This window comes from Miscanthus floridulus, chromosome 6, assembly GCF_019320115.1.
Source record: "Miscanthus floridulus cultivar M001 chromosome 6, ASM1932011v1, whole genome shotgun sequence".
NCBI classification, from domain to species: domain Eukaryota; kingdom Viridiplantae; phylum Streptophyta; class Magnoliopsida; order Poales; family Poaceae; genus Miscanthus; species Miscanthus floridulus.
This window is the reverse complement of record NC_089585.1, coordinates 1,362,317-1,433,223: the sequence shown is the minus strand read 5'-3', so window position 1 is coordinate 1,433,223 and position 70,907 is coordinate 1,362,317. Positions and strand designations below refer to the sequence as shown.

The 70,907-nt window shown below is 44.6% G+C and overlaps 4 protein-coding genes across 8 annotated transcripts in view; 2 read left to right on the top strand and 2 right to left on the bottom strand.

The window, feature by feature from the left end:
• Positions 1–4,057, bottom strand: part of LOC136461496 (uncharacterized) — a 4,202-nt gene extending 145 nt beyond the window's left edge. Inside the window, exons 1-5 of one of the 3 annotated variants that reach the window (XM_066460761.1) lie at positions 3,836–4,057; positions 2,770–2,874; positions 1,253–2,625; positions 809–938; positions 1–686 (exon numbers count right to left, since the gene is read on the bottom strand). The exon at positions 1–686 is cut by the window's left edge and continues 145 nt beyond it. In XM_066460761.1, the coding sequence (XP_066316858.1) occupies positions 25–686; positions 809–938; positions 1,253–2,614 (2,154 nt within the window). In that variant the 5' untranslated portion in view covers positions 2,615–2,625; positions 2,770–2,874; positions 3,836–4,057 and the 3' untranslated portion in view covers positions 1–24. Of the gene's footprint in view, positions 687–808; positions 939–1,252; positions 2,626–2,769; positions 2,875–3,026; positions 3,812–3,835 lie in introns of those variants that run through there. The other 2 variants (XM_066460762.1, XM_066460763.1) reach the window with 2 other exon arrangements.
• A 33,556-nt stretch (positions 4,058–37,613) lies between these two features.
• Positions 37,614–44,308, top strand: LOC136461493 (transcription factor MYB3R-1-like). 2 transcript variants are annotated; one of them, XM_066460758.1, is made up of 12 exons: positions 37,614–37,839; positions 38,646–38,766; positions 38,863–38,917; positions 39,016–39,073; positions 39,449–39,543; positions 39,719–39,822; positions 40,251–40,379; positions 40,790–42,425; positions 42,658–42,824; positions 42,970–43,060; positions 43,594–43,785; positions 43,994–44,308. In XM_066460758.1, the coding sequence occupies exons 2-12, from the start codon at positions 38,651–38,653 to the stop codon at positions 44,126–44,128; spliced, it is 2,778 nt and encodes a 925-aa protein (XP_066316855.1). In that variant the 5' UTR covers positions 37,614–37,839; positions 38,646–38,650; the 3' UTR covers positions 44,129–44,308. The 2 variants fall into 2 exon arrangements, with proteins under 2 accessions (XP_066316855.1, XP_066316854.1); XM_066460757.1 differs by having other exon boundaries at positions 37,614–37,844.
• Positions 44,309–44,716: 408 nt separating this feature from the next.
• Positions 44,717–47,923, bottom strand: LOC136461494 (uncharacterized). 2 transcript variants are annotated; one of them, XM_066460760.1, is made up of 8 exons: positions 47,860–47,885; positions 47,349–47,826; positions 46,890–47,221; positions 46,107–46,446; positions 45,682–45,830; positions 45,505–45,598; positions 45,194–45,265; positions 44,717–45,082 (listed from the first exon to the last, which is right to left on the bottom strand). In XM_066460760.1, exons 1-8 carry the CDS (start codon positions 47,883–47,885, stop codon positions 45,038–45,040), a joined length of 1,536 nt encoding a protein of 511 aa, XP_066316857.1. In that variant the 3' UTR covers positions 44,717–45,037. The 2 variants fall into 2 exon arrangements, with proteins under 2 accessions (XP_066316857.1, XP_066316856.1); XM_066460759.1 differs by having other exon boundaries at positions 47,349–47,923.
• A 374-nt stretch (positions 47,924–48,297) lies between these two features.
• Positions 48,298–54,822, top strand: LOC136461492 (TOM1-like protein 9). The gene is made up of 10 exons (XM_066460756.1): positions 48,298–48,812; positions 49,734–49,812; positions 50,459–50,557; positions 50,645–50,758; positions 50,866–51,008; positions 51,667–51,748; positions 52,281–52,366; positions 52,600–52,833; positions 53,140–53,648; positions 53,834–54,822. Exons 1-10 carry the CDS (start codon positions 48,712–48,714, stop codon positions 54,544–54,546), a joined length of 2,160 nt encoding a protein of 719 aa, XP_066316853.1. The 5' UTR covers positions 48,298–48,711; the 3' UTR covers positions 54,547–54,822.
• Positions 54,823–70,907: the final 16,085 nt, after the last annotated feature.

The following is a 70,907-nucleotide window of genomic DNA, read 5'->3' as shown; positions in this document are numbered from 1 at the left end:
TGGCAACAACTTATTGCTTTATGTTTATATGTCAGTGCAGTCGTGCAGACACATGTCCAGAGCAGCTTCCTCAATGAGCAAGGATAGGATGTCTTCCCCAGCATCTCTGACGAAGCAGTCTGTCTCTTCCATGCAAATCAAACCTTGCCAGCTCATGTCCCAAACAGTATTGATCAATGCATCTGTGCAGCTGAGATCCCTCTCCAGCTTCATGTCTAGGCTATCTTTGGTGCCACGGCCGTCTTCACTGCAATATCCTTTCAGATTTCTAATCCCATTGCTGATGTCTCTCAGCAATTCCTCCAGTGAGAAGTATGCTGATGATCTGCGTTTCTGGCCCTGCAATCCAGTGTAACACAGACTGTTTTGCTGGCAGTGTTTTAGTTCCAGTTGTTCTCCTGCTGCGTCCAAATAGAGCTTATGGTTTTTCAGTTCAACCTTGGAAATCCTACTACATTGTTCATTCAGATCCCCATACACATCAATGCCTATGAGTTCAGCTGCTCTGCTAAGAAATGATTTATCATTTAGGAGAAGCAAACTGATCTCATCTTTTATTTCAGCTTCCTTTGTTGGGGTTCTGTCTGTTGATGGGTGAATAGCATCTCCATCAGCTGAACTGATTCTGTAATCATGGATAGCAGATAGCAAAGTTTCATTGGGTTCGCCAGAATCTTTCACGATGTCTGTAATAGAAAGGGGTTGTTTAGTGCAAAAATGTCGAGCTTTAAAAAAGGTGGAAACAAATATATATTTCAGGTTCAGGATGACAATGTGTTTAGAAGAGTGCAAATATGCAGATCCTTACCGCCAAAAGAAGATTCTTCGTCCCAATCAGCACTTGGGCATCCTTCGTCACTAGGTGTTGCGCTATGTTCTGTCGATGGACCGTCAATTTGGTCCAGGGCATTAAAGATCTCTCTTTCTATCTCATAAGCCTACATTATGAGCAAAAGAATGACCAAGGGAATACGTTAAAAAAATATATATACACATATATTAACTTACATACATCACTGTCTGAATGATTTCATCTAAACTAATGTCTTAATGATTTAGCTGAAAACTTCTAAAGCCAAGAATAAGGTCAATTACTTAATTTTCTGAATCTATGGACAAAACGGCAATTTTGGTTTCAATAACTTCTTAGCTTGTGACTGACTATTTCGCATGCTATAAAGGGGTGTAATATGCAAATACTGAATGGAAAATATCCATGCAATGCTGTAAACCCATAAGAAAGGATGCATACCACTATTTCATCAATGGTGGAGCTTTTAAATTTTCTCATGGACACTCTCTTCACTCTGGAATTATTAGGTGGTTTCAATAAGTTGGGTTTCACTGCATCACAAGTACGACTGCTTGTTGATACAGCTGATTTCCGATCACGCCGTTTCACTACTTCCGCATTACGAGATACTGATCCTGCTTTCGCCTTTGCAACATTTCTCCCTTCTCTGTTTCTTTCACTTAAATAAGGTTTTTGTTTCTCCATGGTCTTCCTATTGATCTCAGTGGTCTCATTTGCCTGTTTCTTTCTGCTTGTAGGAGAGACTATCTTGATTTCTTTCGGGGATTTTGGTCGAGCTTGTTCAACATTTGTCTCTCTGTGAATTGATTTCATCGATGCAATCTCATTAATCGATCTGGTATTATATGAAGTGCCGATGCCCTTCTGTGAACTAGTAGAATTCTTTTGAACATTATATTGCTCTGGTGGCAGATTTTCTGACCTAGGCATCTCCGTATCAAGACCAGACTCCTCTCTGAATAATTGTGGCAGTAGCCTTTTTGACTTCGGCCTCTCAATGTCAAACAGTGCTCTTGGTGAATTCGCTGTCTTAATCTTATCGTCTTTCACAGTGGAGTTACCTTTCGGTGAGGACAATCCATCAAGACCCATGAGCTTGGCTACCAAGCTTGGGCCTTTAGACTTTCCAGGCTGTACTGCTGCACAAGATGGCAATGACCTGGGCACCACTTTCTTCTGCTGAGTAGGCTTGGACATGAGATAATTGTTCTGCAAGTACCATGCTGACTGGTTCAAAGAAGCCTGTTCATTATTGGGCACCGACAAGTGGTTCTTCCTGTAGAAACTATCCTTGACCACATTCTTCAACTGATCAGTAGAATTTCTTAACTGCTTGTTTAATCCATCCTTAGCACTTACAGGTAGTACCTGCTTGGCATTTGTTGGTCTCAGGAGGACTTCACGTATTATGGTGTCTATTTCAGGAGACTTTTCACCAGTTTCTGGTCCTCTCTTCTTGTTGGGTAGCCTCATGCTCTGTGATGCAGCTTGGAATCTCTCAAGCATCACAAGGGACTCCTGGAGATCCATGGCGCCTCTTAGGAGGTCCTCAGCAAAATGCTTGGATACCGAGGGCGCCATAAGGTAGTCCCCATGGAATGACATGGATCTTTCCTCCCTGTAACTTTGCGATGTGCTCTGTTCCTGGCCTTGGCAGTTCCGACAAACCGAAGGTTGCAGTGTGACAATACAAGGGACAGCACATTGGACTGTTTCAGGACAGCTGCCATCTTTGCTTCTGGGGGGAAGGCTCTTTGAAAGGGATCTGCAAACCACTGATCTGAAACTGTCTTGATGCATTATTGTATTTTCTGGAGCAAACAGAAGATGGAGGAATAGTCAGATAGTGAGCACTCAAATATTCCATGTGAGGAAAACGTGATCCTGTCTTTTCAGGAGACAGAAAATGGAATTAAAGAAATGATATTTTGGTCAATAAGAAGGTAGAGACTTACATTATCTTCAGACAACACAATTTGTTTAGAAGCTTGTTTGCTTCAGGAGATGGTGTCTATCTGGGCTCTGAAGATTCGAGAAAATGACACCAAGACCAGAGGAAACTGCAAGTAACAGGAGATCTAACCTCAGTATCAGAGGAGAAGATAAGGCTAGACAATTCTTATTCTAAAAAGAAAACAAGAAAAAAAATCAGAGGGGGAAGCAGACAGTTGGTATAAAAATAAATTCTGATGTCGTACGCTTACAAACATACTCTTAGCTTGCGAATTCCTGACATTTGCAAGGAACAGCGAAACCGCTGACCGCTGAATAAATAAACAGGCAAGGCAAGGATAGGTCAGGAAACAGTTGGGGAACTGGTTCCACGGAACATCTGTGCATTTAGTAGCCACCTGAGGTATCCATGACCATGATTGCTGGAATTTCACATGGGACATGTTAAAGTCTCAAAGATGAGGAGTTGCTCACGAGCACTGCTTTTACCAAGATGCAGCAGGAAGGAGTAAGGAGGGTGGTGGTTAGAGATCATTGATTGATCTCCTTGAAACCAGGCAGGCAGAGAAGTGAAGGAAAGGCCCTGCCTGCTGCTGCTGCTATCAGATTGGATTGGGACAGGATCCTAAACCTAACACAGCCGGTCCGGTCCACCCTCAAATTCACAAAGTTGCAGCAAGATCTCCTGCCATGAACTCCAGCTGTACTAATACCTGGACGGCTGGACGACCGGACCAACTAGCGACAGGATGGAAACGGGCCTTGAATCACAACCAAACTGGCAACAAGAGACGACCTAAAATTGCAAGGAAACTACACATTTCTTGACCTCTCTGAATCTGAAGCCTGAATGGACAGAACATTTCCCCTCTGCGCACTCTCCCTGACATACCCGGATACCCCGACTGAAGAATCCCAGAGCATGCTACAGTGAACAAGAGGGAGAATTTACCGAAACGGCGGGAAGGGAAAGGGGCAAGAACTGAGAAAAAGCACAGGCTGCGTGGGTTCCCGCCCCCAAACTGCAAAAATTCTAAGCAGAAGTAAAAAAAAATGAAAAAATGGCACCTCTTGCCTCTTGGCGGGACCGAACTGAACTGAAGCCGCCTGAAGCGCGCGCTCTCGCTGGCTGGCAGCCTGCAGCTGCAAGTGCTTGTGCTTTTGCTGCAGGTAGGAGAAGGGAGCCAAGATCTGTGGGAGGGAGAAGCAGGCCAATGAGGCGAGGAATGGAAGTAGTAGAGAGAGAGAGAGCTACTGCTAGTCTACTGGTACTGCAACTGCTAGTACAGGTATAGGAGACTGGAGGCTCGCTTTGCCTTTACCTCTGGGCGCTGGCGCCACAGTCAGCGGCCGCGAAAGCTCAGCGGCGTCCGGCTTTTGATGGCAGAATTACTTTGACCAGGCAACTGGCATAGGCCATGTTTAGTTAGCCCGTGTTTAGTTCCAAAAGAAGTTCAAAAAAGTGCTACAGTATTTATCACATCGAATCTTGCGATGTATATATGGAGCATTAAATATAGATGAAAAAAAAATTAATTACATAGTTTGGTGGTAAATTGGGAGACGAACGTTTTGAGACTAATTAGTCCATGATTGAATATTAATTGCCAAATAAAAACGAAAGTGCTACAGTAGCTAAATTCCAATTTTCACCTCAACTAAATAAGGGCTTACCCAAATTCTAGAATTTAGCACTATGCAAAAAGAAGATTCCCCGTCACATCAAACTTGTGATACATGTATGGAGTACTATACGTTGACGAAATTAAAAACTAATTGTACAGTTTGGTTGTACTTTGCGAGACAAACGTTTTGAGCCTAATTAGCCAACGATTAGACAATTATTACCTAATAAAAACAAAACGCTACTGTAGCTCAGTAACGCCACGAAATCAGGCGGCGCTGATTCAATGGCCAACTAAACATGGCCATACTCTAGTGGTGATGATATATACTGTAGTACTTATGATGCTGAAGAAGAATCGTCTGGGTCTCAGGCCTCTGTGGGGGCCAGGTGTCATCTCTAGCGGTTATCCGATGATGAACTCATCATCATCATCGTCATATAATAAATAAAGGCTAGACAAGTACGGCAGGGCGAACCACGGGAAGGGAAGCAAAGCAAAGGCCTCGTGTAGTCCAAAAAGTTTTCGTAAAAAGTGCTACAGTATCTATTATATTAAATCTTGCGTTACGTGTATGGAGTATTAAATATAGACGAAAAAAACTAATTGCACAGTTTTGATTGGAAATCGCGAGACAAACGTTTTAAGTCTAATTAATTTATGATTGAATACTAACTATCAAATAAAAACGAAAGTGCTACAATACCTAAATTCCCGAATTCCATCCAACTAAACGCATCCAAAGACGAGGGATCTTTTCGATTCAGACTGTACGTACTCCGCGTGTGAAATCATCGCGGCTAGGCTTGTCTGAACGCACTGGATCTTCTTAGGTAGGAGTAAATTAATTAACGGGTAATTAACGGGGGGCCCGGGATTCATTACTCTTGTTAGTGCTAGTGTAACATGCTACGCCCTTTTCGCTGGGGTCCTGTTTGGCTGACGAGCCGTGACTTAAAATACTGATGACTGATTTGGTGTGAAAAAAAATATTATTTATTGATTGAAAAAATATGGTTTATAAACCAAACAAGCCTAAATAAACGGAGCGCTAAGCAGCACAGTAGCAATCCAGATCCATGGCTCCTAATCCAAGCTACCGGACGTACTGCCGCTGTACTAGATAAGATAACACGCATGCAATGCCACGCAACAACACAGTTTGAGAGATAGATCAGCCTGTTCGCGGGTTCGTAGACGATCGTAAATTTTCAGTTAAAAATAGTGTTTTTCTCTCACACTAAATCAGCCAGCAGTAAATAATTCATGATTATTTATGGCCTTCCGAACATGGTGAGAGACACATTTGCTTATTATTACAACCCCCCCCCCCCCCCTCGGTTTTAAGTCAAACTTGTCCTCCAAATCCAAATTCTTTTCCGAGCCAGCACTGATACTCTGCTCACAAGTACTATATATCTTGTTGCCTTCGTAGCGCCGAATCAAATAAACCGACATGGGTGAGAGTTAAAAGCCGGCACATATTCATTGGTAGGCCTTCGTAGCAGTATGTTGAAGGAAACATTTTTTTGAAGAGGTATGTTGAAGGAAACTAAAACAAAAGGCAGGCAAGAATTTGATGAAGGTCTTCGGAAGCGGAATGCAATCAATATGGCACATTGGCACACATCTTAAGTTGCCACCATATTTTACTAATGGATTTATAAATTTTGTCAGGATCGACAATCTCAATAAACCCCTAGATCAGTCATGTAGCGTATGGGCTACACTAAGGGTCATCAGCGTCATCCGCGTCGGAGCTGAAGGTCTTTGACAAGCTCTTCGACGGCAACCTGACCGTGTCCAATGCCGAGGCGATGAACACGCTCTTCCCTGCCGTTGGAAAGGGCTCGTCCAGACAGCCGCGAAAGACGCAAGGCCACCTCCTAGGTCGCACCGCTGCGTCGGTATTGGTTGTTTCCTTTTATGTAATATCAAAACAAGAGTTCTTTTACAAGAATGGTCCAGCTACGGCTGTGTTAGGTCGACCTCCTTCGACGCTTGATAGAAGCGCGTTGCACATTTGCTTAAACTCTTCTACATAATATAATGATACGCAAATCCTTTGCGTATTCGAGGAAAAAAAGTCCCTGGTGATGGGAGAGGAGATATGTGAATCTTGCCTCTTGGACGAAAATGTATAGCAACATGTGCATGCTCCATCTTCACTGTTGAAAAATGTTTCAGAGATTTGTGCCGCTCACTCTACTCATTGCTCCACACTATTGTTTTGGATGACACATATCTTGATGCGGAAACGCTCGACCACAGGCGTCCGTCCCGTCGGACGTGGCTCCTAGTCTTGCCTTCCTCCTACGCAGCGGACCAGCTTCTAAAAAAAGGAAAAATTCCCGACTCAAACTGTGGTGTCCTCCTCAACTGCTCCAAGCCCCTCATCGCACCGCACCTCCGGCCGACCACGCCACTGCAAGGTCCCACAGCAGGGCGCTCTCTCTTCCCCACTTCCTCCCTAGCATGAAGCGTTTGCTCCGGCGTCTCTCCCGCATGGCTGGTCCTTCCCACGAGACACCTTACCCCTTCCCTCGATGCTCAGCGTGCCTCGCGCCGCACCACCATCTAACGCCACGCCCCCATCCACCTCGCCCATCACATAAGGGGAGGCAGGGGAGGCCTATGCCTGCGTTTGTGCCCCCATCCACCTCGTGTCGTCGGCGGGAAGGGGAGGCTTGCATCACCGCAGTTCCCCACCAGGTAGGCCATGGCCGCCAGAAATGTTGTGTTTTTCAAGTGTTTTAGGCGTTTTCAGACATGTTGTAAGCCTATGTTTCAACTATTTTATTTGTTTCAGATGTACTTCCTATGTTCCAAATTATAAGTCGCTTTGACTTTTTTTCATCTATTTTGCTATGTATTTAGACAAATTATTATATCTAGATACATAGCAAAATAGATGTACCAAAAAAGTCAAAGCGGCTTATAATTTAGAACGGATGGAGTATGTTTCAAATGTTTCATATGGATGTTGCAAAAATAAATCAGAATGTTGCACATGTTTTAATGGCTATACACGTATGTTTCAAGTGTATGTTCCAAATGTTTTATCAATTCTAGAAGAATATTGCAGGTGTTTTATCTGAATGTTGCAAAAGTAGATCTGGATGATGCATATACAAACATGTTGCAAGTATATGTTTCAAGTGTTTTTAGGTGTTTTATACGTATCTTTGCAAGTGTTTCATCTGAATATTGCATATGTTTGAAATGGTATTCAATTGTTGTTCAGACGTTTTTGTAAGTGTTTCATATGTCTTCTTTTGTATGTTGCAACTGCTGCATCTGGATGACTCAAAAGTAGATCAGGTGTTGCACATGGGATGATCGTGGGAAGTGACCAGCGCCGCGGACGACGTTCGAGGCAATGCGGGTCCCCTACAGGTGCGCTCGCTCATAAGCCTGACACGCTAGGTGTCGGGATCATGACCCTGGGGTGTCTTAGGACACCGATTAGTTAGCGGGCCGCATGGTCCGCAACATAGCAGCTAGCAAAGGCCCAAACAACCGAGACCCAACAAAAATAGAGCAGAGCAGGCCAAGCGCTAAGGCCGGGGGTGATCACGATCCCTTCCTCCAACATTAGGCCACGTGATGCTCAAATACACGACCTCCTCCCCGTCACGACCCCTGGGAGAGACAGGAAGAGGTCGAGCCCCACGCGACGTGCCTGTTCTAACGAAGGCAAGCACGCTGCACTGACCCCCTAAAGACTTATGTGACAGCAGTCACCTTGGTCCGATTAGACGCCAACCAAACACCATACCGCACAAACAAGGCAATACCGTACGACGACGACAACAGGTACGACACCCACCATCCAGATACGGACCGATAGGACGCGCGTACGATCTCACCCACTACGAGATGGGATCTATGACAACGGTCTCGGCCTAGAGACCTTCCTGACTTAAGGAGTGCCCCTACCCCAATGATCGGGGTCGTGGCCCTCGGCCCCACGAAGCGACCAGGTGAACAATGACCCAGGGCGGCTACCTATTACGGGTGCGATGCCCTGGGGGAACCTGGAGACAACGACGAAGACCATGATGGACGTCGCGTCTCATAGGACAGCTGGTGAACTATCACCATGGCTATAGTGCTGCCATGGCCAGCACAGTGGCACCACGTCAAATCCTACCACGACGTGGCCACAAGACCGTGACGACAGCCACGCCCGGGCAAGCATCAGAAGATGTTGTAGCTTACAAGCCAAGTTAGATAGGACCTCCCTCAGGCTCTCGACCCTTGAATTGGGGGAACCTTCTCATTATAATGAGACCTAGCCCTAAACTCTATATAAGGGCAGCCAGGGCACCCACTGAAGGGACCGTGACGCCTAAGAGGGGGGTGAATTAGGCAACTTAAAAATTCTAACTCTAAACTATAGCCTCTTTTTCAAACCCTAGCAAAACCTATGCAATAGATAAATTATCTAGATGTGCAACTATGGTTTTGCTAGTGTGTTGCTATCTCTACCGCAAACGTAGTAAAGAAATCAATGTAAATGCGGAAGCTAAAGAGCAAGGTAGAGATATGCAAACTCCCGTCGACGACTCCGGTATTTTTACCGAGGTATCGAAAAGCGCGCAAGCTTCCGCCTGGTCCTCGTTGGAGCCCCTCGCAAGGGCCAAGCTCCTAGTCGGGTAACTCCGTAGATAGCCTCGGGCCTTCCCCATGCGCAAGTGGGTCTCCGACGTGCCTTCCAGCGAGCCTCTCCCCGATGCTCCCCGCCGTCTTCACTATCAAGCTTCTGGCCGAAACACCGCGGGCCTTGTTCCCTCCGGTACACAGTGGCGGCCACACCACAAACTCCGGTACATAGGAATGGAAGGAGTAGAGAGACATAATTACTTTGACCAGGCAACTGGCATACTCTAGTGGTGATGATATATACTGTAGTACGTATGATGACGAATAAGAATCGTCTGGGTCTCAGGCCTGTGTGGGGGCCAGGTGTCATCCTCTAGCGGTTATCCGATGATGAACTCATCATCATCATCCATCATAATCACCCATCATATATAATAAATAAAGGCTAGACAAGTACGGCAGGGCAGCCCACGGGAAGGGAAGCAAAGCAAAGACGAGGAATCTTTTCAATTCAGATTGTACGTACTCCGCGTGTGAAATCTTCGCGGCTAGAGACCTTCCCGACTTACGGAGTGCCCCTACCCCAACGATCGGGGCTGTGGCCCTCGGCCCCACGAAGCGACCAGGTGAACAACGACCCAGGGCGGCTACCTACTACGGGTGCGACTCCCCAGGGGAACCTGGAGACAACGGCAAAGACCATGAAGGACGTCGCGTCGCATAGGACAGTTGGGGAACTATCACCATGGCTATAGTGCTGCCATGGCCAGCACAGTGGCACCACGTCAAACCCTGCCGCGACGTGGCCACAAGACCGTGACGATAGCCACGCCCCGGCAAGCATCAGATGACGTTGTAGCTTACAAGCCAAGTTAGCTAGGACCTCCCTCAGGCTCTCGACCCTTTGATTGGGGGAACCTTCTCATTGTAACGAGCCTTGGCCCCGAACTCTATATAAGGGCAGCCAGGGCACCCACCTCGGGAGATCTTCACATTCTTCATCCTCTATCATTCCATCCATAGCAGCAGGTCTCCTGGAGCTTCTCTTCGGGCTGCCCCTCGTCTAGAATAGGTTCTACCACCTCTTTCACCATTCTTGCACACCCCATTGTTAGAACTTCAGAGCATTCAAGCGAGGAACACGATCTCGATCTTCTCTGAGACGGGACATAGGGTCCCGACCTGAACCAATATAAATTCTCGTGCCTATTAGATACAACCATCGTCTTACTAAAGCAGCGCGATAATCATATGAATTTACTAATCCGGTTTACGAAACACTGACACTTCGCTCGCTCCATGTACGGGCTGCATCCGGAAGCTAGCGTTCGGATCGGACACAGGTCCCGTCTTGATGTTGTGTTTTGACGGTCGGGACAGCACATGCTCAGTCGATCTCGTGGGTATCGACTGGTGGTCAATTTTTCTTATTCTTTGCAAGTCCGGGTTTTCTAGGACCAGTAGACATGCCCTTGCTCTCAGTTTTTGGTCAGTCATCCATGCACGTCCACAGGCCAAGATACTCTTGCAACTATGCAATGCAAGCACGTCGGTCCCACACCGTCTCGCACCGTCAGCACTGGCACTTAGGACGAAAACAAACAAACGGATCAGTCGGGACAAGCTCTCTTCCATTTTTCACTTTTATTTATATTTTTATTTTTTTGAGTGGAATTATATTTTTATTACAAAATGAAACCAATAACAAAAAAAATGGGTGGATCAGACAGCCCATGTTAAGGCCCCGTTTGGCCAGGCTCCCGCGGGCTCCGGCTCGTGCACTGTAGCGTCATGTCGGTCGTCCACGAGCCGATAGATGCTAACGGGAGCCGGAGCCACGGGAGCCAGAAAAACGAGCTTCTTTGGCTCCGGTGGTATCAATGAGAGAGGAAAGGAGGAGAGAGAAAAACGGCTCCGGTGAGCCGATAGGCCGGTGAACAGTGCGGGAGCCGGAGCCGCCGGAGCTCGGCCAAACGGGGCCTAAATGGACCAAATCCCACGATGCTTCTGCATGCTGTGTTGCTTGTACAAAGACTAAAGAAAGAAAGAAAGCCTAGTTAGTCCACGATTTGGCAACGTTAAACGGATTCTGTAATTTGTTTTTTTATTAGTATCCGAACACCCCATGCGACGCTCTCATATGACACCACGAAACTTTAGGCCCTGGATTTAAAGGCCTGACTCTTGCTGCTGCTGCTGCTGAGCGGCACGGAAAATGAAGTTGATGGATCTGCTGCCCAAAGACAACTGGACAAGCACAAGCTCTTCCACAGACTCTGATCAAATTGTTTCTTTTTTTCTAGAACACCCATGGACTGAACCGGAGCAAATGTGACAGACTGCTTATGTGTTTGTTTCTGGCTCAGCCTAGCTGACATTGCAATGCGAGATCATTCATTTGCTTTGCACAAGCTCATTAGCATGTTCACCACAAGCATTAGGAAAGGACATCAGTAGAAGCTTCGACAAGTAGAACAAAAGCAGTATAATGGTGCAGGCGGCGTAACTGTTGTTTATCAAGTGGGTCGATGTATATGTAGTCAACGTCGTCAGGAAATCAAGGTACTTATGTGTCGCCACGGGCGTAACTGTTGTAGGGTCACAGTAGTCAGTCACATGAGCCCTCGGCCAATCCATACATACACGTGGCTGGACGCATTGCCTTCTGGTATGAATAGTTTTGGGATCTCTCTAGATTTTTTTAGATATATTTTAGATTCTTTTATCTAAATATGTATAAATAAAATATCACTTAAAACCATTTTAAAATAGAAAATGGAGGTAGGTTGAACGGTTCGAAGAGTTGATTTTTAATTTTTTAGAGTTGGACGAGGATGGAGGGAGACGAGACAGTTGGGGGTTGAGGCAAAATGAACTTGAATTTTTTTAAATAACATTGTTTAATGATTAATTGGAAATGTAGCATTTGATCAAAAGAGCTGCAAAAGTCCTATCGGCTCCTGGGACGCCGACAGGTCCCACTGCCGCCCGCCAGCCGCCGAAGCTCGGCTCGTACGGCACAGTAGTCGATACTGGCATATCGTCCGCTCGGGGGCCCACAAGGACATGTCGGCTCTCTGCTGGTCGACTGGTCGCCATACAGGTATTGGCGGAGGCTGCGGCTGATGATGATGATTTTGGTCCATGTCCATCCGCTGCTATTGCTTTGGTGTGGCGCTATTATTACTAGCATTTGCAAGGAAATTTTGTTAGTCGCGTCGGTTTTCCTTGCTGTGGTTCTACGTGCTTATGTTGTTCCTGTGTGCCGTTATCAGCAGGTTAACAGTCTAGCGTAATACTTACTAGTAATAAAACACGATGAATCGGAAACATTAACTCACTGACTGATACAGGCACAAGCTCGATTGACGAGTCTTCTCTTCTCCACCGTTGTTGCAATCCTTGGTGCTCCCACACAGTTTCGAATTTCGATTCACTTGTTGTGTGGACTGAAGGAGCTGGTACTGACAAGGAGAGAGGCTGTCTGACAGTCTGAGAACAAAAATCTGACACTATTCCCCACGTTCATGAACAACTCAAGCCATACTTTTCTAGTAAGTCGTTGACAAACATGGCTTGGGACATGGGAATGCGATATCTGAACTGTGAAATGTGATGATGGAGTGGCGCTGAACTAAGTCTGAATATATATCCGGCTACGGCCTTCCAAGGTGCTGTACTCTACTCTGAACATTGACGCAACATCTTCAGAATTTCTAGTACCAGCCGCCGCCGCCGGGTTGCCGACCCGTGCAAAAAAATCAACGCGGATGGATGATCTAATGCAGCGTATAGTTTCTTTTTTCTCTCTCTTTGGGTTTTGGTCTTGTATTCATGTGTTTTTTTCTCAATCACGCAAAAGATTTACACGTTTTTATATTAAGAACGGAAGAATTGTTTACGGCCTGCCCTTTAAACGCTCTAGGGGGCAAGAATGAATCACAGATATGCACCGACCCTCCCTAGATTACATTGAATACAGGACCAAACTGGCTGCGTTGCGATTGCGGTTGCGATGGATGATCTATCTGATCGGATTGACCAAACTGACTGACGTGACCCAGCCGCTAACCTGCATCAACAATATAATTTTTTTCTCTGACGACCAACCAAAAGCTTGCACAAGCCAAACCAGATCAACGATTCGAGTCGCTCCAGCTGACATGTTTAATTTGTCGGCGGTTTTGTTTGCTCATGAGGTTGACGTGTTAGTTTTACTCTAGTTACGGGTGATTAACGAGTCAGCATATCGAGGACTTGTTTAGTTCCTCCTCCAAAAGTTTACATCCTATCCCATCGAATGTTTGGACACATGCATTGAGTATTAAATATAGACTAAAAAATAACTAATTGCACAGTTTGCGACGAATTTGCGAAACAAATCTTTTAAGCCTAATTAGTCCACGATTTGGCAATGCGGTGCTACAGTATCGCATGTGCTAATGACGGGTTAATTAGGCTTAATAAATTCGTCTCGCGGTTTACAGATAAATTCTGTAATTTGTTTTTTTATTAGTATCCGAACACCCCATGCAACACTCTCATGTAACACCACGAAACTTTAGGCCCTGAATTTAAAGGCCTGACTCCTGCTGCTGCTGCTGAGCGGCACGGAAAATGAAGTTGATGGATCTGCTGCCCAAAGACAACTGTACAAGCAAAAGCTCTTCCACAGACTCTGATCAAATTGTTTCTTTTTTTTCTAGAACACCCATGGACTGAACCGGAGCAAATGTGACAGACTGCTTATGTGTTTGTTTCTGGCTCAGCCTAGCTGACATTGCAATGCGAGATCATTCATTTGCTTTGCACAAGCTCATTAGCACGTTCACCACAAGCATTAGGAAAGGACATCAGTAGAAGCTTCGACAAGTAGAACAAAAGTAGTATAATGCTGCAGGCGGCGTAACTGTTGTTTATCAAGTGGGTCGATGTACATGTAGTCATCGTCGTTAGGAAATCAAGGTACTTATGTGTCGCCACGGGCGTAACTGTTGTAGGGTCACAGCAGGCAGTCACATGAGCCATCGGCCAATCCATACATACACGTGGCTGGACGCATTGCCTTCTAATATGATATGAATAGTTTTGGGATCTCTTTAGATTTTTTAGGATATATTTTTTTACTATCTGTTTGAGCCATATCTAATTATTGGAACTTTGTAAAAATATCTTCACGGGTTATAAATGTCTTTTTATTCATCTTATCTCAATCTATCTCTAGGATTTTTTAAAAATATTTAAAAGTTTAGAAACATTATCTAGTCGCAAAGGCGAAGCGAATTAGAGGGGATGCATAAATGATGAAAATTTAGATACAATCTTTGTTTTTATCTGAATTAATGAAATATATTAGACTTAGCTTTGACCCTACTCTTATCAGGTATATATTAGATTCTTTTATCTAAACATATATAAATGAAATATCACTTAAAACTATTTTAAAATAGAAAAGGGAGGTAGGTTGAATGGTTCGAAGAGTTGATTTTTAATTTTTTTGAGTTGGGCGAGGATGGATGGATGGAGACGAGACAGTTGGGGGTTGAGGCAAAATGAACTTGAATTTTTTAAATAATATTTTTTAATGATTAATTATAAATGTAGCATTTGATTAAAAGAACTGAAAGTCCTATCGGCTTCTGGGACGCCGACAGGTCCCACCTGTCCGCTGAAGCTTGGCTCGTACGGTACAGTAGGCGATATAGGCATATCGGTCTCTCGGCAGCCGACAAGGATATGTCGGTTCTCCGCTGGCCGATAGGTGGCCATACATCCGCTGCTATTGCTTTGCTGTGGTGGTATTATCACTAGCATTTGCAAGGAAATTTTGTTAGTCGCGTCAGTTTTCCTTGCTGTGGTTCTACGTGCTTATGTTGTTCCTGTGTGCCGTTATCAACAGGTTAACGGTCTAGCGTAATACTTACTAGTAATAAAACACGATGAATCGGAAACATTAACTCACTGACTGATACGGGCACAAGCTCGATTAACGAGTCTTCTCTTCTCCACTGTTGTTGCAATCCTTGATACTCCCTCACACCTCACAGTTTCGAATTTCGATTCACTTGTCTGGACTGAAGCAGCTAGTACTGACAGGGAGAGAGGTTGTCTGACAGTCTGAGAAGAAAAATCTGACATTATTCCCCACGTTCATGAACAACTCAAAGCCATACTTTTCTAGTAAGCCGTTGACAAACATGGCTTGGGACATCGGAATGCGATATCTGAACTGTGAAATGTGATGATGGAGTGGCGCTGAACTAAGTCTGAATATTTATCCGGCTCCAGCCTTCCAAGGTGCTGTACTCTACTCTGAAACTTCAGAATTTCTAGTACCAGCCGCCGCTGCCGGGTTGCCGACCCGTGCACCAATGAAGTTGTTTTTTTAGGTTTTAGTTTCGTAAATAGCATTTTTTTTTGTTAAGCTAAAGCTGTCTTAGAAACTTGTTTCGCAAAACAACTTCAAGTGATAGACCAAGACAATAAAATGGCTGGACTGCCCTTTTTTATTTATTTTATTTTTTCCCTCATCTCCGGTCCTCACAGGTGTCCCCAACTCTTTCTCCCCCCCCCCCCCAAGCCGGTCGTGGAGCCGCACGCGAGCCGCACGAAGTCCACGAGGCCGCAAGCTCGGCGGTGAGCCTGAGGCTGCGAGCCCGGCGGCCGCGTCCAGGCGGTCCTCACACCGCGCGCTCCTCTCCGATGCTGCACTCAGTGCCCGGCATGGCAGCGGCGCCCGCTCTCACGTACGGCACGGCGGGGGAGCCCGTGCTCGTGTACGACACGGCGGCGGCACCCAAGCCCGGTGAAACATCCTTAATTTTTCTTGAAGGGAAAATCCACAGAATAAATTTTAAGATGATAAAACCAAGAACTGATTCCATCATATTATCATATTTCAGTCGATGTCACAGTCATATATCGTAAGATTACAAGAATACAAGATATTACATCACTGGGGAACACACCTATTACAGAGTTAATCTAGCGGAAGACTATCGAGTGAAGGCTCCTCCTTCACGGGCATCATCAGAGTTGGCGTAGTGCAGCGTAGATTTCATCTCCGAACCAAACTTGAGCGTAGGCACGAGACCTCCTAATTCTTCTAAAGTCAGCATCTCTGAGAAGCAGGAAATCTGCACACCGCTAGATGTGTGCAGGCCATGGTCAGCACCGATGAGCTTTAGTGAAAAAAGATAAACAAGGGATCTGGCGATCCTAATATTTGGCTGTGGTTTGCATTCTTAGCGCATGAGAAGTAAATAACAATAATAATATAATAATAATATCCAATTTTTAACACATTCACCACCACACCATCCATGTCCATCCACCAACCATCCTTCCCAAACCATCTCCACACCACCACACCATATCTCATCTCACACACTCAGGTCGACAGGCCAACTCCCTCTCGGTCTTGTCTCAACGGCCCACAGCCCCCAAGGCTCACGACCGGAAAATACCCCAACCCTGGAGGGAGGACAGAAGGACTCATCTCCTATCTAGTTTAAGCGAAACCTAGGAAAGGTCCATAGCCGACAAGTCGACATATGTATCGATCGATCAACCAAACACTCTGCAGAGGTTTTACATACCCACAAGATAGCCATCCTCGACGGTGCCCCGTCTAGGTAGATTTCGGCCGCTTGCTAGCCTAGAATGATGCCACCATACCTCTCAGCCCTGGAACATCCCAAGTCTAGTCTGGGATGGCTGATACTGTGAGTCGTAGACAGAGCCGGGGGCCACCGGATGTCAAGAGCCGGGTCCACAAGGCCTCCTGAAGTCTCGGAAGGGTGTGGGGGAAACTGCGCGCCCCGTACCTCCTTGCACACGTTCGCCTAGCAGTAGTGACATCGCTCTACCAAGTTGTCCGACCGTCCTGCACCATATAGGGCGAGTGGGATGTAAGGATTCCCGGTGAGTCTGAGTACTAGTAAGTCCTTAGGGATTGACCAAGCCAGAATGTCTTCATCAGGGTTTCCATTTTACGTGCCACCACAACACCTCTACCTCGGGCTCCACCTCTCCGAGGTTCACACCTAAGGACACCTCCAATTACCATTTACCCGCCATAGGTATTCCATATCCAAGTGCCCAGGTAGCACCACATGGCAAGACTCGCCCCAGGCTTGTCGTTATTCCAGCTCGATCGACACAACCCTCACTCTCCACGCGCCCAAGACACACGCAGCACGCTCACACACCACCAAGTCCGGCACCCATAGCCAAACCCTTCCCAAGGGGTTCACCACCAGCATCACATCCCTGATATAATGCGAAGTGAAGTTAATAATAAGTATAGTGGTGTAATATGCAAGCAAGTAGGCAAATAAGCATATCTAAGCGAGCGAATGCGCAAAGCAAGGTGACGTGGTAGAGTGGGTTGCATCAGGGTAATAATGGCTCAGGTAGTAGCATGCATCAAAGTACTAGCAAAGGAATAATTATGAAGTGCTAGCAGTTCTAGATATTTATGCAATGTCTAATAGGATTCTCTAAAAGAGGGTGCCGCCATGACACCTGCGATGTAGAGGTAGTAGTGGTACAATTCTCCATTCATTGGTGTTCCATTAGCGGGGTCACCTCCTCCTGCGTTGACTCTATTCCGCAGTCCTTGTCGTCGTCCACGTTCTCTTGGTCCGATCGTCAGCTACTCCGCGAAGAGACACGCAAGGCAAGAGAGCACTCAACACTCAAAAAGACGACAAGACGCAGGAAAATCCAATAACATCAGCGAGGTAATAAGAGATACACGGCTTAGCCCTCTCGGCGGTTGTCCGATTTCCTCGGGCCAAAGAATCACAAGTGGTGGTTTGCTAAGCACAAGCTTAAGTCATGGCCAAGCCAGTATGGCTTTAGGATAGATGGTTTAAGCCAAAGCTTATCCATAGCAACACCATGGCTCACGACCTTCGATCCGAGCGTCATGGAAAGGACGGGAATCGGGGGACGGGCCCAACAAAGGAAGAACGATAGGGTTCAGCTCTTATAGTCTTATCCCGTGAGTCACTATTAGATACAAGAAGCAGACAAGAATGAATAACACTATTGTGACTTGGCTCCAATGTACTTTGGCTCATCTGCTATGGTAGAAAGCGGTAGCGCAAAGAGATTGGGCAGCAATGGGTTCTCTCGATCCACATGACATAATAACGTCGGGAGCCGAGAGGAGAGTTGCTCAGCAAATCAAAGAAGCGGGGGTTAGCTAGGCACATCCATGTCATGTTCTCAGACACATCTTCGGGAAAGATGGTCTTAGATGGTCGATCAGGTCGACACGCACGGGTCCAAGGTATGACATAGACTATAGCTTCGCTAACTAAAAAGAGATAGTCCGGTCTTTGATCCAATCGCCATGGACAAGGTGGGATCGAACAGAGCGGGCTAATAGGGCAATAACAGCAAAGAACAGAGGTCTGCTCCTTCCAACACACACGCCTCGACAGAAGATAGGGCATCGAAAGGAGCGACTCACTAAAGAATACAAGTGCGCAAACCACTCATAGGGTACCCGACCTGGGTGCACTGGCACTAAGTCATCTCTCTGATTCATAACGGTGCGGTGGTCACCGCAAGAATCAAAGAAACACGATGGTCGAACGGGGTACAAGCATACAAGGGCTTGTGCACGAAGAAGCAAACAAAAGCGAAAGAAAGGCGTAGCTCTATGGTCATGGCGAGGCGAACTCGCGGCCATAAGCTACACCAACGAGTTGGCACCCATCGTTCCACGATTGTTATCTCTAGGTCATCTCCCATAGGACTTGGTCATGGAAGGCTCAAGGCGTGCGGGTGATATCCGCATCAATGTTAGTATCGACATCGAATCCATCACGACCATGTTCTAGGGCCGAAGGTAGGAGCTAACACTCATGGTACTATGAAGTCAACTAAAAAGCGAGGGGTCGAGTTACACTCAGCATCACGATCATGGCGAGATGGATCCCACGATCGTAACATCCGAACGAGGTATGATCCCTCAGCCGGCTCGAAGGCTCGTCACACAGGTAACAACACCAACAATCAGCGATAAGAACCAAACACAACCGAAGACGCAACAACTCGACACGACTGCGGAGTAGCACATCCCATAGCGAGGGGGATGGGTAGACCTACATAAGGGCATGGTGCAGACAGATATAGATAGATCAAGATCACGTATTGTAAGTGTACGAACGAGTATAAGAATGAGCAGGAAGGGGCTTTCATCGGTGTCGGGAGTGGCGTTCGACTAGGATTCGACTTCGTGGCAAAGATGAAGATGACCAGAGGCAGTTGTGACTTGTCTCGGAGGGTTGTGGCTTCTTCTGGCCAGCTGAGGCTAGCTACGGCCTGCTGTGGCTAGTTGTGGCTTACTACGGCTTGCTGTGGCTGGCTACAAGTGGCTATGGTTGGCCAAAGGCTAGCTATGGCTGGCCGGGCATGGCAGTGACTGACTAAGATGTGCCTACTGCTGTCATACATAGCTAGGATTGGCGACGAAGGCGTTTCGCAAGACGGTAGGGCCAGACCGTAGGTCTAAAAGAGAGACGAGTATCGGTCTCGTATTGTGCGGTGTAGAATGGGTAGACAAGGACATTTCCATGGCGTAGGGCTTGATTTTAGAAAAATGTGAGAATTGGTTTCACATTTTTCTGAGGTCGTATGAATTTTCTATGAATTTCCACAGTTTGGATCATTTTTCGGAAAAAGAAAAAGGATGGATTTTCCTAGGATTGACACATGGCAATGTAGGATTGGTCCAGCGGTAACAGTGTCTAATAGGTGGGCCCTCGGTATTGGTCACTAACATGTGGGCCCGGTCAACGGTCATCGTTGACTGGTCAACAGTCAACAGTGACTAGGCTCTTAACGGGCTCAGGTGGGCCAGGCTTGGGCCGAGTTGGGGGCTGGTCCATGGTGGACGACACGGTGTGGCCTAGTGGAATGCTGGGAGGGTTCTTGGTGGACCACATCCACACGGGTGTAGCTGAGTGCGGTGCATCATGCACCCAGTGCACATGGTAACGGGGAAAAAGGGCGCTTGGATCCCCTGTTTCTACTCCGGTATCTCACCGGCGGCAGGGCATGTAGGGTTGGTTCCGGTGGGGTCCTGTGGCTGGGTGGTGCGTGTCGCAAGGCCACATGGAGCATGCTATGGGGTTTAAAGGTAGGCCTATAGGTAGCGGATCCGGTGACCAAGACTCACGGAGGAGTCCACTACGGCGTGAGAGACGCGGTGGAGCTCCGGTGCGGTCTGGTCGACGGCAACAAAGGGGTTTGGGCAGGCTAAGGACTCAACCAGCTAGGTGGCTAAGTGTGGTTGGCCAAGCTAGAGTTCATTGGCATGACCATGTCGAGCGTGGTGGCCGGAGACAAGCGGGATGTGCACGGCACGGCGGCGCCCTGGAGCGCGTCCGCGCCGGCGAGGTGGAGGGTAGTCGAGGTACTTGGGCTCCTCTTCGGCCAGGGGCTAGAGCGGGGTGTGTCCCACATTGGGGCAAGGACATAGAGGCCATTCCTAATGCCTAGGTCTTCATGGTAGGGCCGGAACGAAGCAGCGCCATGGCGAGGTTTGGCCATGGCAAGCGCGGCGGGCACAGGGCGGTGGCGCCGGTGTTCCTGAGCCACCAGGGCTTGGTAAGGCATCTTCTTGGGCTGTGCGTGTGTAGTGCATGTATGCATGTGTAGAGGGGCTCTAGGGGTGCTCGATGGCCCTTCCTCTCAGAGCGAGGTGGCTGAAGCTAGCAGGGACGGTGATGCGGGCGGCGCTCCGAAAGCAGCCGCGATGGCGCGGTGGCTACCGCCCAAGGCATCTAGGGCTTCTATGGCAAAAGGGGAGGTGCTTGGGGCATTCTGAGGCATGGCCTACTCAATGGATAAGTCAAGGGCGCCACTGATAGCGTGGTGTGTCTAGAACGCAGCGATGTCATGGTTGGCTATTGGCCACGGCAGTACATGGTGGCGGCTGCGTTCTCGGGCGTCATCGGCCTGGCAAGGCAGGGCCTTGGCCATGTACGTGGGTGCGTGCGTGCGCGTGTCCAGGGGGCTCAGGTCCGTGCAAAATGGTGCGTCGTCCAGGGATGCTCCGGGGTCAAGTCGGCGTGAGGGCAGTGCCGGCGTCGAATGCCGGGATAGGCAGGCAACAAGGGCATGAACAAAGGTGGGGGCTTGGGAGTCCAGTGCTCACCGTCGGGCTTGGTGCCGGGCGTCCGCGTGGTGCAGGTAGGGCCCGTCGTAGGCAGATCATGCGGTGGTGGTCGGGTGCAGGGGAAGTTGATGGTCGACGTCCCATGTAGCAGGGCGCTGCACGACGTGGTGGTTGGGTGCGATGTCGTGGCAAGGAAGCAATGTCCATGGTCGGTAGAGCTGAACGACGTGAGGTGGAGCATGAGCTCATGGCAGCCTGCGGTGAGGACGTGGACGACGTCGTGGCACAGCGTGAGGTTGTCGACGTCATGGCGGAGCAGCTTGCGGTCGTCATGCTGGTGGCGTGGCACGGGGGTGGAGCACGTGGTCGCTGGCGGCGTGGCCAACTTGACGTCGCGACACAGACAAAGCGCCATGCCCCAGGGTCATGGCTAGCGGCAGCTGCTCGGCATGGGTAGAGGTGGGCTCCCGATGACCCATCGTCGAGGGCCAAGGCCACAGGGCACCGTGGCGGGCACTGCGCTTGGCGTGGCTGCGGTTGACTGCGACGTCATGGTCACGACTCCGAGGCAGAGGTGGGTGGCGTGGACGCAGCAACCAGCGAGGAGGGCTCTAGGCGCTGTGCCCAGACTAGAGGGCAGCGAGGACGAGAGGAAGGGAGGAAGAAGGGAATGGCGGCGGCTACAACAGGGAATGGAGAGGATGCTGGCTGCTTCGTCCTTTTATAGCGACATCGGCTAGGGTTCTGATGTGATGGACGGTGATGAGCCTCAGCTTCCGTACATGTGGACACATGGCGCATATCAAGCAGCACGGACGCCGAGAGGGAGCAGGTGAGGGCGCTGGTGCAGAGGCATCGTGTGGTTTGCCTTTGCGGGGCGGCGGCGGTGGCGCCTGGGAGCAACTTGCTCCTAGGGTTGGAGTGGGGGCGCCGGCTTCTTCTGTGGTGATGTGGGCGTGGCCGCACGTGAGCTAGGCCTCGGCCTGCTGGGCTATGTACGCGCGCATGCGGGTTGCGGGCGAGCGCGAGCGCAAGCTGGGCCGCATTGCTAGCTAGGCCAGGAAAAAGGGAGAGAGGTCGGGTGGGCCGGCAGGGCAGTGGAGGGCAAGCTGGGCCTGTGCAGCTAGCAGGCTAGGCGGGCCACGGGTGGTGCGAGTGGGTCGATGGCCTTTTCCATTTGCCCATTCTTTTTCTAAGTCTTTTCTATTTCTTATCACTATATCTAATGTACTCCATGGCTCCTATACATGTGTTGACGTGTTGCCAACATATACAAACCTTTATGGGGGTCCACTAGGGTTCTAGGGTCCACGATAGGGGTTGGAAACACACGAGCGTTGATATCATAAAGAAGTTGATTGATTGAGTGAATTGGATCGGAGGATTCGAATGAGGTTCAGGGATATTGGAACGAATCAAGAGAGGTAAAGGGATTCATAAGATATTCTAGAAGGGATCAAAAGGATTTGCTACGGACTTGCGCTCTAACACAAAACCCTACCTCAACCAAGAAACTCCGGCAAGCTCCTACAAGCATTACTATATGTATGCAACAATTTATTTATAAATTGTTCTCAGTTTGACCTAGGTTTGACCTAGCGTCTACATGCTTCACTCATTGTGGGAAAATTTTTAAAAAGTTCGTATTTTTGGCTTCTCCAAAAATCCGGTTTGTTACACCCGGTGAGGCGGCGCGCCGGCTCCTTCGCCCGGCCGTATCCCGGCAGCACCCATAGTTCTCGGTTCTGCACCTCCATCACCCGGCCGGCTCCCCCGACGGTGGTGCCCCCGGCCTCACGCGGGAGCCACAGCGGCTACGCTGGGGAGCCTCCCGGAGGCTGCTCGCGCAGCAAGCCCCGGAGGCCTCGATGGTCGTGACCCGAGCTTGATGGCCGCAGTCCCATGTAGTGGCGAGGCTGCATGACTGCGCCCTAACCCCGACCTCTGGTGGCGGCGAGCCTGCACGGCCGCGCCCCAACCTTCGGCGATAGGTCGCCCATGCGGCGGCGAGCCCCAGCGGCTGAGCCCCGACCTCCACCAACTACGCTACAAGCGCTCCGACGGCATACCCGCGCATGAGACTAGGGACAAATTGGACTTGGGTAGGTGCTAGGGCCCACTTGTGCAAGGTAAAGCTGGAATAAGCTACTATTTTCAGCTTCACCCCAACTCTTGTCTTTCAGGTTGGTAAAAGAAGTCGTTTTGGACAATGACACGGTCTTCAAAACACAACTTTGACTTTTTATTTTTATAAAAATGCTTATTGGAAAGTGTTGTATGTATACTTTTATGAAAGTACTTTTCAAGACCATATGATTTTCACATTTCCAAACTCAATTACTTAAAAGTTATTCATGATTTATATTCTCAATGTTTGACCCAAGTCTTGTTCAAAATGACTTTAATTACCAGTATGGAGGGAGTACAGATTTTACCTAATGGCATGTAGAAAAATTCACCATAATATAGCTACGGATCATTGTAAAGAAAGCATAAAAAATGTTGCTACGAACTTACAGTAAATTTAATTTGCCAGCATAATTACAATTATATGGGAGTGATCAGATTGGTTGTTGCGTCAGCCTAGTCAAAACTTTGGCCACAGAAGATGCGGCACTGCTAACGCCTGGACGTCCGGATGCTCATCGTTGCAGTCCGTTCTACACCTAACGTTGTTGCTCCTAGGAAACTACGGCCCCACTTCATGCCTCTATTCGGACGCCCACGTCCCCTCCTCTTACCACACCCGCATGTCGCGCGAGGACCGTCTGTGCCCCTGCTACCATCGCCTTCCACTTTCCTGCACCCGCTGCTAAGCAGTGCTGAGAGGTCCTTGTTTGGTTTTGGTAATTCAGTGATAACTTAGGTGGACTAATTATGTTTAATGTGAGATAGATAGGTGATTAGTCCACATGTACATCATGTGTGAGCAACCTTTGCATGGAGGTGAAATGACATGAAGATGTTGCAAAGCTCACACGTGCGATGAAGAAACTTATTGCATATGAGACATGACATGGAGTCATGTGATCAAGGTGGAGAAGATCAAGACAAGACTTGGCTCGATGGACCGGTTGCAAGTGTGAAGGGCAAGTTGAGTGATGACTTGGCGCCGATGGACCGAAGCAACGATGAAGAGCAAGTAAAGTCAGGATCAATGAACCAATACGGTCATGTGATGATATGAAGTGGATCATATCATTTGGTGATTATTTGGTGCATGTGTTGCATCAATAATGGAGGAGATCGAATAAAATGCGCAAGGCAAAGGTATAACCTAGGGCATTTCATTTCACTGGTCATAGGCATGCAGAGAAGTTGATGACCGGGTTTAGGATAGATGACCGTACTATTAAGGGGAGCAAACTTGTTTGCATATCGGTCATCTAGTGCCACTTGAGCGATCTAACTTTGCATACATGTTAAGATCGAGTGGCGTTGAGAAAAGAGTGCTAATCCTTTGGGAAATATTTGTGAAAAGCTAACAAACATGCATAAGGTGGTAATCACTTGGTGGTGTTAGCACTTTTGCAAAAGTGAAAAAGTTGGTGAAGAAAAGGAGGTGAAACCGGGCTCGGAGTGGTGCCCTAGGTCACCGCCACCCCCTATCCGATTCACCGCCATGGGGTGACCAGCTAAGGAGGTCGAGAGCAGTGAGTTGCCCTAAGGGGCACCGCCGCGCTATGTCCAGTGGCAACGCCACCCCTAGGGCGGTGCCCATCTAGACTTGGCTGAGCACAACAGGAGTCAGGGTGGTCACCGAAAGTGGCGGTGTGCACCGCCCCTGGGACGGTGGTGCACCGCCAGGTCTTGTACGGTGCCACAGCCATGGGCACCACCCCTTTTCATCCGAGAGGAAGGAAGCAGGCACGGTCACCGCCATGGTGATGGCGGTGCACTGCCCTAATATTCTAGAGAGCTGGTGTTTCGCGCAGATGGCCAAGGGTCACTGCCACCCCTATAGCGGTGCATCGTCCCTAGTTGTCTGGTGACCAACAGCTAGTTTCTAGTTGTTGGAATTTGACCATTGTGAGGGGCACCGTCCTGACTGGAGCCAAGCACCACTGTGTCTGGTGCTCTCACAGAAACCAGTAGCTTTGCTCCAATGACTCTATTTGGCATGAGAGCTATAAATAGAGGTGGAGCTCGGGCATTTGGCTGGCTGAGCACCCTTAGGACTAAGTGTCCATGCTTGGGGAGTGCTTGGGAGCCCTCTAACTTACTTGTGCTTGCAAGAGTGCGATCCAATTACAAGTGAGTGTGAATCTAGTGTATTGCATCATGAGGTTGCACCGAGTGGCACTAGGTGATTGAGTCATAAGCCGGTGATGCTTGTTACTCTTGGAGGTTGCCACCTCCTAGATGGCTTGGTGGCTTGTGACTCCATCGAAGCACACGAGAAGATTGTGCGGTGCTCTAGACAAGGACTTGTGAGGGGGAATGTGCTCACCCCGTGGGGACTGCGAAGAGCAACTCTAGTTGAGCGTGTCATTGAGCTACTCGTACTTTCAGGGTAGATTCTTGCGGTGCTTGACGTGCAAGCTTGGCGGGTGATGCCAATTAGCCACCGAACCACAAAGTGAATGGTCGACACAATGGGGACATAGCTTGGTGGCAACCAAGTGATCCTTGGAAGAAAATCACCGTGTCAACATTGTCTTCTTCATCTTCTCGGTGGTTTGCATTCCGTGCAACACAAGCTTGTATTTACATTTCATATATTGAGCTTGTGTAGTTGCTCTTATAATTAGTTTGCTTGTGTAGCTTGCTAGTTACCTTCTTGCTTGTGTAGCATAGAAGTAGCTCCCTTGCATGGCTAATTTGGTTTTAGTAACCTTGTTAGTCATATTGCTTAGTTTGTGTAGCTAAGTGATTTGTGCTCTCTAATTTGGCTTATGTAGCCTTGTTATTGAGCATTGCTAGTGGGCTTAGGTGCTTTGTGCTTTTGCATCACTATTATGTGTAGGAGCTCCCTGATTCCAAAATACTAGTGTATAGGCTTGTGTGACCTTGCTCTAGAATTAATTAGGTGAGCTCTAGCTAGCCCATCATCTTTGTTGCCAAATTAGGATCATTATAAGGTGCTTGTGAACTTAGAGGGGTGTAGTCTTGACTAGACTGATAGTTTTAATTATGCATTTATTTTGGTTAGTCGGCGTGATTAATTTTAAAAATGACTATTCACCCTCTCTAGTCTGCCATCTTGACCCAACGAGCGCTCCATCCCTCTGCTCCCCCATGCGCATGCACGACGCCCAAACAGCTGCAGTAGGCGGTTGTGGCAAGGTGGGTCACATCATGGATGGATCTAGTGGGTGGCATGGGTATAGTGTGGCATACCCTAGGCCTTGCCCAAAAGCATACATGTATACTCTGTAAAAAAAACTCCATTCCCTTCTGCCTCGCACCCGCTCGTTCGCTCCTGTCCCACACATGACTCATGAGCGCCTGCGACTGCATGACTCTGCTCCCCTACCGGCTTGCCCCTCGATGACAGCTCATGGCGCCTTGCCCTTGCCGCGGCAGCAGGTGGCCGACGCCCCCCCCTCCGACTCTGCCCAGGCACCTCGTCCCTAGGTGGCTAGCCCTGCCTTCAGACTCCCAGCCGACCGACCCTAGCCAGGCAACGCTAGGCTGCCCCTTGTGGCCTTGCCCCAGCCACCATTTGGTGGGAACTTGATCCCCTCTGCTCTCCCTTGCATTTTCTTTAGCTTTCCCCTAAATCCTAACATTACTGATATCTAATTTGTTAGATAGTTATTTTTAGATTTTTCCTAGATTTAGTTCAATTGATGTAGCTTATAGATGTATCTAGTAGGAACTAGGGATGTATTGGCTCGATTACTTATGCATTATGCAATTCATTTGTAGGATTTGTGAACTATGAAGAGAGATGGAGACATTGCTTCTGTGTTATAATCCAATTTGTTATTTAAGCTTGTTTCGTTTATATTCCAAAGTATTAGTGTGTTGTTTTAAACTATTTTGTGTTGTAATTTAAGACTTATTATGCCATTTAGTAGTTGTGTACTGAAGTTGGGTATTTTTATGAAATTTTACCGAATTGCTAAATGGACTTTACCGGTTTGCATATGAAAATTTTTGTTCGGCAAACCCCAAGCAAAAATCCTGGCTCCGCCACTGGGTCACATTACAACATGTGATATACTTTTAAAACATTCAGATAAAACACTTGCAACATACATATGGAACAGTTGAAACACTTGCAATATGCATCTGAAACATTTACAAAACACTTGAAAACTCTTAAAAACCATTGCAAACATATGTAACATCCTCCAGATAAAAACACTTGCAACATACGTGTAAACACATATGCAACATCCAGATGAAAACACTAACAACGAACGTCTAAAAAAATAGATAAAGCATTTAGAACAAACACTTGAAACATTCGTGTATAGCCATTGCAACATGTGCAACATCATGATCTACTTTTGCAGCATCAAGATAAAACACTTACAACATCTTGATGAAACATCCAAAACACTTGAAACACAAGCTTGCAACATGTGTTGTTGAAAGGTCCCTATGTGGTTTTGGTAATTGAGTGACAACCTAGGTGGACTAATTATGTTTATGTGAGATACATAGGTGATTAGTCCATAGGTACATGTGTGTGAGCAACATATGCCATAAAGGTGGAAATGGCTCGGAGATGTTGCAAGGCTCACACATGTGATGATGAAGGAGCCCATTACACATGAGACATGACATTGAGTCATGTGATCAAGGTGGAGAAGATCAAGATAAGACTTGGCTTGATGGACCCATTGCAAGTATGAAGGGCAAGTTGAAGGCTTTGGAGCGATGGACCGTGTGGCGGTGAAGCTTGAGCAAGACTTGGCATCGATGGACGAAGGCAATGGTGAAAAGCAAGTAAAGTCAAGATCGATGAACTAATATGATCACATGATGATATAAAGTGGATTATATCATTGTTGATCGTATTGGTGCATGTGTTGTATCAACATTAGAGGAGATGGAATGGAATACGCAAGGCAAAGGTATAACCTAGGGCATTTCATTTCACCGGTCATAGGTGTGTAGAGAAGTTGATGACCGGTTTTAGGATAGATGACTGTACTATCAAGAGGGACAAACTTGTTTGCATATTGGTTATCTAGTGCCACTTGAGTGATCCAACTTTGCACCGTCGCTAGGATCGAGTGGCGTGGCAAGTTGAGTGGCAAAACCTTTGGAAAATGTTTATGAAAAGCTAACACACATACACATGGTGGTGTACGCTTGATGATAAATCCAACAAGCAGTTCCATACTAGAAAATTCTTTCAAGTGGTATCACATTTGCATGTGGTATCAATCATGCAAGACTATGGTTCCATAAGTGATCCTCAACTTTAAGTGATCATCAAATGAAGAATGCATCCCTCACCTACAAGAGTTCAAGTTTAGCAAATGGATGACCCATGATATGACATAGGAGGAGGTGTCCCACAAATTAGTATCAAGATCAAAGATCCTATGTGTGGTATCATAAGAAGCCCTACATTTCAAGTGGTATCTTCAAGTGGTATCTATAAGGGCTACAAGTGGTGTCATTCCAACAATCAAGTAATGTCCATAAAAAATACAAGACTCAAGCCTCAACCATCTACCCTAAACACAAACCTTTGTATCAATAAGTAGCATACCTTTTATGGAAATTGATGACAAAGGGGAAGAGATTGTAAAAAGATATGAAAACTTTGCTTTGGGAGAGATTGTGAAAGCTTTGGGGGAGAGATTGAGAAGATATGAAAGCTTTAGGAGAAATTGAGACAAAGAAGTAGAGGTTGGAAATGGACATGGACAAAGAGGGAGAGCAACATTAAAGAAAAGAGATGGATCAAAATTCTTGGACAAGAGAAGCAAACAAGTAGGGGGAGTAAGCTCATGAACTTTGATTGGTTGCATTTGATATATGCATAGTCATGTGCTTGTTTGCATTACATAATTTTTTTAAATTCAATATGCATGCTTGTATGGTGTATGCTAGTTGTAGAATTTGATTGATGAAATGAAAACTAGCATGCATAGGAAGATAGCTAGACACTTGGTATGCTTTTCAAGTAACGCTAGTACCTTGCTTTTAATGTTGATCTCACGAGGTATCTAGTGCTTTGATTTCCAAGTGATATCTAGCTAACCGTGGTGCTAAGGATGAACTTAAATGTGCAACTCTGATTGGTATCACACTTCAAAGGTTTACTCTATACACCTTAGCATCATTTGGTAGTAATTACTCTTCCACAATTCCAATCTATGCATATGTGTGAACTTCAAACCAAACACTCTAGCACATATGTAGGGGGAGCTAATACTACCATTTCGGGTTTGTGGTACTTGTCCAAAATTATTTACACATGGTAAAATTGTTTGGGCAAGCATCATGAATCCAAAAGAGCTTAATTTCCATATCTTAATAGAGTTGTCATCAATTACCAAAAAGGGAGAGATTGAAAGGTCCCTGTGTGGTTTTATTAATTGAGTGACAACCTAGGTAGACTAATTGTGTTTATATGAGATACACAAGTAATTAGTCCATAGGTACATGTGTGTGAGCAATATATGCCATGAAGGTAGAAATGGCTCAGAGATGTTGCAAAGCTCACACATGTGATGATGAAGGAGTTCATTACACATGAGACATGACATTGAGTCATGTGATCAAGATGGAGAAGATCAAGATAAGACTTGGCTTGATGGACCAATTGCAAGCATCATAAATCCATCCTGGCTCAAATACCTGATGCCATTCAACAAAAGAATCAGAAACTACTGGCCAAAGTCAGAGAAGGCAGAGCCATCTAAAGTAGCCTCAAGAGCATTCCTAGATCAGCCGAAGAAGATAAGAAACAAATCGTAGAGGTTGACGTCATCCGGCTAGAAGTGTTGAAAGCAATCCAGGATGTTCTAGACTTGTAATTCATGTATCATATATCTTGTGTAGAATCAATGGTAACCATACTGTTTGTCGCCTAATTGCACTTCCTGCTCTCGGCTAAAGAGCCAATTTAAAAATAGCCGATTCCAGACTTCCAACCTTAATCCAATTAAGTCTAAAGACACGACCTTTATTATTACAAAAACCCCTCGATCTTTCATCCTTAGTCACCCAGCGTCGTATTATCTTTAGTATTAGTGGGCTAGCGCTTCGCCTTCTATTAATTGCGGTTGCCTTTTGCATGCCCCGAGGCCTCCACCTCCTCGCTCTATGGATTCAAATACCAGCCGAGGGCTTCGGCCTCGAACACATCTACACTTGCAACCGCTCCTGTTCCTTTGCACTTCTCCGCCCTCATAGAACCCTCGATCAACTTCATGGCCAGCGAGAACAACCACGACAAGCGTGCGGCGGAGGAGGTCCTAGAGGAGAATATGTCGGTGAACCAGCGCCTGCGGCGCATGAGGTGAGATTGATATCTTTTGTTTGTGATGATGAACTGTTCTGATTCATCTATAGATTCATTTTGAATGACAGTCTTTGTCCTCTTCCTAGGGCCGGTGAGCCCTCTAACGCTGCATCTTCTGCGTCAGCCTTGTCGTCAGATTCTTTCGACTCCTACAATGGTGATGACGCCCAGCGTTTTCTCCAAGAGTGGGGGGCGGCTTAGAACCGCTATTTTGAGGCAACTCGAGAAAATGGCTAGCTCGAGATCCGCCTCAGGGTCTCTCAAGCTGCTCTTCATGCGATCAAGGAGGAGGCCAGCGCCGTTCGAGCGCTACTGGCCGAGTCTGACGCCGTAGTGGTGAGTAAGACGAACTTAAGGAACGCCTCTATTCTAATTTCCACTGTCTTTATCTTGATAGTTTTTCTATTTTCTGTGATTGTCAGCCCTGACAGTGCAGTTGGAGTCTCCAACTGGCCACGAATGAAGCCGCGGACACCGTCAATGCTCGGGGTCCTCTCATTAACGCTTACCTCCAAGACATTCCGACCCACGTTCAGGAAATCGCCCTCCACGACGTTCGTCATGGCGCATCGGTGGCGCTGACCGCGATGTAAGTCCAGATCAGGTATGAGCTCCACGCCATGGAGATTGGCTTCCCGATGGGCGATGGCCCCGAGGAGCATGAGGATTTGCTTGAGGAGTTTATCGTCGCGGTGAAGGCCATTGTGGACATCACATCTGCTCAAGATGTGGTGAACAAGGTCTTCGATTAGCTTATATCTAGATCAAACTAATGAATGAAACCTTCTGTTCTTTCATGAATATGTCTCAGTGCAATGCCCCTATATATGTCATGAATGTCTTTGTTTTTGTTTTTGTTTTTGCTCTGGAGGCGATACATATCGTATCGACTTTTTTATATATTCGAAGATCTTTATTTTTTGAACTAGAGGCGATACCTTCTGGTACCGACTATTAGAGCCGATGACTAAATGAATTGGCTATCAAGTGTTGATCAAATGCTAGGATAATATCTCTTCAAATATATTTCATCAATTGTTATTGATAGGTTGCACCAAAACTTTTCAGACCAAAGGTTAAATGATCGATCGATCTAGGTCAATCATCTCATTAAGCGAAACAAAACTTCCTTTAATAGATCCATTGACTCTGAGTTGCATTTATGTTTTGACTTAGCGTTCACATACGCTGGCCTAAGCCTATCTCCAGGACCAATGCTTATTCTTCTCTAATCCAATGGCCGATGCGAAGCTATGACTATCCACTAAAACAAACTCTTAGAGCCGATTGCTTGAACCGGTTGTTGGCCTTCATTATTAATTCTAATGAAGCCTCCTTTCCATATCTTGCCAGAAAGGCATTCGAAGTCTCCTAGTTCCTAGAAGACTGGATCGGCTATTGTGATACTCACAGACTCATTAGTGCGAACCAGCTCGACATCATCTCTATGCCATTGAATCAAACACTGATGCATGGTCGATGGTACACAACAGTTCGCATGAATCCAATCATGACCAAGGAGTAAACTGTATGACCCTTTTCCATCGATAACGAAGAACGTGGTAAGCAGAGTCTTACTTCTGATTGTTAGTTCGATGTTCATTGCCCCTCGAGTCTTAAATGCATTACCTCAAAAGTCCTTAAGCATCATGTCAGTCTCAATCAGATCTTTTGGTCCTTTGCCAAGTTTATGAAAAGTGGTGTAAAGCATGAGATTGATAGAAGCACCTCCATCCACCAACATCTTGTTAATCGGCTTTCCATCAACAAAACCTTTCACATATAAAGCTTTTAAGTGTCGATGTTTGACTGGTTTATCAAATATTGCTTGTTGTATAACCGTCAACTTATCAACTATCTCCTCATATTCTGATTCATCGAAATTCAAATAAACTTCTTGATCTACCAGAGCTCTAAACTCTGATGGCAACAGAAAAGTCATTTGAATATTAGCCGATGGTTGCCTTGTATCGGCTGTTTGCTTAGCATGCTATACTTGAGGTTTACCAGATGCTTGAGCCTGTTCCAACTCTATGTTCCTTAGGCGTTGCACCTTTCTCTTCTGGCTTCTTGTCAAACCTCCTAGACACCATTGATCTTCCTGCCAAACATATTTTTCTTCATTACCTTCTTCTTCATAATCCGCCTAGTTTTGAACAACAACCCTTTTCCCAAGACGATTATGAACACTTTCATTTTTTAAACGCCGATCCATGTTATTATGATGATATGCATCTTGAGCATGGATAGACCGACAGTTGACTTGAGATTGCATAAACTCCCAATATTAATCACTGCACTCTAGATAATTATTCCAGGTAGGCAACTTCAAACTTTCGTTCTAGCAATGTCTAAAGAAAGGACAATTTCAATGTGAATCAGCTTGCTTTCTTTCATATCTCTCTTTTTTCTGTTGATGCTAGTATTCTTGCTCTTCTAACCAACGCTGATAATCCTTTTTCTTCTGTCGTTGCCATTTATTCAACAGAATTCGAGATGTAACCCGTGGCTTTGTCGCCCCATCTTTTGACATTTCTCCCTGCTCATATCGGCTCTTTTGCTTATCACGACATCTTCTAATTTCTCAGTATTCGTTAGCCGATATTTACATCTCAGGATTGACTGTTCTAGCTTCTCTCGATTTGGTTGATGTCAGGACCTTAGTCTTTCCTTTGAGCAGCCTAGCATCGACCATATTTTGATCTTCTGGGAAAGGGTTATCATCAACTTTCATTTTCCGAGGCGTATCAAATTTGAGTCTTCCTTGCTAAATAGCCCTCTGTATATGCTGCCGAAAAATTCTACATTCATTAGTGGAATGAGAAGTAGCGTTATGGAACTTGCAGAACTTCTTATTCGTCAACTGATCAGGGGGCAACATAACATGATTATCGAGTAACTTGATCTATCCTTTCTTAAGCAAGAAATCAAAGAGCTTGTCTGATTTTGTGATGTCAAAGTCATAGCTCTCCTCGACTCCTATTCCCCAAGGATTTGACACCATTACTGTCTTTTTGCCCTAATTCTATTCAGCCGCGGCAACCTCTTCTTTTTCATCTTCATAACCATCATCGACCGAATATGGATTATAAGTTTTGGCCACTGTGGTACTCTTCTGGAATCAGGTATCTCTGCGCATACTCTAGAATTGGCTATTGAGCATCGCCACTCGTTGAGCCAATTGACCTAAGTTGTCAAATTCTTGTCCCAGCAATTTTTCTTTCCATGTTGGTAGCATCCCTTGAATGACCAAAGTGGCTATCTGATCATTAGCCAAATTTAATGAGAAGCACAAATTTCTAGTTTCTCTGAACCTATGAAGAAACTCTGTGCCCGATTTGTTAGTTTTCTGTCTTATAGTTGTCAAATCGGTAATCTTCTTTTCTCTAGTCCTAGTATAAAAATATGTATGAAATTTCTTTTCTAGGTTAGCCTAATTGATAATGAAGTTGACTAGCAGTGATGAAAATCAAGTGAAGGCTGGCCCTGATAGGGACAAGGAGAAGAAACGAACTCGATGGGCCTCTTCAATGGATGCTTTGTCCAACTGTGTAAGATACCGACTGACATGTTCTATTATGCTTGTGCTGTCTTGGCTAGTGAACTTAGCAAACTCTGGGAGCCTATAATTTGCAGGAAGAGCGACCAAATCATATCATTCTGGATATGAGCGTTTGTACGACAAGGTCAGCCCTTTTGACTTCAGACTGAACTAATTCTTCATCATCTCGGTCACCTTTAGCAATAGCTCATCAGCATGTGAATTTAGATTTCTCTGCACTTACTGACCCATCTATGGATTGAAATCCCATGTGCCTTGATACCCTAGATTCAGAATCAAGTGAAGGGTGTTATAATCTGTGCCATAATAATACCCCTGTGGAATCTCTATCTGCTGGGTCCTTTGCTGATTTGCTGCTTGAAGTCTCTGTTTATAGATATTAGGATCAATATCTCTACGGATCCTTTGAATTAATGGTGCTATTTTTTGAGCCGACGATGGTTTGTGGCCTGATGTGCCAAAATTAATCACCTGGTTCTAACCTTGCCCCACCGACTGTTGCACATGCTGCACTAACGATCTATGATTATATTGTATTTGATTTGTAGTAACACCTTGAGCTTGTTCAGATGAACTCTGAACTGCCTGAACATCATCATTATCAGCTGGTGCTGCTTCTTGACGGTTGGTACCGGTTTGATTAGTCTCTTAAGTCGATGGATGTGGAATATTGTAATAAGCCGGTCCAACCTGATCAACTAGAAACCTATAAAACACCTCTTTCATGGTGTTATGGAATGTGTTCAAGAAAATTTCGTTATGGTTCGATATGGCATCATGAACAAACTTGTTTATAGCTTTCGTGAAGAAACACCTGTCTTCAATCTCATATGCATCTGTCTACCCATGCAACAGAATTCTGGGTAGTGGATATTTCTGAACAATTATATTGTCACGTGTTTTTGTACAGGACAACAAACACTTGTTCTAAAATTCTTCTATAGCTTTGCCGATGACATATTTATCTCTATCAGGTAGGCCCTCATAAGGTACTATAAGGATGTCGCTATTGTTGTAAGCCGCCATGACGATTGTGGGGTTCCACCGGGTGTGCCGGAACGTGTGTCGACACAAAAATTTCATCCTGTGTCGGGGCACACGAGCAAGCCGGAAGGGTCCGCTCGATGGAGCTGGAGATCCGCCTAGCTTCAACGCAGGGATTATCGATCCTACGCACTCCTCCCGAGACGTGCCAGTCAACTTGACCCTGCAATTGACAAGGAGAGAAAACTAATTAGTAATTTAAGGTGGAACATGCTGGTGTTGTCAGACAGTCCCAAATATATGGCTCTAAGAGCCGATGTGGAATGAGATCGACTAAATAGCCGATTCAAGCATACTCATAAGAATAAATCAGTTAAAGCTCATGTAGTTATGGAAGAAAAATCGGTTATCATTCAAGATGAATATCGTTATTTAGACAAATATTAGTCAATGACAATAGAATGTCAACACTAATCAGTTTATGCTAAGCCAATGACTGTAAGTAACTGAATCCCTTTTTTAAATGAAAATTCAGCCCATCATCATTTAACCATTTAATAGAGATAAATCTACGAACATATTAGATCTCATCTATCGCTATGACCAGTGGGGCATGAGGCAGAATTATGCAGGCCATAGAAACAACAATAAATTCGACGACCCTAACTTATTACTAATATCAGTGGAGCATAAGACAGAATCATACAAGCCATAATACAATAATAAGATCATGGGGCTAACACATCTTTGAACCTATCTTTACTTCAACGGTCTCGTGACGTGAACTGCATATGTGAAAACACTCGATATCAGCTAAAACAGCCGATTCAGGCATAGTACACAATTAAGGTCATGCCTTATCAGAAACAGATCTATCAAATAACGATCTCCACTCCACGGTGCTAACAGTGGGGTGTGAGGTAGAATCACACAGACCGTGATAACGGGCCATGTAACGGTTTTCGTTAGCCAATAGATCTATTCAAGACCAGACATGCCTTAACCGCATGCTATGCACGATTAAGATTGACATAAAATATCCGATAAAACATAACTCATCGTTTAAGGTGCAGATTAGATCAGTTTAGATTAATAAACGATGGGTTAAACATATTATAAGGTCGATCTAGATCAATTCCAATCGGGCGAAGTGATATTGCTGTAATTGAATAAATAATGAAAGCAATAAGCAATATCGGTAACTTAATTAATCTATCCGAAGGACGGTACCCTTAGATAGAGCCGATAACTTGATCTTAATCTAGTTCGAGCAGTGGAGGTCGACCGGATCGATGCAGCCTTACTTGAACTAAACAAGAGTCGATAACTAGCTTATACCAGAGTCGCAGTGGAGGTGGATGCAGCCGTACGAACAGAAGTATATGCCGTGACGGTACTTACAGATAAGCCAGAGATCGGCCGGACCGATGCAGCCTTGCTTGCTGAAGAACTCGTCGAGATCTACTCTACTCCTACTCCTAAGGGGTGGCTGGAGCCGAAAAAAGTAAGTAACTTGTATTTGATTGATTGTGTATCCTTTTACGATATCCGGGGTCCAATATTTATACCCGAAGCCTAAACATGAATCCTACTCTAGCACAACTCATTACAATCTTCGGTATAGAAGAAAACATTCTTAATTTAGGATAACTTGTACCCTAATCTTTCCTATTTTGTAGAGTCCAATATATAGTTTTCTGGCATCAACCGTAGCTCGTCATCGTTATCTGCTGACGTCATTCAAAGAGATCCGATTCTAGAGTCGTATCTGAATCAACTGATATCGATCCTTATGCAATCGATTTCTTGACTGGCATAATCTTGGAAGCCTATGAATTTTCGCATTATTTTTTCAAATTCTGATATAAACAGTATGAAAATTTTTAGGTAAAACTTTTCAAATATTACGGGCTCAATGGAATATCGTGTGAATTCTGTATCAACCATGTCACTCTAGACCCGTCCGTCAGCCATATCAATCTAGACCTATTGATTACATATAATGGATGACTTCCCGACGTTACATCTGTTTTCTAAATAACATCAAGGAATATAACATGAGATGGTAGAAATTTACTAGGCAACATGTATTTATCAATTTTACATGAGGTGTAGGTGACATGTATTTACATGAGGTGGGCAGTATAAAAAGATAGATAGATATAGTATAGCTAGATATAAATGTAGATATATAGATTTATTTACCGCACCATAAACACGGTTTTTAACCCCATTTCCAAAATCCCAAAGAACCGGTAACGCCAGTTAAATACGACTGCCACGCGGGCAACCCACCCGCCCCAGCCGGTATCCCACCCGTTGGCGTTCAAACATTGCCCAAGTGGCAGGCGAGTCAGCGGTACGGACGGCCCCGATGCGTCGGCTCCTCCCGGTGACCATCTCCCGCCGTCCATCCTGACTCCCTCTCACAACACTTCAAACAAGCAAAGCAGAGGGCTGCCCTGGAAGCATCCATTCCACTTCCACTCCATCCTCAATCGCCTCCGCCTCCCCCAAATTTGAAACCTCCGAGGCGGACGCGAGGCGAAGGCGTCGTCGCGTCGGTGGTCGAGAGGGCCGTCCGGGCGACCTTGCCGCCGCCTCCCACTCCGCTGCCTCTCGCCGCGCGCCGCGGGGGTTGCACGCTCTTGGGCGCGGGGTTGGATGCGGCTCCGACTTCGGCCGACGGAGTTGCTCGCTGGCCACGCCGAGACGGTGGGTGAGGTGAGGTGAGATCCCATCCCGCGGCGTTTCCATTTATTTCTCCGTTGGCAGCAGTGGCGGATCCAGGATTGGGTCCAAGGGGGGCTAACCTCGAGGTGGCAGCGCCGGAGGCCGGAGGTGAGGGCGGAGTCGGGACGGCCGGCCGCGGACGCCGGACGCCGAACTCGGAGGCCGGAGTGGCGCGAGCTCGGGTGGGCGCGCGGAGGGGCGGACGGCGGGACTAGAGCGGGAGTGGCTGAGGCACCGAGCGCGACGGGAATCGGGCGCCGCAACGCGGACGCCGGACGGGGATGGGAGTACGGGAGGGGCGCTGCTCCTGGACGGTTTCTGGATGTAGGGGTTCTGGCAATCTGGCCTGTGGAAGGTTCTTGGGCTGGCCTGTGATGGGGCTGTTGGGCTGGACGGCTGCAGCCCCCCCTTGGATCGGCCCCTGGTTGGCAGGATGAAAGATGATCTGGGGTTGGTTCCTCTTGCTCGGAAGAGGGAGGGAGGGGGATCGTGAATTCGTCGGATGGCTTGCTCATCGGCGCTGCCTCTGAGTGTTGGGCGAGTCGACGGGATCGTGACGATAACCTTAGTTTAACAGAGGGATCTCGATGTAGCATATCACAGGGGAGAGGGGAGGCGAGGAGTGGGTGGGTGGGTGGGTGGGTAGCATGTTGTAGAAATGCAGTATTAGGTTCATGATGCCTGGCTTTGGATTTTCTTGTCAATCTAGGGGATTATTTGGCTTCTGTTGTTATATATGTGATAATCCACAATATGATGGTAAAATTATTTCGTGTGCAAATGCAACGTTCTTGTAGTAATCATGCCGAGTGACAAAGCAAAAGCTCCAAAGAAGGGTGGAGAGGATCCTGGAATCCCGCCAGCTCCTTGTGAAGGGGAAATTAGCCATGAGCCACAGAGACAACGGTCGCTCAACGGGTAAAGGCCTCATAGTTTTTTTCTTTATAAATAAGCATTCGCAGTATGTAGTACTGATTTATTTCTTATGGATATCTGCCCTTTACCTTCACTCAGGAGGACAACTGGCCCGACCCGGCGTTCGACCAAAGGAAATTGGACACCCGAAGAGGTATGCCAAACAAACCTTAATGCTGCGTGTGCAAATTCTTTTTGCTTGGCTTATTTACTGAATGTCTAATATGGTGCGTGTTTGCTATTTAAATGTAGGATGCTATATTGTCCCGCGCGGTTCAGACGTACCAAGGGAAAAACTGGAAAAAGATAGGTACTATTTATGGATCGATGCTATGTAGAAGATGAAGCAGTATATTTGCTCTACTCACTTTCATATCAACTCTGTCATGCCTTGTGTTTCATCATTTCTGCTTCTATTGAGCTTCTGTTCCAGTTTTGGAATTCTGTATGTGCAAACAGGAATGACTATATAAATCTATGCTCGGTACTATCTTTAGCTTGCAACGAGGCAACATCTACCAAGCTGCATATCTTCAAATCTCACTTCTATATGTTCTTGCAAAAAAGAGAGCATTTCTTCGTTGCATTAACTTATGCCTTCGTTTTTCCACTTCTGTCAATAAGAAACTCTCTCTGTCTCTTGCCTTAAATCCAAGCCTTGACAAAATGCCTTCTACTTTTTCAGCGGAATGTTTTCCAGACAGAACCGATGTACAATGTTTGCACAGGTGGCAAAAGGTTCTAAATCCTGAATTGGTTAAAGGGCCATGGTCTAAAGAAGTAAGCATCCTATTGGATTTTCTATTTTGTTTTTATTTCTTATTAACATTGACGAAGAATTGGCCTACCCCAACTTGCTTGGGATAAAATGGCTTCGTCTTTGTTGATTAGGCATCTTATGATCACTTATTCAACACAAGATATTAATATCAACCTGTTCTCTTTCTGTTTATAGGAAGACGAAATCATAGTTCAGATGGTAAACAAATATGGGCCAAAGAAATGGTCGGCCATTGCTCAAGCTTTGCCTGGACGCATAGGAAAACAATGCCGGGAACGGTATGCCGCAGCAAGTTTCTTGTTTACTTCAAGTTTCATCAGGCTTGCATCTAAGAAAAGTTCTTTTTCCCTTTTGCAACCGTAGTCTATACTTCATGTTCAATAAAGAAATGGCAAATGTTAGCTCACAGTGTTGCTTTGACCTCTGATGCTTTTTCACAGGATTATTGGCATTAGCTGTTTTGTAAGCCAATGACAGCAGTGCCACAGTAGAAGCATTACTAAATATTAACCTTTTAAACTGTAAAAATGCAATCTTACTGAACCATCTCATGTCTTGTTAACACACTGAGCTCTAGGCATCATAAAGTATGCCTTTGTAAATTCACTCAATTATGGGCACAATAAATATGTATCTACATACCTCAGTTGATGCTGATAACTGTAGTTGCTGTTGCTCTAACTATGGACTAGCTTATCTGATGCAGGTGGCACAATCATCTTAACCCAGCCATAAACAAGGAGGCATGGACACAAGAAGAGGAGATTACTCTTATTCATGCTCATCGGATGTATGGAAATAAATGGGCTGAACTGACGAAATTTTTACCTGGAAGGTAACTATATGTTTTCCTTAATATCCACCGGTAAAGCTTTACATATGATTGTAAAACTATACCTATTTTTTCCAGGAACAATTTTACCTCTGATAAATGTCATATTGTGCAGTGTCAATTTGAAAACCAATATGTGTTAGTTAAAACTGGAAATCAACATGTATTCTTCTGTATCAAGTAATACTGGTGAACTTTTGCAGTGAGCAAAGAGGACACACTATTATCTGCTTATGCTTTACTGCCAATTGTAACACAAAGGTGTTCTCAGTTTGCAATCAAATCTAGTTGAGCTACATGTTACTATTGCATAAATCACTCTTTTTTAAAGGAAAAATCACTCTTATTGTTAGCCAATGGACTACTTTAGATTACCAAAATCATTGAATTTGTAATTTCTATTTCCCCTACAGGACGGATAATGCAATTAAAAATCACTGGAACAGTTCAGTAAAGAAAAAGGTTGATTCGTACATATCTTCTGGCTTACTTTCAGAAGTCCCATGCCTCCCTCTGATTGAATATCCTGCACAATGCGACTCTTTATCGGCTATGGACCAACAAAACAATGGAGATAGTGGTTGCAGTGCTCAGAACACTAGCATGGCCTTGAGCTCTGATTTACAAGTAAATTTGGATGCCAACAAGAGAGAAGCAAAAGACTCTCACTCGTCCTTGTGTCAAGGGGCATGCTATCCTTCCACAAAGGCTGTAGGATCTGTTTTGCCTGATGAGAACCACCATGTTCCTTCATCTTTTTCTCAAAGAATGGACCTGCAGATGGATATGGATGAAGGATCAGGAAATTCTATGTTTGCAGACGATCAAACTCTTTGTAGCACATCAAATCAAGAAAAGTCTATGGTGCCATTTGTTGTTGCACAGGAAATGCATGTCTCTGTGCTATCAAGTGTTTCTAGCGCTGAGCAGAAACTGCACTTAATCTCTGATGCTGAAAGTTTGAAATCCGAACTTTGGAAAGATGTTTCTTTGCAAACTCTTATTTCAGGAGATACAGTTGACCCTGATGCTTCTTCAAGATTAAATCACCCAGATGCTTCTAAAATGGACACCAATTTTTTGACACAGGCCTACCCATTACACACATCAAATCCATCCAGTGTGATGGAAACTGTGTATGAACCGATGCCGTTGGAGACAATCTCTCCCTCTTTTATATGTTCAGATGGTTTGTCTGTTGCACCGGAAAATAGATCTGAGCCAAGAGAAATGCCAGACTGTGAAGCAGAGCTGGTCACATGTTCAAACAATTCTTTTGGTGATGGCGATCAATCTGCTAAACCTGGCAGCAGTGATGACAGGCCAGAGGCTTTCACAATGACTGAGAGCATTACAAACTGCGGGGGTCAACAGTCGACAGATGCTGAAGAACCTGTGGCCACTACAGCAAAAGAACAGTTATCGAAAGATATTGAGACTGTGCCAGATGAAAAGAAGGGTGAGGGAGCTCTATTCTATGAACCTCCTCGATTCCCTGGTTTGGATGTCCCATTTATCAGTTGCGATCTTGTAACTTCTGCTGATCTGCAAGAATTTAGTCCCCTTGGGATTAGGCAGTGGATGCGGTCGACCATGAATGTCCCCACTCCTTTAAGATTATGGGGCTCTCCAACACATGATGAAAGCCCAGATTTGCTAAAGAGTGCTGCTGAAAGCTTCCCATGCACACCATCAATAATGAAGAAAAGACAGAGAGGTCTATTGTCCCCTACTCCAGATAAAAGAATTGAGAAGAAATCTGGGATTGCAAAGGGGGTGACAGATATCTCCTATATGATCACGGCCACATGTTCCATGAATGCAACCAATGATGGAGACATTGTTACTGAATCAGTTGTGTGTGCTGAGCAACCTTCTTTTAAACATCTAGACAAGAAACTTGAATTCTCTAATATTAACAAGGAAAACTCAGATGGAGCATCTGAACAGGCCAAAGATCCACAAAATGCAGGGAACAAACGACTTGTGGAGGAGCAACGTTCCTCACCAAATGTTGCAAATCCTAACACTGATCTGCAAGACAATATAGTAAGTACATTTAAAGACATTATTTGGTGATACTTAGCCAGTTGGTAGTAACCATGCTCCTATGAAAGAAAATATTGTAGCCATATTTTCTGAGTCTTACATAGATTGGTAGTAGCCATATTTTCTGAGCCGTACATAGATTGGGGCCTCCAGAAATGCATCTTGATGACATGCCAACTGGCTATGTACTTTTTCCAGTTGATTTCTTCTTACCGGTATTTTTTTAATGCAGCAACCTGTACGGATTCTTGTTGAGCACAGCAGCAATAACCTTATTGCCGCTGATCATGGTGCAAAGCCATCCTGTAAAGAAGTAATTTGTTCAAAATCAAAGCCTACGGAACTACTTGTTGAAAAATCATCACCATGTATCAACGCGGATTACGAATATGTGAACTTGTAAGATACTGGTCTCACTAGTGTTCCTTTGTTTGAATTATCTGTTCCTTTTGTTAGTTAATCAGTTCAGGCTTCAGTGTATATGAAACTAAGCTGTGGCAGGTTCTTTTTGTCAATATTTCTTCTGAATTGCTGCTTTTGCCAGATTGGCTGATACCCCAGGTGTCAAAAGAGGACTGGAATCCCCATCTGCATGGAAGTCTCCTTGGTATATCGATATGCACATGCACTTTCAGGTAAATTCATTCCTTTCCTTACGACAACAACAACAACAAAGCCTTTAAGTCCCAAACAAGTTGGGGTAGGCTAGAGTTGAAACCCAACAGAAGCAATCAAGGTTCAGGCACGTGAATAGCTGTCTTCCAAGCACTCCTATCTAAGGCTAAGTCTTTAGGTATATTCCATCCTTTCAAGTCTCCTTTTATTGCCTCTACCCAAGTCAACTTCGGTCTTCCTCTGCCTCTCTTCACTCCTTTCCTTCATATTCTTTTTTATTTTCTTGCAGCCATTGTCTCATAAATAGATAAACCTTTTGCAGTCAGCTTATAATTGGGGGGAACATGCTATTAACTCTACAGTTTGATTGGATATGGGAATTCGATCCATATCTCTAGGTTTAGTTCAAACTTTAAGTAAATCCCAAAAGTTCCTATGTATCTTAGTTTTGAACTGTGCAAGAGAAGCATCTTTTGTGATTAGCGACTAGCGACTGCTGTTTTTTTGTTTGTTTTGGTTAACATCTTTATTTGTGTCCATATGCTCCTTCCAGGGTTTTGTCAGCCCAGCAGACAGAACTTATGACGCGTTAGGATTAGTGAAGCATTTAAGTAAGCACAGTGCTGCTGCTGCAGTGGAGGCCTGTGAGGTGCTAGCAAGTGGCGACAGGACTTCTGATAAGGAAAACAAGGATAATACGGATGGCAAGGAGCCAGTGACAAGAAAATCACAGACTAAAATCATGGTGCGTAGCGTCAACTGGTTATAGTTTAGTAATTTGACTAGCATGAAACAATCTCTCTTGGAAACCATAGTTTACTGTTTATCTGTCTGAATTATCACAAATGTGGATATAGCAATTTCAGGACATAGTGTGGGGAGCTGATTGCAACTCAGTATGGTATTGTTTTGTCTTTAAAGATCAAGCATTCTAATTCCAGCTAATATTGCAGGCGGAGGCGCGAGTCCTGGATTTCGACGAATCTTCCACACCTGCAAGAACAACAGATAAGAAATTTGGCAGCTGTCTCGGGAGATCTGTTAGCTCACCCATTCTTCCCTCCCCCAACCTGAGAAGTTTCCGATAGGTAGAATTTTGAGAGATACACCAGATATGGTATAATTATACATTAGCCGTATGTACATGTATATGTTCCTAGAGATCATTGTTCTTTCGTTACTCTGTACTGTTTACCATTATGTCAGCGTACAGTCTCAGCCCAGAAACTAGCTTCCAAAAGGCAGCAGTATCATTGAACTGTTGAAACTTCCCCTATCATTCAATTAAAATTATTATTGATTGCTTACTCTGGAGATGTCTCCTGGCACTCTTTGGTACATGGTGACGCGGTCTCCGAAGTCCAGCGCGCAGACCGGTCCGATAATGCCCTCGCGATTTTCGAGTTCATACATTTTGCATTCAGCCATTTTACTTTGTTATACTTGATTGATGTATGTAGCTTCTTGTTACAATAACTAGCTAATTTAGAGACAATTAGGTCTGTTCATGGCCACCCGACCCGAAGTTTTATCAGGTGAGACAGTCGAGTCTTGCCTTTCACAAGATTTATGTTGAAATTGAAAATATTTCACATTTCATCACGAGAAAAATTGGCAAGAGTTTTGGGTAGACGAAAGTCTGTTGTGCAGACGAGAGACGCATCTAAATACCCATAGGTACAAATTTGTTCAGCTTGGCACCGATCCTTGTTAGCTAGGACATGCGGGCACAACTCAATTTGCATGCCACTCCAAGATATGAGATCATTCAGGCACCTGGGCAACCCAAATAAGTATCACGACTCAGCTAATGGCCTCAACGGGCTTTCAAAGTCGACTTCAGCAAAAAGAAGAAAAAAAACAATGGTTGTTCAACTAAGTCGCATGGGAGTACAAAAGGCACAAACATAACTTGCTAATGACATCCATCATAAACACCTCTTCCTATATTAGCAAAAAGGAAGCGGTGTCATTTCTCTCCATGATCGCTATCAGGTTCAGTCAAGCTGTACTTTCTCCAGTTCACCAATCATTTCCTCGAACTGCCGCAAAGGGGAAACAGGTCAGATTCGACAGCAGCAACAAAGAAAATATTGAAAAGGGAATGGTCTCCTACATGAGGTAATCTGACAGAAACTGGGATGTGTGAATACCTTCAAAATTTGTCTCAAAAGGTAATCACCATGACGCTTGGTAGGTTTGGACTCCACAACATGAATAACATCCTGCATATTGCGCATCATATATGTATGTAAAGTCTAGTGAGTAGCAAGTATTACAAAACCAGAGCAAGAACAAGCTGCAGGCATAACAAAGTGGCAATTAATCCCAAATACTACAATATAAATATAAACACCAAAAAAAGGCTAAAAACCTGAAGAGAAAATACTCCCACATATTAACAGAGGTTTTCTAACCGCATACAGAAAAGTGATGTGAGCAGAGGATAAGCAAGCAGCATTACCTCAACAATGTAGAAGTCAAAGTCTGCACTCGATACTATCTTTCCGTCACTGTCAACTGCATGCATTTTGTGCTTGTATGTCATCAGGATTGACCTGTCCAAGTATTTGAGCTAATTTATCATACACAAAACCAGCAAAGGAATCAGCAACAGAAGTGTAAATTACATTGTACATACCTTAGTGTTGCTTCATCCATTTCCATATATTGGGCAAGTTTGCTAATGGTTATTGTTGAATATAGCTTCAGATAACTCCGGATCCCAGAAAGCAACTGCTGCTGCTTTACTTCATAGAGAAACAACTTCAACTGAAGACGGTATGCATCCTGTTGCAGGAACCAAAGCTTTTAGAACCTTGGGGTAGGCTAGAGCCTAGAGATGAAGGAAAGAATATAAAAGCAGTAATAGTATTAAAGTAGTAAAAAGCAATAGTTAACGGGCATAGATACATCATCCTGTAAAATAAGAGTACAATAATATAACAATTGTAGTAGGCCATGAGCTAAAGTAAATTTACTGTCTGGCAATGAACCAGAAAGGCACTATAAAACAAAAATAAACTGATGAGGCTAATGTACAGCAACATTATGAGGCAAAATTACCTGGTTATAGTTTGTTAGCGGCTGGTCCAGAACTGGCGGTGATGGTGTAATGAACTTGGGGCAAGCATACGAAAATAGCTCATCATAAGCAGCGTATGCTTCATCATCATACCTCTGCATCTTTGTCATCTTGTCATTATACTTTTCTTTCAGCTGGGTGCTAACATTTTCATCAATGAGCTTGTTCTGTGGGCACAAAGATAGGCAAATTGCCAACAATGCATACATCTGCTCATTTTTCTTCAGTATCTGATCATACTGAGGGGACTTCTGATGGTACTGCTTGTACTTGAGGATATACAGAAGAATCTTGTTGAATTCACGAGTGGCCTCAACATACCTAGATTTATCCCCACAAAAAAAAAAACATTGAATATATGAGGAAACAGAATTAACATATTGGGTAATTCCATGGCAGATTAGATCTAAAACAAGTGCAGATGCCGGATTCCAACCCAAGAAAGCATGTATAAATCTTACAGGCAATTAAATTTACTGGTTCAAATGTCTAGCTGCCTTGCCTAGATGGACGAATGTAAATATGGTCATAAATAAAGCATTTAGCGTTGCTTAGGTAGCGAGGCAGATGAACTAAAATAGCTGATGATGTTATCGCTCTGAGTACCAGAATGTAATATAAACCTTCAAAGTGTTGCAACCTTATGATGCGCAACACCAATCCCCTTAAATTAGTCAACTAAGCTATATGTGTCAAATCTCAATGCATTAGGTTCCAACATCCGTAGTCCAAGCATAGTGATCAGAGAAGTAGGCATGCCACACCTGCGCATCATAAGGTTGGCGAAGCCATAGTGGTAGATGGTGGAGATGTGGCTCCCGATGACAATGGTGTAGACCCCTTGCTGGTTGAGGTCAATGGGCGCGAGGCACTTGAGGCCAGTGTGGTAATCCCCGAGGAGGCAGTGTATCCTGAGGAGGCCAATCATGCTGTAGTAGCCGAGCACCTTGAGCACGTTGCTGCCGCCCTCGTAGTCGTAGCCATCGGTGGCCGTGAACTGCTCCAGGCCCTCCTTCTCCCTCTCGAGGATCTGCGCGATCACGGACTTCTCGACCAGCGCCTGCAGGTAGTTGAGGACCCCGTAGACGTTCCAGGCCTGCACGTACATTTGATTGGGGGAGAGCAGTCATTCACTGACACTTCTTGGGACTTTGTTGGGGGCAAGCAACTGGCAAAACCGGCAAGAAAAAGAAACATAGTAATAATTTCAAAGTAGTAGCAACCTTGTCGAACTGCTTGAGCTGGTTGAGCTCGTCTTCCGTCTTGGTCTTGAGCTTGGCGCGGTACTGGCAGAAGCTCTGGAACTGGTAGACGAACTCGTCGACCATGTCCCAGAGCCACTGGTTGGGCAGTTGCATGTTGACGACGCCGTGGAGGACGACGCTGAAGAGGTCGCAGTAGTTGGTCCAGGACTCGGCGCGGTGCGCGGCCGTGAGCGGGGAGAGGCGGGCGTGGGCGTGGCGGTACCAGAGCTCGCGGTAGAGGAGGAGGAAGACGTGGTCGCCGTCGCAGTAGGGGGCGACGGCCTCCGCGGAGGGCCAGGGCGCGTCGCGGAAGAGGCGGTCGGAGAGGCGCTGGAAGCCGCCCTCGTACATCTGGTGGATCTCGTACACGTTCTTGTCCCGGATGTGGCGGTACAGGTGCACCACGAAGGTCTTGACGGAGTCCGGCACGTAGTTGGGGTCGTACGCGTCCGCCGCCGCGTGCGGCGGCGCCGACGGCGGCAGGCCGTCCTCGCGGTCGTAGGGGGCGGCCGCCATGGTTGGGTGGGGGCACTGGGGAGGCGAGGGGAGGGGGTTAGGGTTCGGGGTGCGGCGGCGCGGGGTGGGACGGAGGAGGACGAGATGGGGGTTTTGCGGGCTGCTTGCTACGTGGGCCCTGGGGTGAGGAGGCGGAGTGGGCCGTGTGAGGCTTTCAGGCATGGGCCTATTTACTGTCGCTTTTGGCGGGTTGGGCCGGCCCGCGTGGCGGTTCCCGTTGGGTTTTGGTGGGCTGGTCTTGGGTTGGCGCGAGGGAAGTGAGGGCCGGGCGGCTGCCGGGTCGCCGTCGCGTCGTCGTCCCTCCCACGAGCACCGGCGTCCGGTTCAGATTCGGTGACACGCACGGGCACGGACGAAAAACCCCACTGGAAAGAGAGGATTCCTCCGCCGCGTCCGCGTTGGACTGGACAGCTCACGCACGCCGCTGCTTTCGCAGCCAGCCAGATCCATCGGTTCGAACGGAACATTTCCATCCACGCCCGCCACCGCGCACCGGCATTCCCATCTCCGTCTCTATCTCCGATCCGCTGCAGCCCGCAGGCACGTTCTCCATCCCTCCGGCCGCCCGGCGTGCGGCGGCCAGCATCAGCGAGCGGGCCACTGTGTGTGGGTGCAGCTACCTAATTTTCTCTGCACAAAACCAGGGAGGGCGGGGGCAGAAAAGGAAGGGAAAAAAGGGAGAGGCAGAGGTGCGCGGCCGACCTGCGTGGTGCGGGTGGTTTCGAGCACGGGCGAGCGCTCGCTGCCGATCCCAATCGGCCAGCAGGGGCCACCCCGCCCTCCGGCCGTTCTCCCCGCCCGCCGGCCCGCCGGCACCCCACCCGCCATGGCGGGCTCCATGGTGGACCGCGCCACCAGCGACCATCTCATCGGCCCGGACTGGGCTAAGAACATGGAGATCTGCGATATCTGCAACCGCGATCCCGGGTACGGACCCCCTCTCCCCCTGCCCCGATCCGTCCCAGATTCGGGCTGCTCCACCACCGGATTCCCTACCCCCTCCCGCGAGATTCCATGCTTACCGCCGATAGAGGTCGTCTCGTCTCGATCGCTCCTGCGATCAAATGTGGTTTTGTGCTGTGGAGCCGTGTGATTCCCGACGCGCTCGCCCTTCTCGGAGTTAGGTTCCAGCTAGAGGCGCTCTAGGCTGCTGGAATTCGGAACTATCCGCCACGGGTGTCTCTGCCAGGATCATCATTTCTGACTCTGCAATTTATCTGCCTTGCTCCGTTTGCATTCTCATGTCTTTTAAGCGAAAAAAAAAGTGTCAGTAGTCTCCGATCGTACAATAGAGGGGGCTTCATTCGCTCATCATTGTTCAATCATAATTGGGCAATCCCTGGTTTGGCCATCCAGTGCTCCATGCTCCATTTGTTGATTAGGTCATAATTGGGCAATCCCTGGTTTTGCCAGTACAGGGTACTGTAACCTTATTTTCCAGATCAATCACAGCTTGCTGCATGTATGAGGGAAAATATCCACAAATGATTTTACAAATGGCCAAAAAATTTCAGCAGTGAGCTAGACCAGTGGGGATACGGGGAAGATAGTGTAAACTGTCTCCATATTTTCAATCCAAATGTTTTGATTCAACTTATGACAATACATTTGAGCTTCTGATTCTGCTGGCAATTGGTTCAAACTAATGAATGCACTTTGATTTTAATTTGATTCATGGCCGAGAATTGGGACTGAATATCAAACATTCTACTGGACTCAAATGATATAGCTTGCACTAGGTTCCTCATGTTCATTTTGTTTCCCCTGAACAGAAGCCCATTTAATTTGCTTTGCTATGCTGTCGTTTGGTTATCAGTTATTGATTGTCCACATCCATGCTTGTAACAGGCAATCGAAAGATGTTGTCAAGGCACTGAAGAAACGGATTGGCCACAAGAATCCAAAAGTTCAACTTCTTGCACTAACTGTAAGTCTATCTGCGACTTGTCATTTACTTCTATGTCTTAAAGTGTGGTAGGCTATTGGTAACTGTCGAAGATTTTTTTGTTGTTTTGTATCGTGCTTCCACAAAATCGAACACCTGATCCTCTGGTACTGGTAACTGTCGAATATTTTTTTTGTCCTTTTGTATCCTGCTTCCACAAATCAAAAACACCTGATCCTCTGCTAAGTTATGTGTTGCATTTTTCTTCTATGTTCAGCCATGTTCCAATTTATTTATTTATGTCCCTGTCGTTTTTCTTATGTTTCATTGCATATGCAATTACTCATGCAATCATACCCATGCATCCTGTGATGCTATCAGCATAACTGAGCATAGTGGAGATCTTGCTGGCTGGTTTTTACTATTTAGTCTATTCTTCAGACTCTGATAATGTTAACTTTCACATTTTGTTTCCTAGTTAAAACCACCTAAGAGAAACACTAACACCCTATAAATTTTGAATTGTCGAAGCTCAATACCTCTGTTATCTTTTTTTATGTTTGTAGAGGTCCAGGATATGTATGAGGCACTGAACGTGTAGCGAATAATTTTTTTATGATGATTTTTTAATATTTAGCTATTACAAAAATATAAGCATTGTCTTGCTGATGATATCTCTCTATTTCAGCTGTTGGAAACTGTTATAAAAAACTGTGGGGATATACTTCACATGCATGTCGCAGAGAGAGATATATTGCATGAGATGGTGAAGATAGTGAAGAAAAAGGTTCAATATGCTTCATGCTTGCAAAACTGTAGTTCATTATTCTAATGAACTGCTGGCTTCTGATGGCGTTTTGTTTTCATGTTACAGTCTGATCCTCGTGTTAAAGAGAAGGTATTGGTGCTGATAGATACATGGCAAGAAGCATTTGGGGGAACACGTGCAAGATATCCACAATACTATGCAGCATACCATGAGTTGGTGGTATAATTTTGAAGCTCGACTCAGTTTATTGCTTCAACATTTTCAATTAGCTCATTTGGTTTGTGGTGTATTTGACAAGATTATGATCTTATATTTCTGCCCGGCAGCGTGCTGGAGCTGAATTCCCCAAGAGACTCGAGAAACCTGCACCTTTGTTTAATGGTCAGTCTCAAGCAGCAAGGAATACGCGTAGTCCTGACCAACAGGATGAAGCAGAATCTTCTGCTGTGAATGATTTTCCTGCTTTGAGGTGCGCTTTTTTACATTTTTCATTTTCTGTGTCGATGTCTTTTTCTATCTGTTCTCTTCAATTAAATAGCCTAGCATTTAATTCTTTCGCTACTGTCTCTTACTATCATATCATATAATCTATGAAACAGTAGAATACTGTGTGCAATGATTGTGATATTTCTAGTTTTAGATTGTGGTCTGGTTTCATGTTATGAGGTGGTGTGAAGTTAAATGGAACGATAGAAAATTGTTTGCTATATTGTCATGTTTTCTAGTTTCTGCTTGTTATTTGATGATTTATCATTGACTTGCTTCATGCGCTCAAGATAGCATGAGCATTCATGTAAAAAAAAACTCAAGCTGTTAGCGGTAGTAGATTCAAGAACAGAGGGTACTATTCTCTCAGTATATCCAGATGATTGTTCATATTCTGACGTTAAGACATTATAGCTAGTTTTTTTTATCCTTGCATAGTCTGTTACTCTGTTTATTGGATAGAGGGCTAGTCGGCACGTTGAGAAGAGATACAGTTGTGTGTATGCCACTGGCTATTGAGTTTAGGCTATCATGCGAGCAAAGCAGCAAATGCCCAATAGCACATACAAATTTCCCTTGAGAATAATTCATCTGGGTTGTTTTCATGACTGTTTATACTGAATGAATGCCTATATTTTCAGCATGTCGGAGATTCAGAATGCTCGTGGTATTATGGATGTACTTGCTGAGATGCTGAATGCTTTAGACCCTGGAAACAGAGAGGTACCAAACTAGCAAACATTGACCTCTTGCCTGTATAAATTTTGAAGTTTCAACCAGCAGTGAAGCATTCCATTCTTATGGGTTTATGTACATAAAAAGAATCTTCCATTTTGTTTTGTTTTGAGAAATTTGTGCCAGCTGCTGACCAGTTTTAGTTTTAGAAATGACCTTGTAATTTTTTACAGTTTGCCAACTATGGAGCATCTTTATCCATTAAATGTTATGTACCACGTACCAGATGCTACCTTACCTTGTACTGGGTTATAGTGTGTATATAGTACTAAGGGCTGATACTGATGCACACAGATAATTTTTAGCATGCCTACCTGCAATTTTATGTCTATGAACATTCTTATGTGGTTGAATTTACGTGCTGGGCACTCCCGTGTGATTTCTAATTTACTTGGTTTACTCCCAGTATTTATGTCATACTCAAGCAATAGTGCCCTACTATATTCCTAATAAGTCATAATCTCCTCTTAATTTGTGAAGGTTTATTGATTATGTTTTTTTTTACGTGCTATGCACATAGGGACTAAGGCAGGAGGTAATTGTGGAACTTGTGGATCAATGCCGCACTTACAAGCAGAGAGTTGTGCAGCTAGTTAATTCTACCACGTGAGTGTGCTTTTTCTGAACTTCATTTTAATACTTGAAGTTCTCTTAGTGCGATATATCTTATGGTAGTGAATGGATATGCTTCTAAAATCGGCACAGATGACCTCCATAGTTTGTTTTGTCAGTTCGTTTGGCCCACTGAGCAATAGCAGTGAGATGCAGATATCAGTGATGCGAGGACAACCAGGCAATAGCTGTGCTCATGGTATAATGTTGCTTGCTACATTCTGCAGGGATGAGGAACTTATGTCGCAGGGGCTCGCACTGAATGATGATTTACAGCGTGTTCTAGCAAAACATGATGCAATAGCAGCAGGTATTGCAGTTCGAGTGGAGAAAAAACCAAAGTCTTTGCAAGCACTTGTAGAGACCGAGGATTCGGCAAACCAGGACTCTAAAAAGGAGCAGGGACTCATAGATATTGAGGAACCCACAAGCCAAGATGCTGCAAAAGAACCAAATCAAAGGTTTGCTTCCCTCACTGTTCATATGCTTAATTCTCATAACGTCTAGAATTATGTTAATACATGCATGTATGGTTTTGTTCGTACATGCTGGAACAAGTTCAAAAGTAGCGTTTGATGATCATTTTGGGTTCAGCAAGTAATAGTGTAATATGCCAACCTTCGCAGCTAGGCAGTCCACAAGATTTTGTTCATATATGCTATATAGAAATAGCCATACTTGTAATTTACTGTTCTTTCTATTTAATTGTTTTTCCACATGACTTCTCTAATTACCCTCTTTTATGCATGTTATCTGTCTTGTAACAGTACAAGTGACCAATCTCCTTTTGAGCAATTAGCTCTTCCAGCACCACCAGTGTCAAATGGCGCAGCAACCTCAGCACCAAAATCTGATCTTGGCATTGATCTTCTGAGCTGGGATGATACCCCTGCCCCTGCTACAGCACAAAATTCACTTGCTCTTGTTCCTGTCACAGATCCTCTTGCTGACTCTACTTCATCAAATCAAAATGTGCTAGCAATTGTCGACACATTTTCACAAAACAGCACCGCTAACAGCAACGCTCAACCAGCTGACCCCTTTGGTCTCAATCCAAGTTCTTTTATTCCAGGATCACAGCCTTACAACACTCCAACTCAGCAGCCTTTCCAGTCGCAACAGCCTCCGCAGCAGGCGGCCCTCTATCCAAATGGGGGTGCTGTGAACCCTGGAACGTCTTATGATCAAGCATCCCAGTTTAACAACGTTAGTTCTGGGTGGAATGGTCAAGCTGCCAGCCTGGCGGCGCCCCCACCAGAGCAAACACTGAATTACGGTATGGCAAGAATTCTCATCTCTACTTTGCTGTTATATCTTTCTGAAGTACTGCTTAATTATTAATGATTTTTAAATGTGCACTCTTCTGTATCATTTCTGTCTTTCAACCAGAACTCTCTGTATTCATATGAATCTTCTTTTTCTGTCCGGAGAAAATGTGATGATAGTATCCAAACTTTGTAGATGATCAAAGTGGAAACCTTCCGCCACCTCCTTGGGAGGCTCAGCCAGCGGCGAGCAATGAAGTGCCAAATGGCCATTTGGGAGGCATGCAACCTCTCCCAGGGCCAGGCCAGATCGGCAGCATGCAGCAGCCACTGCAACCACAAGTTAACCACATGGGAGTTCCACAAAGCCAGCCAATGTACAGTAACCAACCAGGAGTCAGGCTGCCTCAACAAGGGATGCAACCCAGTCAAGCTGCCGCAACACAGATGCAGCCAGGCTTCGGAAACCAGCAGTTCGGTTCGCTACCACCGACATTCATGATGGGCATGCAGTTCGGTGGCATGCAGCCACCACAAATGTATGGCGGATCGCAGCCAGTCATGATGTACCCGCAACAAATGCCAGTCGTGCAGTACGGAGCAATGCCGCAGCAGCAGCCGATGTATGGTGGTCGGTTGGCAGGGTACATGCAGCATCCTGCTGTGGCTGCTGCACACTACTATAACAACCAGGGGACGGCAGGAATGTATGGGTACCCTGGCACGAATGGACTGTCTCAGAGCATGTATGGCCTCTCGGTGCAGGACAACTCGTCCATGGGGATGAGCTCGTCGTACCAGACTACGACGGCGCCAACCTCCACGGGGCAACCAATGAAGCCAACGAAGCCCGGAGACAAGCTTTTCGGTGACCTCCTGAGCATTGCCAAGACGAAGAAAGCATCATGAGACGAGCAGGAGCAGGAGCAGGAGTGGGAGCGTCGGCTTGGGCCTTCTGATATATTGTCTCCCCTATTTTTGTGATTTTTCATGTTGTTTGATCTTACACTTGTAACATTATCAGAATGTATAAGCTTTTTGGGGTCCTTTTTTTTTTTCTTTATTCCCACGCTGTGATCCTATTGATCCCATTGGATTCGTTATACCGTGTGCGTGTACTGATCACGCGCAAGAGGAAACGTTGGCCGTAAATGATGATTCAATAAAGGGTGTGCAGTACGTACTTGCGATATTGTTCTTTTAGGGAATGTGTTACCTTTCTTTCTGAAAAAGAAAGAAGTGTAGATATAGTGAAGTATGATGTATTCAGACCTTGTTAGGTTCCGTAGACGTTCCTAAAATTCCTGTCACATTGAATGTTTAGACACATGTATAGAGTATTAAACATAGACTAATTATAAAACTAATTGCACAACTTGCGACTAATTTGCGAGACGAATCTTTTAAGCCTAATTAGTCCATGATTTGATAACGTGGTGCTACAATAAACATATGCTAATGACAGATTAATTAGGCTTAACAAAAATCGTCTCGTAAATTAGCCTCTATCTAGCCCTGTTCGGCTTACCCCATATTCGGTTTGTTCGGCTTATTTTTTCAGCCGAAACAATGTTTTTCTCTCACAATAATTCAGCCGGAACAATGTTTTTCAGCCAGTTTCAGCCAAATTTCAGACCAGCAAACGGAACCAATTGGTTTTGTAATTAATTTATATTTAATGCTCCTTATTAGTATCTAAATATTCAATGTGATATGAATTTTAGGAGCGACTAAAGAACCAAACACCCTCTCACCATTTATAAACTGCTATACTTTTTTTTTAGAATTTTAGGGCCAAGCCCTAGTCTTTTAACCATTGCGAAAAGACGGTTTAAACGTTTGCAGCACAGAGGATGGTAAACCATATGAAAACATTCAGCGTATAATGGCCAAAGGAACCTATCCAAAATCGGTAATGGTAATGCTGGGTCAGGGCGCCTGATCCAATAGGAATCTGTCGGATGGCGCCATTGGTGGGCCGCGACGCCGGCCGAACAACTAAAAAAAATACGGAAGACTTCGTTCTTATTTTCCCATTCCTCAGGTTTCCCCGCAGCGCCCGCACCCATTCTGCCGCGCTCCCCGCACCGTTGCGGCGTGATGCATCGCGGCCGCACCGCCGCGCCGGCACTGTCGCGGCATGCTCCACCACGGCTCTCTCCCCGCGCCTGGCCGACCGCCATTCTTCCTCACCACCATGCCTGAGCGCGGCCGCCCACCTTCGTCGCTCTTCACCATGCCTCCGCCCCGCCGCGGCCTTCTACACCTGCCTCTGTTGGTGTTGGTGCTGCCATCTCGTGCTCCCAGCCTGTGCCGCTCGCTTCTCTCTCCTACACATCATGCGCGCCCAACTCTGCTAGTCAGCCCGCTCCCACCCGCATGCGTCGGCCTGGTGGTGCTTGCTAGGGATGAAAATGGTCGGAAAACCCCTCAACCGTTTTCTACTTCTACATTTGAATACGAAAACGAAAGCGAAAGTGGTAAAGCCGGACACAAAAACGAACACGAACTTACAGAATACCGAGAGTTTCGAAAACGAACTAATTCGAGCGGAATTATGCCGAACACGGTTGGTATACGAAAAATCAATACTGAATATTGACCCGTAGGACCAAGTGAATAACAATTAACAAGTGAATGACCAAGTACATAACAATTAACAAGTTCTGCAACTTTCATATAAAAAGTATCTCTGTTTGACACCATATAAGAAAGATATGATTTTTATAAGGCAACATGCGCTTGTACGCGATTAATATAATGATGAAACTTTGTTTATTTTTTTGAATATTTTAACGAGTTCAAATGAAAAAAATAAAAACTAGAAAGTTGGAGATCTCGTCGAGAGCTATATTTTTTTTATATAAAATCATCTTCATCCGAGATCGTATGAAAAAGATACAATTTCTAAGGCTGGACTTCTAGTGGGCCAAATTCGGTTTAAACTGAATTTCGAATTTGGGATATTCCGAATTAAAAGTAGAAAACTGTCGAAAAACGTCTAAACCATTTCTGCTCTGATTTTGAATATGGTGTTCCGTATTTCGAACCAAATTCGAATTTGTCTGAAAATAAGAATTTGGTGCTCCCACAGTCCCACCCCTAGGCCGGAATCAACTAGCCACGACCCCCTCCGCCTACGTTGTAAATGTATATTTTAAGTGTTTCAGATATTTCAGAGGTATGTTGCAAGTGTTTCATATGGATGTTACAAAGTAGATTGAGATGTTGCATATGTTTCAAGTGTTTAGAGACATGTTGCAAGTGTTTCAAAGGCATGTTGCAAGCGTTTGTTCAAAATGTTTCATCTGTTTCAGTATGTTGCAAGCGTTTCGATCTGGATATTGAATATATTTCACACATATATGTCGCAAGAGTACGTTCAAAATGTCTAAGCCATTTTCAGTCTTATATTGCAATAAGTGTTTTCAAGTTGCAAGTTGCAAGTGTTTTATTTGGATGTTGCATATGTTTCACACACATTTCAAGTGTATGTTCCAAATGTTTTATCTGCTTTAGATGAATGTTACATCCAAGTGTTTCATGTTTTAAAGGTAGAGAGTCATGGGGCACGGCCTGGGTATAGGGGATGGGGCGCGGCGAGCCGGGGCCCGGCGGTGGGGCGTGCTGGTGGGGGGGGGGGTCGAGATGCGTGGCGCACCTGGGGTCGTGTGGACGGGGTGCACTCGTCCAGTCGTCCTCATCCTGCTCGTGGGTCCTGCCCGTGCAGAGAGAGAAGGGGGGTTCAGGGGGGAAGGAGCACGCGGGGGTGGCGGTGGGCGCGGTGAGGAGGAGCACCGTCCGAGCTCACGGAGAGAGAAGAGGGGGTACGGAGGAAGAAACGGCGGACGCAGCATTTCTGCGGACGTGCGTGACGGAGGAGGCGCGAGCTTCTGGACACACGCTTCTGACCGAACGTCCCTATCCAAAACTACAGAGAGGAAGCTGAACTCCGAAACAGAAAACACCAGTACTACTTCAGGATGCATGATCAAACTCCCAAGCCTCCCTTGGAGGTGACAGGTGAGGCGTTACATAACACCGGTTTTATCTTTTGTGTCTCGTTTGACACTACCATGTCCATGAGCTTCACCCATGAAATCCTTCTGTGAAGTTGAAGATGCACTCAGCGTGCGGTGGCAGTAGCTCCCCCGTGTGGAGCTTCCAAAGTTAATTATGCTATAGATGAGAGTGTATATACTTGGATGTATAAAAGACTTAGTAAATAAGGAATGACTTAGGAATCTATTGCTCTTAACTAATCTTCTGTCTAGCTATATTACATTTATGAGTATCTATTTCTATCTCTAGAATACCATCATTACCTTACACTTATCATTCATTTATCATTTGACTTACCCCTGTTATAGCATGTGAGTGATTACATCATAAGTATACGTATTTGTCAATATCTCTGTGCCAACCCCATAGCACCTCCCTGTGGATAAAATATAAATAATGATACCTAGTAAACTCTCGGGTGAAATGCTATAATGGTATATTATCTATGCGCTTGCAGATACTTAACATATATATTTACAAGTGTTCTTAATAATTACCAACAACGCATTTCTGGCATCATGCTAGGGATGACAACTTAGTAAAGAGTGATGCTAAGAAATGCCAATAGATACTTGGTTTGAATCCATGGTTTTGTTGTCTTTAAGTGAATTCATATAATACCTGTTTCAATCCATGGCTATCATGTGGTTGGCATGGCGCCTGTGTCAAGCGTTTATTTAACCCATCGTGTGTAGTTGTCTTCCTTGTTGACTCTGAGCTAGCGCATAAGGTAAGACTATCTATCAACTTGTATAGTGCTATGCAAGTCCTTATCAAAAAATGCTATGCAAGCTAGCACATGAGGATTGGATAAACCCATTATGTGTGGTTGTCTTCTTTCTTTGTCTCTGAGCTAGCGCAGATGGTAAGACTATCTCAACTTGTAAAATGCTATGCAAGCTGGCACATGAGAATTGAGCGAGTGCAAGCATGGCTTATATATGTGCCGCATTGAGTAATCATGATTTATCATCGACCTATGTCAACATTTTTTAAGGGGAAGATGGGGTGCGTTGATTAGTCCCCACCTTACCATTTTGGAAGGCAAGGCTATTGGTATTGTCTTATATACAGACTCGTATAGTGTCGTGCCATGTAATCTTGAGAAGTTTGTATGAGCTTGGTTGTTTGGGGTCAAAGCGTATCGATAATCGACAAGAATGAGTGGTGTTCAAGACTACCATGTGGCATGATAAGAAACTCAAGACCTAGAAGTTGGAGGATGGCCCAACACTGGTTTAATTTGAATATGTGCACTAACCTAAAGACTGTTGGTATTTATTAACGCAAATAGAATATGAAGGATTCCACAAGTGCACAGAATACCATTGTAACATTTTATCAGAAGTATTCCAGGTATCGTTATTTATATTTTTACCACAGGGAAACAATGGAGTAAAGATTATCGAATAACAAAGGGGTAACTACTAATCAACATATCAGCATAGCTAGAGTAGGGGTTAATGTAATGATATGAATTTATGTATAATGACACTCAAGGGATTGATCATTAAAGATAAATAACTAGTCAACTCGAGAGAACAACGGGTGAGATAGATTCCTATGACATTCTTATTACATGGTCAAAGTATACCCAACTATATCTAAGACTAACTCTACTCTTGTGCACTTCGAGATGCTGATAGATGGTAGAGCTCCACAAAAGATAACTCTACTGATGCAACTATGGTCCTATAATTTAAGAACCTCTTCACATGGGGTGGACTACATAGGATAGACGGGGTTGTCACCTCCCGCTACTACCACACGACTAGGGAACAGGGTGCACTCACAGGCAGAGCATCGTATAAGCACCATGTTTACATGAGGCTCAGCTACTTAGCCCAACCAGTAAACTAGCAGGCTAAGCGCTCTATGAACCCGTACACAAAAGTAATGATAACCTTTAACTAAGCGAGATATGTATTCAAAATAAGCATATCCATGTAGATAGAAATATGATAAATTGATAATAAGTCTTATAAGATGTAGAAGTGAAGATACAAGGCTTTGTCGAGCCTCCAAGACTAGATCCAGAACTTAAGCATGAGCCTAACTCGACCCTCACTCCTGAGCTACTAATCTACTACATTGGAGAGTTCTAGACCTAATCCTCCTGGTGTGTGTTGATCTGAATGAGATATATGAATTAGGGTTTTAGGATGGATCCAGGGAGGGGGGTAGGGGCTACTATATATAGGGGGTAGCATCAATTTTGGACCCTCAGATCAAACCAATTTAAATCAACGACATAGATGTGATCCTTAAGGCGGCGGAGAACCGACGTAGCGAGGAGGGGTTGACTGGTGGGACCAGTAGATTAGTCGGCCTATAGGTGGGGCCGCTGGCCTCCCTTGTCAGCCTCTTGGCTCGATCTTCGATGGAGAGTCTTCTGGGGTCTTCTAGAGACTTTTGGAGTTGTTTTCGTCGTGGATAAACACGATTAAATCTGATGATTGGGCCCACCTTGCTGGTTTTCTGAATAAATCCTCTTGCAAACACAGATTCACCAAAACTTGTGGAATTTATTAGTTTAAATCCCTAGACCTATGTTTGGTGATGGAATTAAGTATATATATAGATTATATTGATGGTTTATAATTGATGTTAATGACCACCAACAAGCTCCCCCAAGCTTAACCTTTGCTCGTCTCTAAGCAAAGCTAAACTCAACAATGGATCAGGAGTTGCTACAATGTTTTCACGCCTCAAAAGTACACATGCGTCCAAAAAAGAAATTTCCTTTGGATTAGAACAAACTATTCTGACTTTCAAACTTACCCGTATTACCTTCAACCATGGGGCTTCTTAGCCTTCACTTGGGTCTTGAGCAATTGAAAGACAGAACGATCAAGTCAAGCATTGTGTCTCAAGTTCTTTGTTCCACCATTGTTCTGGAGTTTTTATAAGTTTTCAAAATAAAACTCAGAAATTCCATTGTATGACAGTCTCAAGTCTCTCAATATATGTGGTATTTTTGGATCCTCACCAAAGGCAGTAATGATGTTATGCCCTTTTTCTCTTCCTACAACTAAGGCTTATGTGGAGTTCATAGGTAAGGAGAAAGCTAGAGCATACTTGCAATGCATGTATTGTAAAGTCAAACAACGGACCCAAGAGAGAGATTAGTCATACAATCAAATCAAGATGTGCATGTGTGTGGATGTATATGGTGGATATATATAGTGGCTATCCTAATTCTATTTTGCTCATTGAAAACATATCTCTCATTTGAATATTGGAAATATTTTTGCAGGAGAACAGGGGCTATCTTTATTCATCTTTTTATTTTTTTCAGGTGGATATCTAAGTACCCATTGTTTTAAATATCTCAGACACTTCTGTGTCCATTTTTTCTTTTCTTTTTTTCTTTTCTTCTCTTTTTTCTGAATAACTTTTGCATAGCCCAAGTCTCTTTTCTGCAACAGAACTTTTGAGAGATAGCAACAAGAATTTAGAGCATTTATTTGGTGGAAAACCTATAAAATATATTTTTGGTGTTTACTCCTAGTGTAGGAGTAAAATATTTTTGGGTTGATCTAAATGGAAAGCATGTTTTTACGCCTACCCCCAGTGTAGGAATAGTGCATATTTGGGTGGTGTGTACGTGATCTTGATTTTAAGTGCATGACAAATCTCTCATAAGGGTCCACAAAGCTTGACAAAACTCAATGCAAAATAAGCAATATATAAGTAGAATTTTTCCTAGCCTAAATATCATGTGTGGCTCTGGTAGGAATTCAAGCTTTGTCATACAGGAACTCATCATAGAATTTTTTTATGTTTTTTTCAAAAGATAAATCTCCATAATTTTAGTGTCACTTGGAATAAGATAAACAACAGCTCAGACCTTCTCATATCATATCCATCAATTACCTAGGCTTAGATCAAGCATATGCTACCCACGAGTTTCAAGTTTAGAGTAAATCCTTATATCAAAACAATCTTATCCAAAACTCGGGAGAATTCAAGACTAAAAACTGGGTACTTGAAAGAAATTACAACAGAGCAACTATTCACCATTTTCTTTTTAAGAGATTATCTTCAGATTTCTTTTTATTTTATTCAGCTCTTAAAAATAAATTAAAGCAAATTGGACACACTCTCTTTATTTTGTTTTCATTTTTAGATCACACATTATAACTATATATATTTCTATAAAGATAACTTTTTATTTCATTTTTAGTTATTCATCTTTTTTCTATAATATATATATATAAAGCAAACTAAGAATAATAAAAGAAAAAGAAATACTTATCTAGATACATGGGGGATGCCTTGTCCCCCAAGCTGGTTGTTGTCGTGGTTGCTCAACGAGATGGCCGGATGTGGAGGTGTTGGGAGAGAGCCTCCCAATTTTGATTTTTGTTGTTGTTGTTGCTTGAGGCTGGCCATCTCGTGTCTCATGTTTACCTACCATTGCGCATGATTATGTAATGTACCTTGTATGGTAGCATTTGTCTCTTTAATGGTTGTGAGTTTGTTGTCGAGGCGGTGGTAGGCCTCCTAAGAGTCATGATACCCTTGGCCAGAGAAAGACATGCGTCCTCCCTGATGCCCACTTGAGGTTGCTTCATAATCTTGCCCTTGATAGTCATGGAAGTTCATTGATCAAGTACCTCGATTCACTCTTGAAGCTGAGGATTCTTGAGGTGGTGCCTCTAGTAGTGGTGCCACCTTATTTTGCCAAACCCATCTTGGTTTTGAGTTTGATTTTGGTTTGATAGGTGCATCCTTTCTTGACTTGTTACTCCTCCTTGTTTAGCATTTCAAAGTCAACCATTAGTAGTAGAAACTGGTAACATCTTGTGTGCATCATTATTGCCGGTTCAGAACTTTCACTTGTAGAATTTGGGGGATCAACTTCCCCACACTTTGCTTGAAGTGTGTTTTGCTCATAAAGACAAGGTAAAGATCAAGTGCATGGGTTCTATTGGTGGGAAAACACCAACAGAACCAAAACTTTATTTCTTTATTTTTTCTAGCCTTAGGCACATCGAATAATGTTATGGTTGATGTTATGTGCATTCATTCTTAGAACATGGGTGATAAGATTAGTAGGATGAGTATTAATGTGGCATTTGAATACATTTGTCAAAAAGAGTGGAGTTGCTTAACCTATGGAAGGATTGTCTATAATGTATCAAACCTTACATGATTATGACTATCTTCCAAGGATAAGATATGCAATATTTTAGCTTATTTGGTTAAGACTATGAGATCAAGAAAGTGGTGCTATGAACAAACTTAAGGAACAAAACTTGTTGAGTAAATCAAGTTGGATCAAGCAAAGTTGTAACCCAAACATGTTTGTTTCTCTATTTATGTGAATAGCAAGATTAAATTAAATTTTTTTAAAATAATGACCACTTAACTTAAGATGTTACCTTCATCATTGGAGCATGATGACACCATGTGATGAAGGGTCAATGACTTGTGGTGGTCTTTTCTTCCTGCTTGAAGCTTTCCTTGCTTGAGCTGTCCATGAGCATCTTATCTCCTATATTGTATTTCTTCTTTATCATCCTCTTGTCATGCCATCATTTTGTCCTTTCTTTTGTGGATCTCAGCACTATGATTGGACCTTCTGCTCCTCTCATTATTTTTATTCCTTTCTTTTGTGGATCTTTCCTTTTCTTTGTACCATTCGGGTAGTTACTTGTTCTCTCGTCAACCATTCTTGATTTTTGTTGGTTCTTGGTCGACGAATTGGTGTTCATTGGAGATGCAAATTCAAGTCCCTCCTTGATGGTCTTTGTCTTCTAGCGGCGTGGCGAAGAGTTGTTCTTCTTTGTTTGCCAGCCATCTTGATGGTCTAGGAAGGAACCTCATTGGTACTTGCATGAAAGCTTCATCTCCAATGACTGAAGGACATCATCTTGCAACTGTGGTTGTTCATGGTCTCACGACACATAGTCGGCAGTCCACCATTGATTGATGTTTGTTGACACAAGGATGCATGCCCTACTATAACGACATCTTTTCATCCTTGTCCTTGCTACCAACATGCAAGATTGGCTAATATGAGGTGAGTTGCACCCTGCTTCACATTGGCATCCTAACTTGAATTTTGGAAAGACTTAATGCTGGGCTACCTTCAACGTTGCTCATGGCCTGTTGCTTTGTTCATCAACTTCCTAAGAGTGAGTGCTTTTATTGTAGATCCATTTTATGGCACTCGACTCCTTCTTCTTTGTTCCATAGCTAAAGTGGTGGTTTGGCAGGTTCATACCAAACTATGGACATGCACAACATAGATTCATTCTTTCCTGCAAAATGTTAATGGACACATACCCAAAGGAATACAACAAATTTGAAATATGGGTTGTTGTCTATAATTTGTGTGTTTTTCATCTATGCTAATAAAAAGGTGGTTTTTGAATTACTTTAGCACATATTTTGTTTATCATGTTCTTATAGCAATTTTCATGTGTTTGCTACATTCTAACATGGTTCAAGGAAAAGATAACTTATAGCAAAAGACAAAGTGAATGAATTTTGATACTCACAGTTCTTACTTCTATGAAGTATGAGCCGTGTCTTCTTCGCACAAAGTTATTGGAGTTCATCCCTTGCCTTTATTCATCTTTGATGTGAATTTATCTCTTGACTTACCTAGGTTGAATTTGAGAGTTTCCTACAAGGGTTAGTCCAATAAAAATAACCAGTGTCTACACAAACAATTTTTAGTTCAATAACCAAGCTATACTCCATATCTAATTTTGATTAAGGAAGGCATTTTAACCTAAACACCACGTTTAATTTAAAAAGCCAATGGAAGTATGTACAATACTTCCAAACCAAAGCATACTATGGAAGACAAAAGTAGCATGCAAGTATTTTAGAGATTTACTCAAATAGAGATGAAAGAGCATGATCATGGTGAGTGATTTTTTAAGATAAAGGATGCAAGTGGCTTGGATATATGCATAGAACTAAACATATTGTGGATTTGATATGAGAGAATTCAAACTAAACGGAATGGATGCATGGATTATTCCAAGTAAACATGCAGTGGAATGCAAAAAGTTAAAAGATAACTACTCATTAAGTTTAAAGTCCATGAGCAAGACTATCTCACCTTTCTTGATCATGCTTACCATGACTCACATGGAATTTGTGAGTAGTGCAGCATCTATTTCTGTCACTTGAGATGTGATTTGAATTCTTGTGTCATCGACCTTTTTCTCCACTCTACACATGGTTAGAGAATATATATGTCTATACAAACCTATGAGATGGCAGGGATCCAATGATGATGGATCTTAAATGTTCAAGGTCCATAGGTTCTTCAATATTTTTCTTCTTTTCTTGTGGAAGCTTACTGGAAGGTCGAAACGACATCTATTGTCCTATCTTATTTCACAATTCAACATAACAAGGGTAATCCTACTAAAGCTAGTGGTATGTTACTGATTGAAATCTTTACAATAATTGTTTTTCTGATAACGACACCAAAAATGCTTCTTGGTATTTATTAATGCAAATAGGATATGAAGGATTCCGTAAGCACACATAATACCATTGTAGCATTTTACCAAAAGTATTCTAGGTTTTGTTATTTATATTTTTACCATAGGGAAGCAATGGAGTAAAGATTATTGAATAACAAAGGGGTAACTACTAATCAACATACTAGGATAGCTAGAGTAGGGGTTAATGTAATGATATAAATTTATGTATAATGACACTTAGGGGATTGATCATTAAAGATAAATAACTAGTCAACTCAGGAGAACAACGGGTGAGGTAGATTCTAATGACATTCTTATTACATGGTGAAAATATGATAAATTGATAATAAGTTTTGCAAGATGTAGATGTGAAGATACAAGGCTTTGCCGAGCCTACAAGACTAGATCCAGGACTTGAGCATGAGCCCAACTCGATCCTTACTCCTGAGCTACTAATCTACTACATTGGAGAGTTCTAGACCTAATCCTCCTGTGTGTGTTGATCTAAATGAGAGATATGAATTAGGGTTTTAGGATGGATCTAGGGAGGGGGTAGGGTTTGCTATATATAAGGGGTAGCTTCAATTCTGGATCCTCGGATCAAACCGACTTAAATCAACAGTGTAGATGTGATCCTTAAGGCAGTAGAGAACTGAAGTAGCAAGGAGGGTCTGACAGATGGGACCAGTAGGCCATCTGTCCTATAGGTGGGGCTAGTCGGGCCCCCTATCAGTCTTTTGGCTCGATCTTCGGTGGAGAGTCTTCTGGAGTCTTCTAGAGTCTTTTGGAGTTGCTGGCCCCCCTATCAGTCTCTTGGCTCAATCTTTGGTAGAGAGTTTTCTGGGGTCTTCTAGAGTCTTCTAGAGTTGTTTTCGTCATGGATAAACATGATTAAATCTGATGATTGGGTCCACCTTATCAGTTTTCTAAATAAATCCTTCTGCAAACACAAATTCACTAAAACTTATGAAATTTATTATTTTAAACCCCTAGACCTATGTTTGGGGATAGAATTAAGTATATATGTAGATTATATTAATGGTTTATATTTGATGTTAATGATAACAAAGACCTTTTTGAATATCTTGAAGGCAAGACCAAAAAGCGGTAGCTTGTTTTTCCTTCTCATCAACTAAAAAAAGGAAACCAACAATTAGGATTAGAACCATAGTAAAGAAAACCAAAGTAAAAAAAATAAAACACTGAACATACTTCTGTACTTGTTCCATAACCAATATTATGAGCGCGACATCGGTGTCCTCTGAATCTAGTAGCTCCAGCAGGTGGTCAACATCTTCAACTCCGATGTCCCTTTAAAATAGTATGGCCATAGTTGCTGTGATTAGTGATGCGAATTGGACGCTGCAAACTATAATAGGAAAGGTTAAGAGAAAGAAAATGGTCAACATTCGTCGACATCAGCTTGCGCTTATATGGTCCTTGGCATGGCGGCTAGCTGTAGTAGTGAGAAATGGTTGGGGACTCGGTGGAGTAGGGAGGAGGAAGAAGGAAAAGTTACAACTTAGGGACGAGATGATGTACCATGCGTCCATCGAGAAGACTAGGATGGGTGGCTGCTGGCTGGCAAGTAGCTACGGCCACGACCGTGGCCTACCCTACCGCTACAGACAGCTACGGGTGATGTGCCAATGCGGGGAACAACGTGCGTTGCGGTGTACACGTGGCCGCTAGGAACAGGAGGGGATCGAGGGATGGGGTGGAAAATGGATGGATGGAGTGAGGGATTGGTTTAAATACCTAGGGTTTGCCTTATTTGGGTTGGGCTAGTTTGATATTGGGCCAGGACATTTATTTGGACCTCTAGGTATTTTTATCCATGGGTTAATGGGTATGGGGTCTATAGGAATGTTCTAGTACCGACATACCCATTGGGTGAAGGTTTCCCCAATTATAGGCCCATGGGTGATGTATTTAGTCTAGATTTGATCCCCAATGGAGTAAGTACCCATCGAGTCTCAAGTCGCAGCCCCATTGCCATCTTTAGTCTGAGTCATGCGGCATGATCAGAAACTCAAGACCTAATCCTATTTTAACTTTTGTATAATACATTCTTTTCAAGTGGTTGGATATAAAACATGCTAAGAAGAGCGAAACTCATTTACCTTTGCCCTAGACATTCCTTTCTCTCTTCCTTACCTTTTCTATAATAGGTACTTGGTTTGAATCCATGATTTTGTTGTCTTTAAGTGAATTCATATAATATTGCTATTGCTAGTTGCCTAGGGGCTTCTGATATCCCTACAAATGCTTCTCAAAGTTGGAAGTGGTGTGAAAAATAGCTCCCTAACAGGTCGTAGCTACAAAGGAATGGCACGTGTGGGCATCGCAGCACGGTGCACACCCTAACAGAAAAAGGAAAGATACCCTCTTACCCCTTACTGGAGCTATAGACGAGCTAGTACAATCTAGATAATAGGTTAAAGTTAGAGCCATATGACACTCAGGGTTGTACGGTCCCTCCTGGGTTGCCACTTCAGGATTAAGTCCTTATGGAGAGGCACTAGAGTACTCAACCCCGTACTCCAGCCCCCCTATCGGTTGCTAAAAAGTTCCATTTTATCACATTGCATATAGTCTTTAAACATGTTTAACAATTACTTCATGTTAAGCGCTGCAGCATCTATCCAAAATGCCTACCCAATAAACCTAGGTATCAAGGATATGTGGTATAAGGAATCATCTAGGTAAAGTCCTTAAAGGCAATTCAAATTAAACTCATGCATGAATGTAAGTGGTAGTAGTTCATAGGTAACAAGGGGCCTTTGGTACACTTGCCTTCCTCAAAGTCGTCCTGGGAGTACTGCTGATCCTGCTAGGGGTCCTCAGTCACCTCGAATGGCTCACCCTCTAATCGTGATCCAAACATCAATCAAGCATCATTCCAATAATTACATGCATACAAGATAGAACTCCATTAGAATAGTACACCAAACAGTGAAAACATATGTTGAAAAGCTTACATATCTATTCTACGCATTGCTACGAACACATGAGCGAAAGAATCACTCAAATCAGACTTAAAACGTGAAAGTTATGCATGAAATAGGATGTAATGGCAATTCTATAAATAAACTAACCTATTTTTGAATTAAAATAATTAAAAATCTGAATTTAAATGAAATTTGGATCTGGCATACTATTTCTGGAAATGACAGGGTTCTAAACAAATAGAATCAGGACCGAAAATAATTGTTTTGAACTAACCAGGACTGCGGGTTGATTCACTAAAAACCGAGGGGCTATTTTGTAAAACAGGCATGGCTAACCACGTGTTGACCGAGGCTGCTGACTCATCTGACACGTGGCACACTATGGTTCGCTCGGTGCACTACATGGCATGGACTAGTGCTGACGCAGGCACGGTGCGCCGAGTCCATGGTTCACCGTGGACCAGCCACTTAAATCCAACCGGTTTCTAATCTGGGCCATCCGTGCTAGATCCAACAGCGCAGGGGTGAGGGCCGGGCGGTGGCTCGCCGAGGAAGAAGGAGATGCCGGCGGCGCCATGGCCGGTGTGACTGGAACTTGGGCTACGGCTTCCCAGGGCGCCAAAACAAGATCTGAGGGCATGGGGACGGTTAGGAGCTCACCGCGGGGTCAACGGTGGTGATCGCGGTGTCCAGGAGGGCTCCGAAGCTGGTCATCGACGGTGGACGCGAACTGGAGAGAGAAAAGGCGCACGGGTGAGGATGTAACCGGGCAAAACAAGACCAAAACACGAATTGGGGAGTACCAACGGGAGCGGGGAAGTTCGGCGGTGCTTTGGGTGGCTTTGGCAACGGCGTTCGCGCTCGGGAGGGGAGGATTCACCGGCGGCGGTGGCTCACGGCAGCGAGTAGGGGATAGAGAAGGGCAGAGGGGAGGCTCGGCCTTTATAGGTGGGCGGCTGCGGCATGAAAGGATGGGGAGAAAGGCGGGTTTGGCGCTTTCCATACGGCGCCGGTGGCCTTCCATCAGAGCCGCGCCATTGACGGGCAGAGAAAAGGAAAGGGAGCGTCGGGGAAGGAAAGTGGAGGAAGAAGGCAGCGCTGACAAGTGGGGCCAGCGGGGCAGCGAGAGAGAGAAGGGAGAGAGCGGCGACGTGGGCGTTGCGGGCCGCAGTGCCGAGGTGGGCTAGCTCGGCGATGAAGGCGACCGAGCTGATGTGTGCGCGGGTGGCAAGCTGGGCCGCGTGGGGTGCGGGCCAGCACGCCAGCGCGGGGCAGCCGCCGAGTGGGCCGCGCCAGGCAAGGCAGGTCGGGAAGGGGGAGGAAGAAGGCCGGGCTGGCTAGAGTTGGGCCAGAAGGTGAATTTCTTTTTTTCCAAATCAAATTTTTATCCAATTCTATTTTCTCCATTTTCATTTTTAAGCCAAATTCAAATAAGTTTTGAATTCAATTTCAAATCATCTAGCCCTACACTCAATCAAAAAAAACCATATGATTCGGCATGAATGCAACAAACAAGTTTCTAAACTTATAGTTTATTTTATTTATACAATATTTATTATTTGGCCTATGTTAGAAATACCTAGAAAATGTATAAATAGGGCAAGAATTTAATTGCTAATTTGCAGTAGAATTTTGGGTGTTACAAACCTACCCCCTTAAGATGAATCTCGTCCTTAAGATTCGGATGGTTCAAAGAGATTGGGATAGTCAGTTCTTAGATCTTTCTCTCTTTCCCAAGTTACCTCATCCACTGAGTGTCTGTTCCACTGAATCTTGCACATTCTTATTATTTTGCTCCTTGTGATTCTCTCCACTGTTTCCAGGATTCTTACTGGATATTCTTTGTATGATAGATCCCCTTGGATATCCAGTTCTTCCAAAGGTAGTTGTTCCTCAGGTACTCTCAAACATTTCTTAAGTTGTGACATATGGAAAACATCATGAACACCTGAGAGCTGCTCCGGTAACTCTAACTGGTAAGCAACTTCTCCTCTCCTGTTGATGATCTTGAATGGTCCCACATACCTAGGTGACAACTTTCCCTTGGTATGGAATCTCTTTACTCCTTTCATAGGTGAAACTTTGAGATAGACAAAGTCACCAATTTCAAATGCCAAATCTCTTCTTCTTGTGTCCGCATAGCTTTTCTATCAGGACTATGCAACCTTTAGGTTTTGCCTTATTGTTTACACTTGTTTTTTTGCCAGTTGCAAAACATTTGGTCCAAAGACTTGGCTTTCCCCCGTTTGATTCCAAAACAATGGTGTTCTGCACTTCCTGCCATACAATGCCTCAAATAGTGCCATCTTAAGACTCTTTTGGTAGCTATTATTATAGGAGAATTCGGCATATGGTAAACTCTTATCCCAACTTGTCTCATACTGTAGAGCACAAGCTCTTAGCATATCCTCTAAGATCTAATTTATTCTCTCGGTCTGTCCATCTGTTTGAGGATGGTAAGCTGAGCTAAAGTTCAACTTTGTATCCATTGACTCATGCAATTTCTGCCAAAAATGTAATGTGAACTGTGTACCCCTATCTGAAACAATCTTCTTTGGTACACCATGTAAACATACAATCCTTTCCATATATAACTCTGCTAACTTTGCACTCGAATAAGTTACCTTGACCGGAATGAAATGGGCCACTTTTGTCAGTCGGTCAACAATCACCCAGATAGAGTCAAATCCTCTCTGTGTACAAGGTAATCCAACTATAAAGTCTATTCCAACTTCTTCCCATTTCCACTCGGGCATCTTCATAGGCTGTAGTAAACATGCTGGCCTCTGATGTTCTGCTTTCA

Excerpts from the sequence above, each read along its gene's own strand:
- LOC136461493 (XM_066460758.1), top strand. The coding sequence starts at position 38,651 with ATGCCGAGTGACAAAGCAAAAGCTCCAAAGAAGGGTGGAGAGGATCCT. Across the intron at positions 42,426-42,657 it reads CTGATCTGCAAGACAATATA|CAACCTGTACGGATTCTTGT; the intron begins GTAAGTACATTT and ends TTTTTAATGCAG. Across the intron at positions 43,061-43,593 it reads ATATGCACATGCACTTTCAG|GGTTTTGTCAGCCCAGCAGA; the intron begins GTAAATTCATTC and ends TGCTCCTTCCAG.
- LOC136461494 (XM_066460759.1), bottom strand. The coding sequence starts at position 47,885 with ATGGCGGCCGCCCCCTACGACCGCGAGGACGGCCTGCCGCCGTCGGCG. Across the intron at positions 45,266-45,504 it reads TTGACTTCTACATTGTTGAG|GATGTTATTCATGTTGTGGA; the intron begins GTAATGCTGCTT and ends CGCAATATGCAG. Across the intron at positions 45,083-45,193 it reads TTTTGAGACAAATTTTGAAG|TTCGAGGAAATGATTGGTGA; the intron begins GTATTCACACAT and ends CCTTTGCGGCAG.
- LOC136461492 (XM_066460756.1), top strand. The coding sequence starts at position 48,712 with ATGGCGGGCTCCATGGTGGACCGCGCCACCAGCGACCATCTCATCGGC. Across the intron at positions 49,813-50,458 it reads TTCAACTTCTTGCACTAACT|CTGTTGGAAACTGTTATAAA; the intron begins GTAAGTCTATCT and ends TCTCTATTTCAG. Across the intron at positions 51,749-52,280 it reads TAGACCCTGGAAACAGAGAG|GGACTAAGGCAGGAGGTAAT; the intron begins GTACCAAACTAG and ends CTATGCACATAG.